The 62431-nt window shown below is 44.3% G+C and overlaps 4 protein-coding genes across 16 annotated transcripts in view; 2 read left to right on the top strand and 2 right to left on the bottom strand.

The window, feature by feature from the left end:
- Nucleotides 1–1774: 1774 nt before the first annotated feature.
- Nucleotides 1775–10296, bottom strand: LOC132389212 (zinc finger protein 235-like). 2 transcript variants are annotated; one of them, XM_059961675.1, is made up of 2 exons: nucleotides 10248–10296; nucleotides 1775–5442 (listed from the first exon to the last, which is right to left on the bottom strand). In XM_059961675.1, exon 2 carries the CDS (start codon nucleotides 5033–5035, stop codon nucleotides 3989–3991), a length of 1047 nt encoding a protein of 348 aa, XP_059817658.1. In that variant the 5' UTR covers nucleotides 5036–5442; nucleotides 10248–10296; the 3' UTR covers nucleotides 1775–3988. The 2 variants fall into 2 exon arrangements, with proteins under 2 accessions (XP_059817658.1, XP_059817659.1); XM_059961676.1 differs by lacking the exon at nucleotides 10248–10296 and adding an exon at nucleotides 9780–10051.
- A 14239-nt stretch (nucleotides 10297–24535) lies between these two features.
- On the top strand, nucleotides 24536–31077 carry LOC132389222 (zinc finger protein 227-like; the record flags this gene model as incomplete). Its single annotated transcript, XM_059961691.1, has 1 exon — nucleotides 24536–31077. A coding segment is annotated over one exon (1461 nt), but the record flags the coding sequence as incomplete, so codon positions are not given.
- A 2281-nt stretch (nucleotides 31078–33358) lies between these two features.
- On the top strand, nucleotides 33359–54778 carry LOC132389217 (gastrula zinc finger protein XlCGF57.1-like). 9 transcript variants are annotated; one of them, XM_059961684.1, is made up of 5 exons: nucleotides 33359–33521; nucleotides 36123–36293; nucleotides 38951–39123; nucleotides 48590–48661; nucleotides 49048–51564. In XM_059961684.1, exon 5 carries the CDS (start codon nucleotides 49201–49203, stop codon nucleotides 50632–50634), a length of 1434 nt encoding a protein of 477 aa, XP_059817667.1. In that variant the 5' UTR covers nucleotides 33359–33521; nucleotides 36123–36293; nucleotides 38951–39123; nucleotides 48590–48661; nucleotides 49048–49200; the 3' UTR covers nucleotides 50635–51564. The 9 variants fall into 9 exon arrangements, 5 of the variants coding, with proteins under 5 accessions (XP_059817667.1, XP_059817664.1, XP_059817666.1 ...); XM_059961681.1 differs by having other exon boundaries at nucleotides 38947–39123; XR_009510452.1 differs by lacking the exons at nucleotides 36123–36293; nucleotides 49048–51564 and adding an exon at nucleotides 53968–54778 and having other exon boundaries at nucleotides 38947–39123.
- Nucleotides 54779–59069: 4291 nt separating this feature from the next.
- The window catches only part of LOC132389218 (zinc finger protein 585A-like), a 29623-nt gene continuing 26261 nt past the window's right edge, over nucleotides 59070–62431 (bottom strand). For all 4 annotated transcript variants that reach the window (XM_059961687.1, XM_059961688.1, XM_059961685.1 and 1 more), the window contains one exon: nucleotides 59070–62431. This exon is cut by the window's right edge. The gene's annotated coding sequence lies outside the window, so the exon portion shown is untranslated.

The raw sequence follows: 62431 nt of genomic DNA, 5'->3' as shown, positions 1-62431 counted from the left end.
GCTGTTGCTGTTGCTTTGGCTGCAGATGAGCCAACTTGTTATCAATGTTTTCCAGAACAACCGAGTTCATTTGCCTAACTGGGACCATGTTTGGCTTGTGAAAAGTCTCAGATGAGTCAATTGTTTCATTCTCAGGGTTACCAGATTCATATGTTTTGACAACAACACTCACAGACGGTGCCTGCTTGTCAAAATTAGGCTTTATCATTTTTATGTGTACCACCTGTGTTAGTTTATGTCAGTCGGGCATTTTAATAACATAATTCACATCATTAATTTGAGAGACTATTTCATACGGTCTGTTGAATTTCGCCAGAAGTGGATTTGTCAACATTGGAGATAAGGCAAGCACCTTATTTTCTTTTGCAAGCCCGCTTATCAAACCAACACTTCATTTTGTTCTGAGAAATCTTTAGGTTTTGTCTCAATAGACTACAGGCTTGATGTAGTTTATTTCTGAACTTCTAAACATAGTCTAACAAGTTAACATGTACATCCCCATCAATCCACTGTTCCTTTAACAAGGTCAAAGGTCCCCTCACTCTCTGACCAAATACAAGTTCAAATGGACTAAAGCCCAGTGATCTCTGTACAGACTCTCTTACTGCAAACAAAAATAAATGTATACCTTCATCCCAGTCTTTTCCATTTTCAACATTTTAATGTCATAATCATTGTTTTGAGGGTAGAATGAAATTTTTCTAAAGCCCCTTGTGATTCTGGATGGTATGCAGATGATGCAAATTGTTCAGCTACCAGTTCATAAACTACCTGCTGGAATAATCCAGATGTAAAATCACGTCCTTGATCAGACTGGAATTCTTCAGGCAAAGCAGAAAATGTAGAAAACTTGGTAAGAGCCTTCGCCACAGTTTTAGCTTTAACATTTCTGTGAGGTATTGCCTCTGGGAATCTGGATGCAGTACACATAATAGTTAGCAGATATTGATGGCCAGCTTTAGTCTTTGGCAATGGGTCAACACAATCCACTATAAATTTTGAAAAGGGTTCACCAAATGCAGGTATAGACCACAGTGGGGCACTGGGGTGACCTGATCAGGTTTACCCACAACTTGACAAGTGTGACAGGTTCTGCAAAAGCTCATAACATCTTTCCACAGATTAGGCCAGTAGAATTATTTCGTAATCCTGTTTACCGTTTTACTCACTCCAAAATGGCCACCTAAGGGTATACTGTGGGCCAAAGTTAAAATTTCAGCCCTATAAACTTAAGGAACTATAACTTGGTGAACAATTGCCCATTCCTCACTCGCTGGCATAGCAGGTGGCCTCCACTTCCGCATTAACACACCATCCTTGAAATAATACCCTGCTGGCACTTTCTTAATCTCATCATCTGCGGGAGCTGTTTCTTTTAAAGCTTCAATCTCAGGGTCTTGGTTCTGTTCTGCTGTAAGCTCTCCCGCATCGGCAGACATTTTAGCCATACTTCGAGTTCCTGTGCAGGAAGGATAAATGTTAAAATCCATCTGTGGGTCTTCACTGGTTGGTTAGTTGTCAACAGCACTGCAGGAACAACTTTACCATCGGCCAGGTCATTCCCGAACAGCGAAGTAACATCTTCCACCGGTAAACTGGAGCATAATCCGATCTTAACAGGTCCCGAAACCAACCCTGACTGTAAAGTTACCTTGTGCAATGGCACGGAAACCATGCCACCCCCAATGCCTTTAATAAGATTTACCTCACCAGTGTTAGTCTCATCACCAATCTTTAGAACGCTGTCTAATATAAGTGACTGAGAAGCCGCAGTATCTCGAAAAATTTTCACTGGAAATATGGTTCACCCTTCCTTTACTAATAAAAATCCATCTGACATAAAATGATCGAACACCTTCTTAACTTGGTCAGACCTCTCAGACCTTAACTTAGCAAACAGAATGTTCAGAACCCTGTGGGTTTACAGGTGCTTCAACAGACTGATCACAGGCATTCGGGACTGCCTCCTTTTCCTTTTCCATCTTCAGGACAGAACAATCAGCCATCACATGACCAGCTTTCTTACAATAGTAACAAGTAAGACCAGAGTATTTCTCCTTCAACTGTTTCCCTTCATCCTTACTCTTGTCACTAGTCCCAGCTTTAATTTCTGGTTTACCCTGGTGATCCCTGCTACTCTTTTGGAAGCTGTTATTCAGGATAAATTTAACCTTATGAGTTAGAGCAAACTCATCTGCTAATCAAGCAGAGTCCTGCAAAGTGGCAGCATCTTTTTCATCTAAATATGTCTTTGTGTCATCAGGGACGCACCTTTAGAATTCCTCAATTAAAACCAATTCTTTCAAGCTGTTAAAATTATCATTCACATTTTTATATGTGCACCAGCGGTCAAAACACACAGACTTCTCATAAGCAAAATCCATAAAAGTCTGGTTCACAGATTTCCTCAAATTTCTAAACTTTTGCCTGTATGATTCTGGGACAAACTCGTAAGCTTTGAGCACAGCCTGTTTCACTATGTCACAATCAGCTGCTTCATCAACAATCAAAGCAGAATAGGCTTGCTGAGCCTTCCCCTGAATTACACTTTGTAAGAGAATAGTCCAAACCTCTTCTGGCCACTTTAAACTCTGAGCAACTTTTTCAAAATGCTGCAAGTATTTATCAATCTCGGCCTCGTCAAATTGAGGGACCAATTTAACTTCCCAATTGGCCTCAAATTTATCACCAGAGAAAAACGCTGGACTCCTTTGCTGCAACCTCTTTATCTTTTCCAGCTCGAACAGTCTCTGTCTTTCTGTTTCCTCCCTCTATTTTTCTGCCTCTTCTCTGTTTTTCTGCTTCTCAAGCCTCAAACTGCCTCTGCCTTTCCGCAGCCTCCAGTTTAATTTTTCTCACTTGTACTGGAGCTCAAGCTCACTAGGTTTACTTTCAGGAAACACCTCCAACTCCTCCACTTTAAACACACCCCCAAATTCATAATGTTCAGCTATTATCCTCTGCATCTGTGCCCTCCTCATTGTCAATTTCACTTTAGCAAGTTTTACCCTTCTAGCAAGGCTCAACAACTCAATCCTTCTGGCGTCCTCTAATGCCTCAGAGGCTGGTCAGCATCCATTGCTGCTGATTTTCCACACACCAATAAATGAAAAGGGATGAAATTGATAATTAATGAATACACCCCCAAATCTGTTCATATACTGGATGCAGGCCCCAATTTTGTTACGAATCATAACGTTTTAGAAACGAACCAGCAGCAATAGACTATACCTGGAGTCTGTTTTTGATCTTAAAACTATCTGTATTAGAATCTACTTGTAATATAGTAACTAATGCAAGATAAACAAAAGTTAACAGTGTTATGTGTATATATGTGTTTAAATAAAACTCCCAAACTATTGAGCTCGGGGGAAACAAGGCTTGGAGTATTGGGATGGTAAAGTATGAAAGTGCAGTTCATCCATGGAATAGGTGATGAGAGAGATATTTGTAATCCAGGGTAAATGTTGAGAGAAAGCAATTATGTCGAATTCCACAGGTTCCATGGTGGAAAAACGAGAGAACAGTCGCTGTAGATTTTATTTGTTGTCGTTCCAAACTCTCATACGATTTATCACCGAAAGTGACTTGTCACAAGGGGTTTCGTCTTCAAGTGAATTACCACACCACACCCAGGCAAGGGTTAACACATCAGTGGTTTTCACAGGACACCCCAAATCAGATCCACTCCTATGGATCAAACGAGGTGACAACTACACATTCGATGTACGGTGAATCGATAATTAACCCACCGTTGTGTGCATAGAAAAGTTCCAAACAGTGACCCTTGGCCACTAGTTCCCTTGTTTCGATCCTTCAGTTTTCCCTAGTTCGTCTCCGTCTGACTCTGAGTGTCTGTGTCCTCGGTTAAAACTAAACAAGCTGCGAGTGATGTAAACAAGCTGCAAGTCAGACTGATCCACCTTCTTAATCTCTTGATCTCTTTTAAAATGACAGTCCACAGCAAACGAGACCCAGGGATTCATAACTATGGCCACTCCCCATTGTGAACTGACTGGTGAGCCAGTAGTTGGGACGACTGAGTGAATCCCTTCCCACATTTTGAGCAGGCGAATGGCCTTTCCCCTGTGTGAACTCGCTGGTGTTTCAGTAGTTGGAATGACAGAGTGAATCGTTTCCCACAGACTGAGCAAGTGAACGGCTTCTCCCCAGTGTGAATTCGCTGGTGTGCCTGTAGGGTGGAAGATTGAGTGAATCTCTTCCCACATTCTGAGCAGGTGAAGGGCTTCTCCCCAGTGTGAACTCGCTGATGTCTCTGCAGGTGGGATGACTGAGTGAATCCCTTCCCACATTCTGAGCAGGTGAACGGCTTCTCCCCGGTGTGAACTCGATGATGTACCAGTAGGCAGGATGAATCCGTGAATCCCTTCCCACATTCTGAGCAGGTGAATGACTTCTCCCCAGTGTGAACTCGCTGATGTTTCTGCCGGGTGGATGAATCAGTGAATCCCTTTCCACAGACTGAGCAGGTGAACGGCTTCTCCCCAGTGTGAACTCGCTGATGAACCTTCAGATGGGATGACTGAGTGAATCCCTTCCCACATTCTGAGCAGGTGAAGGGCCTCTCCCCTGTGTGAACTCGCTGATGACTCAGTAGGCTGGATGACTGAGTAAATCCCTTCCCACATTCTGAGCAGGGGAATGTCCTCTCCCCAGTGTGAACTGGCCGATGATTCTGTAGGTTGCATAAGTGAGTGAAGCTCTTCCCACATTCTGAGCAGGTGAACGGCTTCTCCCTAGTGTGAACTCGCTGGTGTCTCTGCAGGTGGGATGACTGACTGAATCCCTTCCCACATTCTGAGCAGGTGAATGGCTTCTCCCCAGTGTGGACTCGCTGATGATTCTGTAGGTTGGATAACTCAGTGAATCCCTTCCCACATTCTGAGCAGGCGAACGGCTTCTCCCCAGTGTGAACTCGCTGATGACTCAGCAGGTGGGATGATTTAATGAATCTCTTCCCACAGAATGAGCAGGTGAATGGCCGCTCCCTGGTGTGAACTCGCTGGTGAGCCATTAAGTCAGATGACTGAGTGAATCTTTTCCCAGAAATTCAGCAGATGACCAGCCTCTGCCTGGTGTGAACTGACTGGTGTGTCCACAGGTGGGAATACTGAGTGAATCCTTTGTCACCCACAGAACAGGTGAATGGCCTTGCCCAGTGTGAACTTGTTAATGTACCTTCAGTTGAGATGACCGAGTGAATCCATTCCCACTGTCTGAGAAGGTGAACGGCCTTTCTCCTGTGTAAAATGACGGGTGTGCCAGTTGGTCAGTTAACCGAGTGAATCCCTCCCCACAGTCTGAACAGGAAGGATGGTTGGTTGAATCCCTTGCTCCACTTCTGAAATATATAGACAGAGACAACAAAACTGGCGTGTCATGTTTGAGCTTCCTGGAGACAAACTCCTTCTCGTTTTTAACCTGTAAAAAGATTTGCAAAATCCATCAATGCGTTTAGGACAATACTTCCGTTGAAATTACTTGAGTTGCCAAGGTTTGATCTGGTATCACACTGTTACAATGAGGTTCAACTTAAGTCTGTTAAAAAGGATTTGGAGTGAATTTTTGTATTATTTCAGGTTCTTGTCACAGTCATAGAAAATTACAACACAGACACAGGTACTTTGGGCCATCCAGTTTATGCTGAACTATTTAAATTGCCCTTTCCCATACCCTTACCATCCAGGTTTCTACACAAACCTCTTAAATGTTGAAATTGAGCTCGCATGCACCACTTGTGCTGGCTGCTCATTCCACACCCGGATGACTGTCTGTGTGAAGCAGTTTCCCCGCATGTTCCCCTTAACATTTCACCTTTCATCCTTAACCCATGGCCTCTGATTGTAGTCCCACCCAATCTCAGTGGAGAAAGCCAGCTTGCATTAACACTATCTATGCCCCTCTATCACAATCAAATCTCACCTCAATCTTCTACATTCCAAGGAATAAAGTCTGGACCTGTTTAATCTTTCCTTATAACCCAAGTCCTACAGATCTAGCAACTTTATTGTGAATTTTCTCTGAACTCTCTGAACCTCTTTTACAGCTTTCCTGTAGGCAGGTGACCAAAACTGCACACAATACTCTAAATTAGGCCTCACCAATGATTTCAACAAGTGTACATAAAATCCATCTATTGTTGTCAGTACTTTGATTCATGAAGGCCATTGGGCTGAAATCTTTTTTTCCGTCTCTATCTAACTGTGATACCAATTTCAGTTAATTAAGGACCTGTATTCCCAGATCCCTTTCTTCTACAACACTCCTCCGTGCCCGACCAGTCACTGTGAAAGACCTCCCTTGGTAGGTCCTACCAACATGCAACACCTCACACTTGTCTGCATTGAATTCTGTTTTCCATTTCTCAAGCCATATTTCCACCTGGTCCAGTTCGCACTACAAGCCATGATAGTCTTCTCACAGTCCGCTGAATCCCCAGTCTCGGTTTCATCCGCAAATTTGCTGATCCCTAACCATCTTATTATCCAGATTACTGATACAGATGACAAACAACAACAGATCCAGCACTGATCCCTGTGGCTCACCAATAGTCACAGGCCTCCAGTCAGAGAGGCAACCATCTGCTACCACACTCTGGCTTCTCCCAAGGACAGTGTCTCATCCAATTTACTGTCTCATCTTGAATGCTGAGTGACTGAACCTTCTTGACCAACCTCCCATATGAGACTTTGTCAAGTGCCTTGCTAAAGTCCATGTAGACAACATCCACTGCCTTGCCTTCATCCACTTACCTGATAACTTCCTCGAGAGACTCGATAAGTTTGGCTAGAGCGATGCTGTCTATACTTTATCAGTCCACACCTATCCAAATACTTACAGTATATATCTGGTTCCTGCACCAACATTCCAATAACTTTCCCAGTTCTGATGTCAAGCTCACCAACATATAATTTCCTAGTTTATTTTTACAGCCTTTCTTGAACAGCAGAACAACAATGCCTGTCCTCCAATCCTCCAGTACCTCACCTGTCACTAAGGATGATTTCAATATCTGTGCTTAGGCCCTGATAATTTCTGCACTTGTCTTCCGCAGGGTCCTAGTGAACAACTTGTCAGGCCCTGGGGATTGATCCATGCTAATTTGCCTCAAGACAGCAAACCCCTCCACCTCTGTAATCTGTACAGGGTCCATGAAGTTGATGCAGCTTTGCCTCACTTCTATAGACTCTGTGTTCATCTCTTGAGTAAATACGGATGCAAAAAAAATCTCCCCAAGTCTATGTTATCCCTTTATATGGATTACCATTCTGATCTTCCAGAGAATTAATTTTTTCCCTTGCAATCTTTTTACTCTTAACATATCTGCAGAATCCCTGAGGATTCTCCTTCACCTTGTCTACTGGGGCAACCTCATGCCTTTATTTCTTTCATAAGTGTTCACTTGAATTTCCTGTATTTCATAAGTACCCCATTTGTTCCTATCTGCCTGTACCTGGTATGCACCTCCTTTTTATTGATCAGGGAGAGGAAAGCCAAAGGGGTGATAGATCTGCATGGAGGGAGGTGGGGGTAAGGAGGGTTGAACGAAAGTTGCAGGGGGAATGGGAGCCTGAATAACAGAACAGAGAGTGGAGAGATTGTGGAGACAGATGTTGTTCAGGCCTCAGACAAAGTCAGGAATGAAAAAGTTGAGCATGGTGCAGTGAATATGCTGAGCCCAGTATATTTCAGTACAAGGAGGAGTGTAGGAAAGGCGGATGTGTTCAGGGCATGGATCAACACTAGGATCTGGCAACTGTGGACTGGGACAGGCTGCTTTATGGCAAAGGTGTGCTTGGTAAATGGGAGGCTTCAAAGCGAAATTTTGAAAGTAGTAAGCGGGTATGTCAGAATAAAAGGTAAAGATAGAAACTGTAGGGAAACTTGGATTGTACGAGATATTGAGACCCTGGTAAAGCACAAAATGGAATTGCATAACAGGGATAGGCAGTCAGTTTCTTATGGAGTATAAGAAATGCAAGAGAACACATAAGAAATCAATCAGGATGGTTAAAAGATGGCATGAGGTTGCCGTCACAGAAAAGGCGAAGGATAATCCTCAGGGATTCTAGTGATAGATTAAGAGCAAAAGGATTGCAAGGCACAAAGTTGGTCCTCTGGAAGACCAGAATGGCAATCCACGTGTGGAAACAAAGCAGATGGGGGAGATCTTAAATATTTTTCCATCTCTATTTACTCAGGAGATGGACAAAGGATCTATGGGAGTGTGGAAAAGTGGCATTAACCATTTCAACCCTGGGGGAAAAAAACACTCCTCTGGCCACTCACACGCTCAATACCCCTCATCATTTTATACACCAAAAAATGTCTCTAAATATAAACAAGGAAATTATACATTGCACAATCTACTTTCCATGATTCAGTACATTTACACAGACAGGTGTGTAAAAAGGGCCCAACGAATATCGGGGACAAACAGGCCCAATTCACCAGAACCACAAACTGTTCCTGCTGCTACCATCCAGGAAACGGTACCACAGCAAAAGGACCAACAGTCTTTGGCACGTCATCTTCCACCAGGTCATCAGACTGATTAATTCATGCTGATACAATTGCATTTCGATGTTATATTGACTGTCCTATGTACAAACTATCTATTATAAATTACTATAAATTACACATTGCACATTTAGATGATGTAAGGTATATATTTCTACTCCTCATGTTTATGAAATATGTATCTAATAAAGTCAAATCAATTCACCCTCTCCACTATCTGTTCTGTCATTCTGGCTCCCATTCCCCCTACAACTTATTTTAACCACATCACCCCCTCCCCTGCTCACTATCACTAGCAAGTCTTACCACTAGGATATTTGTCCCCTCTTGTTCTGTTCCTCTAACTAACGAAACCCCTATCAGTCTTTTGACTTTCCTCTGCCAGGTAATTCCCCCCACAGCTTCTGAAGTGGTCCGCCTGTTGTTGTGTGAAATGGCCACAAGAGTACTCTGCGTTGCCTATTTAACCTCATTCCCCTTCCTGACTCTCACCCATTTCCTGTGTCCTGCACCTTGGGAGTAACTCACCTCTCTTCATGTCATATCTATCACCCCCTCCAACTGCTGGATGATATGGAATTCACCCATTTCAAGCAGCTCATTGAAGTGCAGGGTTACAAGTTGCAGCTGGATGCACATCTTGTAGGGGAGGGCATCAGGGACACTGCAGGTCTCCCCTCCTTCCCTCGAATACCCCTCTAATTTGTAATAACCAGTGTGCAGATAAATCTTGGGACTGTGTATTTTTTACCCAGTGACAGCTAGCAAATCACTGTCAATAGGAACTTCGATCTCCTCTGGGTTTGATCGAGTTCATCTGCACTCTCACACAACCTATGTAGCAGGCCTGTAACAGGAAATGCAGGAGTTTCTCACCAAAGCTTTTGCACATTGTCCATATGTGGTTTGCTTGCTAAATTACGCTTTAAGAAGTCAGATTTCCAAATATCACTCCACTTCTTCCCACTTGCAAATTCTCCAGCAACTTTTGCATCACCAAAATGCAAACAGGCATCACTAGTTTCTGTGTTCTACATATATATTCCCCCTGAACCCGTCCCCAATGATTGACGGTGGTGAACACAGTGATGGCAATGCCAATGAATATGAAGGGAAGGGCAGTAGTCTGTCTCACTGGAGTCTGGCACATTTCTGATGTGAAAGCTACTTGTTGCCCAGGGCAAAGGTGTTTGATATCATTGCGAACCCAGAGAGAATGGGACAAAACATGTTCTCACCGGTAGAAAAGTCCAGAGCAAGAGGAGGTAAAGGAAGCAACACACACAAAATACTGGAGGAGCTCAGCAGGCCAGGCAGCATCTATGGAAAAGAGTACGAATGGTGAGTTCCACCGGCATTTTGTGTGTATTGTTTGGATTTCCAGCATCTGCAGATTTTCTCTTGTTAGTAATTGGAGGTAGAACAAAGGCGATTTTCTCAACTTGTGATGTAAAAGATTTTGTTCCCTTTCTCCGAGTTCCTAATCCTTGCATTTAGATAGCTGGAGCTCAGCTCTGTCTGAGAGATCCATCGGTTCCCATTCCCTCATCAGCCGGAAGCTCCCCGGGGCCCGTATACGGATCGTGGAGCTGAGAGAGAGGGAAGAGGGCAGGATTGTCCCGGGATTGCTGCCCACGGTGTCCGAAATTCAGAGGAATTATCCTGAAGTCGGTATTTAAGATAAAAACACAATTAATCGCTCTTACCTACAACCGACATTTTCAAAGCCTTCTGTGCACTGCGCGCATGCGTGAAAGTCAGGGACGTCCTCAGCCTGACGCCTGCGCATTTCATCGGCGCTTCAGCGCCGGCGAAATTCTTAACGAATTGCCCTATGGGTAATCACGGTGCCATTAAACATTTCTGCAAGCACCATTTCAATATCCAGACCTCATTTTTTTTTATCTTGGGTATAGAAAAAATCTGCAGCTGTTTTAACGCAGAAAGCGGCTCCCATAAGCAATATACTCAATATCAACGTGTATCTAATGCCAAAGTAAAATGCAGATATAAAACATAGGAGATTCTGCAGTTGCTGGAAATACTGAGAAAACATTTTCTATGTATTCCTCTCCAAAATTTCTGCCTTATCTGTTGATTTCCACCTGTGTTTTGCAGAAATTAACCACCTTTTTTTTCGATCAACCAGTTTCCAAATGCTTCTAATCTTTCACTTTTAACCACATCGTGCTGGTCTTATTCGTCCTCCTCCTCTGGACACCATTTCTCTCTGGAGCCCTCGACTCAGGCTGGCAAATCTTCGGTTTCTGACTCTGCACCATCGAAGATTCACTCGTTAGTCTGCTGTCAGACTTTAGAGGTGCATTGTGTTACGAGACCGCAGGTTCATTTACTGTGAGTGTCGCTTTAAGTGCCTGAGTGAGGCGGGGCTGTGACGTCAGACACAAGCTGCGGGAGCGGGAGAGGGAGAGGGAGACAAGCTGTTGGAACTTCAGCGTGTGACTGCTATAGACTGCAACTCTTCCATGCCCAAAAGGTTGGGTTGATCTGTTCATCGGCACGCAGTGCACAACGGATGTGTGACTGTCAGTTCGTATCATCCATATGTGTGGATTTGCTGGAGTATCCTGTGGTATTACTTTTGTTGGTCCTTACCTGGAATCGGGGTGTTCTGTGGTAATCACTTGAAGACGATATTCCTGTGACTGTCACCTGGTGATATTTCTAAGTGGATTTCGGAGCTAATCGACGGATAAGATCTTTGGCGACTGTTATTTCGTTTACCCAGCGTGGAATGTGTGTGGAATTCTTCGTAATTGCCTTCTCTCTACATTCCCTTTATTAGTAACTACGCTATACAGCAATATAAATGCAGATATATCAAACAGGTTAGCAATAATTGTGTGTGTGTGTGTGTGTGTGTGTGTGTGTGTGTGTGTGTGTGTGTGTGTGTGTGTGTGTGTGTGTGTGTGTGTGTGTGTGTGTGTGTGTGTGTGTGTGGACATAGGAAAACCAAGCTTCTTCACGCCTCGGGGTGAATGGATACCGTCTGACGGTGATGAGTGAAGTTCGGTTCATTTCGTGGGATTGAGTCGGGTAGTGATGGAGAGAGAGAGAGGGAGAGTTTTGAGTCTTCGGGTAAGCTGTCGCCGTCGATAGTCCCGTCGTCCTCCGAAATCCTTTGAAAGTCACCGACTGTGACACTACAAACGATACCGTTCTTCTGTGGTGGAGTTATTAACCCAGGCGAGGGATGGACACACGAATAACTCCCCACCGGTCACAGCCTTTTCACACTGCGAGAGCCACTGATCGATGCTCCGGATCGATCTTCCAAAACCCACCTTTTTCTGTGGACACAACAAAGCTCATTCAGTGTCCAAAACCATGTATCTGGAGGTCTATCAGCGGACCTCCTACTTATCTCATCGTGCTGAGCCCCAGCTGTCCATCAAACAGTTCCTCCCTTCTCTCTCTGTAAGAACACAGAAGCTGACAGTGTCCTGGTAAAAGTGTCAACAAGCTTGCAGAGAAAGCAAAACACCGTCTCCGAGCAGTCTTCCTCTCTCTGTCCACCTTCCCTCCCTCCCTCTCTCTGTGTCCGGTGTTGATCATCTCCCTCTCTCTTTTCAAAAACACAGTTCATATGGGGTAATTCAGGACCCCGTCACTATACTAATGAAGAGAATGGTTTTAACATCGAAACCAGACTCCGTTAGTGATCTATTGCTGCTGGCACGTAACAATTGCAACAACCCAGCTGTCTGAGGCACAATCCTTTAAAATTGGTGAAAATGACCCAAAACGTTGAAAAGAGCGGGGAAGAAGGAGTTTAACCAACTTCGTCCGGAGCCCTGAAGAACGTCACAACCACCGTGAGCTCATCGTCTTGTTCAGCCCGGAGAAAATCATGCAGGAAATTCATGCAGGTGTATAAGATGATGAGAGGCATTGGTCGTGTGGATAGTCAGAGGCTTTTTCCCAGGGCAGAAACGGCTAACACGAGGGCGAATAGGTTTAAGCTGCTTGGAAGTAGGTATAGAGGACATGTCAGAGCTAAGTTTTTTAAACAAAGAATGGCGTGTGTGTGGAATGCACCGCCAGCGACGGTAGTAGAGGCGGATACAAAAGGATCTGTTAAGATAGGTACATGGAGCTTAGGAAAATAGATGGCTATGCGGTAGGGTAATTCTAAGCAATTTCTAGAGTAAGTTACATGGTCGGTACAAAATTGTGGGACAAAGTATCGATAATATGTTGTAGATTTCTGTGATTCTATGACATTAAAAGGAAATCTCCTATCCCACGGAGAGGTGACTAGATGCATCTCAGGGAGAGTGAGAGGGGAACGGCGGGGGTAGATTTTCATACACTGATATGGAACAGAAATATGGGCAGGGACCAGCTGGGCTGAGTGGCCTCTCAAGCGAGACACGGGATTTGATACAGGATTTATCTTTCACGGGATTTATCTTTCACAGATCCACAATATTAAACACCAGTCTAGTTTAAGGCTACCATCAGCAGAACAGACTCCTCCAATGCTCAGTGACCAGGGTTCAGTCCTGGGTGCGATGAGCAGCCGCAAGAACTGCAGAATCTGACAGTAACAGTCCCTCATGAACCTGCAGCAGCCTTCAGTCACCGTGATGGTTAAACATTTAACACGGAGCTGATTTGAACTTCCTCCCTGTTGTGAAGTTGCTGGTGTTGCTGCAGCTGGGATGATTGAGTAAAACTCTTTGCTCACTCCGGACAGAAATGTGGCCTCTATTTATTGTGAACTCACCGGAGCATCACAAGGTGGGTTAACTGAATGAGTCTCTTCACACACACGGAGCAGGTGAACGGCCGCTTCCCAGAGCGAAGCTGTTGGTGTATCTGCGATGGCCGACGGAATCCTTTCCAAAATAAGAGCCAGTGCATGACGTCACACTGCTATAAACGTCATGGCGATGTATCCAATCAGATCACGGACATGGACACGTGCCCGTGCTCTCCTTGTAGCGAGTGGGGCGCTGTCTTCTCCAGCATCTCCGCCTCCACATTCAAGCGTCGGCGGCATTCAAGCGATGGTGACCTGACAGATACAGCAGAACTAACGAGCTGTTGTGTTTGAGATTCCTCTGCACAGATCCTTTGACTTTTCTACACTGTTGTAAAATTAAAAGGCATGTCAGTGGATGAAGGACAACATTTCATTTTTCAAAATGGTCTTGACGCGAGCGGTGTAATTTTGTGAAGGTTTATAGCCTTTGTTATACAACACAGCCATGACTTTTTTAAAACTTAAAACGGCCAATTAATATCTTGGGGAAATAATCAAAGACCAGCCTTATCTTATCATCATCAAAGCTAATCATACCTAACCGACGAGATGGCGAATTATAGTAAACTTTCATTTCAAGAAACGCAATGACCACAGGTCGAGGTTCCTGTTGAGAAGAGGATTTAAACACTGGGGCTCGGTGTGCCCGGTCTATTCCAGGCGGAGTCTGGACCCACAATTCGTATATTGTTCCTCCTTGATCTATTCTCAAGGCGGCAATCTATTGTCTTAGAGATTCAACGATTTTCGATTGTTTATCTCCGAACTTCCCCAACTCATCCGTCTTAGTATCGACTCTCGTTACAGCATCCTCATGTTCCTGAATCTGAGTAGTCTGTTCCTGCAACGTGTTTTGAATAGTCTGCAGCAGAATCTCCATCCGTTTAAGCTCTGTGGTAGCCTTTAAACACCCATCCGAATGTGGTTCAGACGTTTCGCTCTGAGTTTTCCGAATTAGCTCCGCAATAGCTTCCACAGTCACAGAAGGATCCGCTTCTTTTTACCAGTAGTTTTAGCACGAGACATCAACGCTGATTGGATTCAGTAACTTAAAACGAACGAAGCTGTTCGAGAAACACGTCTACTCCATGCAAGGCCAGTAGGAGGGGAAGGACAGCATTTCAACTCAGATCATCTACTCTCCATGGTGCCTTCTGATAAAAACACTGTCACAGCTCCAAACAATTTGGAGGAATAATACTTCAGCTTCAAACTGACCGCAGTTTCGGCACCAGGCACAATATCAAACTCTCTGCTTCCCTCTCTGTATCAAAATGGATCATTCCTCCCCTTCATCAGTCTGTGACTTGGCTCAGTCTGTCTGTCTCCTTCGCATTCTGAGCATGCGCCACACACCTACTGAGATCACATTTTATTTACACGGCTGCGACTAGAGACTTTCTGATTATTATGTCCCTCCTGGCATTTGACGGTGGTAAACTCAGAGTTAGCAATGGTAGTGACCCTCAGGAGTAGGTGATTAGGCTAAACTGCCGGTAGTGTGTGTCTGGATGAGTGGGTCGTTTTCAGACTGGAAGGAGGTAGCGTTTGGAGTACCCCAGAGATCAGTCCCTGACCACAGTTGTTCACAGTTTAATGTCCTGGCGGAGGCAGCGAGATGTGAGATGTCCCAGTCTGCTGGTGACGCAGAAAGAGTGGAGTTGAGGGAGGGGAGGCTATTCACATGCAATTTCGTAGCTTTGCAATCACTACATAGTGCACTGTGGGGCTGCAGTGGCGGGTTCCAATCTGCTAATTAGATTTGCTGACGGCACTACATTGATCGACCGAATCCCAAATAATAACGAGGCAGCCGACAGAGAAGAAGTCATCACCCCGACACAGTGGTGTCAAGAAAACAACCTCTCCCTCATTGTGACAAAAACAATGGAGCTGGTTGTGGAATACAGGAGGAATGGAGACAGGGACCAAATTCAACATTTCCAAGTCTGTTATTGACACAAAATGCACATTTTAATAGTGATCATGACGCAATGTATTTTATATATTGTTGATGACATAAAACATATTTATAGATTGTTACTGACAGAGAATCGTATAATTTATGTTCCGTGTGTCATCTGAAAGTACTTGCCTGTGATGCTGCCACAAGTCAGTGTTTCTCTGTACCTGTACCTTCCCGTACTTGTGCACTTGGCAATAAATTCAACAGGACCTGAGAAATCTCAGTGAGATTTGATTAGTGATGATCATCTTGGCAGCTCAGTAGGTCGAATGTATGCGACAGTACACTGTTAAATGCAAAACCCTGAACAGTGGTGATGATCAGAGGGATCTTAGACTCCAAGTTCATCGCTCCCTGAAAGAGACTGCACAGATTGATCGGGTGGTTAAGAAGGCAAATGGCATGGTTGTCATTATTAGTTGAAGCACTGAGTTCAAAAGTCGGGAAGTTGTGTTGCGGCTGTTACGAGCCTGCGGTCGTACTGTGACTGTTTCTTTAAGAGCGCCGGCGTGAGGAGGCGGGACTATGACGTCAGTCACAGGCTGACAGCGCTGACTGTGGACTGAACCATAAGAGAGAGAGAGAGCGATCTGCAGACAGGCAGTCGGCCAGTCTAAGAGAGAGAGAGAGAGAGAGAGAGAGAGAGAGACTGGAAAAACTGATAGCTTCAGTTAGTCGCAGCTGAGGCTTGGAACTCTCCTATGGCACAAGAGTGGGTTGATCATCGGTACACGGAACCACAACGAATGTCTGTGGCTGTCACTTCGTATAATCCATAGGAGTGGGTTTTGGAATATCTTGTGTTAACCCTTGCCTGGGTATGTTGTGTGGTAACCCCTGGAAGACGGTATTCCTGTGACAGGTCATTTTCGCTGATAACTCGTATGTGGACGGATTCAACGGATAAGAACTTCGTCGACGGTTATTTTGAAGTAACCGCCTTTTCTCTACATTTCACTCTGGATCACAAATATCTCTCTCCCATCATTTATTCCGTGGATTACTGAACTTTCCTTCTTTACCATCTCAAGACTCTAAGCTTTGTTTCCTCAGGCTCGATAGTCTGGGAATTATATTTACACATATATCCACTTAACACTGTTAACTTTCGTTAAGTTACTATGTTTAAGTAAATACTAATAAATAGTGTTTTAACCATCAAAACCAGACTCCAGTGTGAACTCTATTGCTGCTGGTTCGTTTCTAAAACGTCACAGTTCGTAACACAGCTTTATAAAACTAGTTAGCCCACATCTGGAGTGTTTCATACAGTTCTGGTCGCCCCCATTCTCGGAAGGATGTCGGGGCTCTGGAGAGGGCGGGGAAGAGTTTTACCAGGACCCTGCCTGGATTAGAGGGCATGAGCTATAACGAGAGATTGGACGAACACAAAGTACACTGTTGATGCTGTGGTCAAATTAACACGTACACACACTCTGGAGGAACTCAGGACTGACGAAGGGTCTCGGCCCGAAACGTTGACTGCTCGTTTCGACGGATGCAGCCCGACCTGGTTGGACAAACTTGTGTTGTTTTCTCCGGAGTGGCGCAGGCTGGGGTGAGACTGGATGGACATTTATAAGATTACGAGAGGAATAGACAGAGTGGACAAACGATATATTTTTCCTGGGGGTTGAAATGTCTAACACATTTAAGGTGAGAGTAGATGTGAGCAGCAAGTTTGCTTCTTTCCACAGAGTAGCGGGTAACAGGATCTCTCTGGGGTGGGAGACCAAAACCGGTCACGTGATGCAGTTTACCCTCTCCCCCCCCCCCCCCCAATTAAACCGTAGGAGGGCAACATCGCGCTGCCGTTTCTGTGGCCCCGCCCTCCTGATGACGTACCACACTTCGCGCATGCTCACTGCGTGCGGTGTATTCCTTAACGCTCGGTGCTGAAGTCTGCGGGATCGAGAAAGGCTTCTCGTCTCGTATACCCGGGAGCCGGGGATCTGGATTACTGTCTCCGGGCTGAAGATATCACTTTCCTGTTGGTGAGTATTGAGACCGATCCCGAGCAGGGAGGTCCGTGAGCCCCGAACTGAAGGCCAGTTACTCATTTATTTTCCAGTTATATGGGCTCGGCAAAAATGTGTCGACTTCATTTAATCTGCATTGAACGATCCAAACCAGGAGCCCAGGCTGTCTATTTCCGCAGAGTTGAAATGGGAGACCAACCAACAGGTCACGTGAGGCTGCGTGCCGCAGATCCGCCCCGCCCTCCGCTTTGTGACGGAGGATCAAGTGGAGTGTTGATAACAAGGTTAACATGAATAATATCAGGAACGATCGGCTTCATGTATGAGGAGCATTTGACGTCTCCGGACCTGTGCTCGATGGAGTTCAGAGGGACGGTGGGGGGTTGTGAGGGCGATGGATGATTAAGTAAACATTCCGAATGCTAAAAAGCTGGATACAGTGTACATGGAGAGGATGTTTCCATTAGACGGAGAGTCTGTAATCTGACAGCACCGTCTCAGAATAAAAATGCCTCCTGTAAAAATTCAGCTGAGAAAAATCTTTTGGCCAAAAAGTGTCTGAAGTGTGGAATCTGTTGCCGCACAGTTTGGTTGAGGCTGCCGTTCGGGTATATTTATGAGGGAGATTAATACACTAAAGATTGTTAAGTAGCTACAGGGTTACAGGAGGAAGGCAAGGATATGGTGTTGGAATAAAAATCAGCCCTGGTTGAATGGTGGGCAGACCAGATGGATCGAATCATCTAATTCTGTTCCTGTGTCTTATGTCTTACCATGATTGAATGATGGCTCCTTCTTATCCCATATCGTTTTGTGGCGTGTGTGGGACAGTGATTCAGTCAGGAGAAATTTTGGTGAGTCTCATTTACTGAAACACTGTTCTTTAGACATTACATACCTGTACAGTGGAAGGTTGGAAATAGTTGGGAGTGAGACTGAACATGCCCAGAAATACCAGTTATGCCTCTGTCAGACCCCTTTGCAATCACTCCAGGTCTGGTGATGTGCTTCCAGCAGCCCAGCCCTTTGAAACCACTCCCATTCTGTGGAAGTCGAATCTGGATCAAGTCACTGTGAGACTGTATAAGTACAAACCCTTTATTTGAAGCATCGGGCTTACTCAGTTAGTCGCTCAAACAGGCACAGTCGATGACTGTTCCCGCCCAATCCACTAACTGACTAACAATACCCCTTACACCACAGATATATCCGTCCAGCTACCCCCCACACAAGACATGTTGGAGCCAAAGTTATTTACTACATGACAAGCTGGAGCCCCTAAAGACAGAGTACAAAACAGTCATAATGGCTTACACACACAGAACAGACTGAAGCTGTCCTATCTCTACACATGAGTGCACAAGGAGATAAGCATCCTGAAACCCTAGCTAGCTACCCTCAAGAAGAAATATGGCTCAGCATGGCTTAGCACATCTGTTGATTATCAGCAGTTTCTTTCAGAAAAACAGGTTGCTATTTTTTAACAAAGTGTTAACCCTTTTACACATTTTATCATTCCCTCCTTTTGATCATTACATGATCAACAAAGCAGTGATTTTTTTGCAGCGAAAGCAAATGAGTACAACATTGACTTATCAGTGGGAAAAAAACAGTGTACAACAGTATTTATAACAATGATATGGACAACTATTAGGTCATAATGCAATATCCTGCTCCATGTATTACTGAACAGACCTTCAAAGACCACCATTTCGACCCTTCAGTGAACCGGTGTAAATCATGCCCTACTTTCTATCTAGATGCTATCAATCACCTTGGCAGTGTGCTTGGAGAGGGATGTAACGTTAGTAGACTCATCAGGGATATAGGTGCAGCATTCTGTGTCAATAATAGCACAGGTTCCCCCTTTCTCAGCTGGGATAAAGTCTAAAGCCTTACAATTTTGTAGGACTGTTTGCCAGATTGCAATCATTTCAGTAGATATTTCTGTTACTTGGGACTGTGTTTCTGTCAGGGCCCCTGCAGTGTTGTGGCCAGCTCCTCAAGTGCTGTAGGTAAATTGATTGTCTCTCGTGAATTCCTGGCTACTCCATAGGCGAGAAAAGCAATCATCCAAAAGCACTCAATCTGTTATTTCTCTCTGCTGCTGGGCAGCTGCAACTAAGACCAGGATTCATGTTTCCCAGTGTAGGAAGTTCCATTTGATGGGAACTTGAGATACTATCCCTCAAAACACTGACAGCCACTGTCATCTCTGACTGGACCGCAGTTCCTCACCTCACTTCCCAGGGTGTTATTTGAGAAATCCCAGGCTTAGAGTTCCTCACTCTGATTGAGCAGGATTACTGACATTGGAACCATAGTTTTACCATGCTGTGGAATTGCAGCACAAACCCAGCAGGCCCCTAGTTCTACCTGTTTGGCAGAGGTGTGACAGAGAGACAGAAAGGTGTTGACATGGGGCCACAAATATTGTTTGAGCAATAAGTCAAAATGCAAAGACCACTATCAACGAATACATTTTCCTTCAGTCCGAGAGAGCCCTGCTACTCAGTTCCTTCTGTAACACATTTTCAGTCTGTTCAATGTGTCCATCGAGATTGCCCCTTCGGTTTCACAGCCGTGGGAGTGGTCAGTAACACCTGATATGGTCCTCTCCACTGAGGTCAGAGTTTTCCTCAATCCCAGTTCTTGATTAGGACAAAATTCCCATGTTTTGTGGTGGGATAGTCACTCCTCTCTGTGGGGTAGTTCTCTTCCTTGTAAGCCTGTCGTACCTGTGAATGTAATTCTTGGAAAAGTTTGGTTAGTTGGCATACATATTTCCCAATCTCTTCCCTTTGGGTATACATATCCAATTTTGCTGGTAGACTTCCGGGAACAATGGTACACAAGGTCTTAGTCCCCAGGGTGTCTTCATGGGCCGTCCATGAATGATTTCAGCTGGTGACAACCCTGTTTTCCCCTGTGGGGTAACCCTCATGTGGAATCAGGCTAATGGTCGTACCTTCAACCAAGTGAGTCCAGTCTCCGCTGTTAGTCTGGCCAGTTTACTCTTCAGAGTGCCATTGGCTCTTTCCACTCAGCCAGCGGCCTGTGGGTGGTGTACACAGTGGAATTGTTACTTGATAGCTAGTTCGTTTGGTACCCCTTTGTTTACTTTCACCACAAAGTGTGGGCCATTGTGAGAGCTCAGCATCTCTGGCAGGCCTTACTTGGGAATTATTTCCCATAATAATAACTCACAACAGACATAGCATTATTATTGGTAATTGGAATAGCTTCAATGCATCTACTAAACACATCTATAATAACTAAGCAGTATCTATAGCAATGTACTCTAGGCAATTCAATAAAATCCACTTGTAGACACGAAAAGGTCCACCTGGCAAGGGAGTCATACCTGGTGTGCAGGGTACAGGTTACCAACTATTCCCTCCTTTCAGGTGTGTCAAATCATGTATATGATCGACCAATATTGGTAAAAACTGTATAGGAACACAAACCTGTCCCTTTGGAGTAATCCAAAAAGCTAGTTTGGTTCTTTCTGGCACCCCATCTGGGACCACAATTTGCACTCCTCCTCAGAGATGTCCCCATGAAAAATATGTACCTCCCGCATGTCTGGCAAACGTGTTCTGCTTAAGTCACAGAGGGTTGCCTGATGGGAACCCGAGGAGACTACAACTACTAGGATTGTGCCGCACTTTTCGCTGTCTCTTCCGCTAAAGCATTGCATTTAGCGACCTAGTCAGACATGCAGGTGTGGGCCGCTCATTTAATAACAGCCAAAGCTCGAGGAAGCTGCAGAACGGTGTGTAAGTTGTTTACAAAGGTGGCATTACTAATGGGGTGGCCAGAGGAAGTCAGGAATCCCCATGTTCCCAGAGAGCCCCGTAGTCATGTACAATTCCAAATGCATAATGGGAGTCTGTGTAAACGTTCCCACTGTTGTCTGTTGCTGGGATACAGGCACGAGTCAGAGCAAACAGCTCAGCCTTCTGGGCGGAGACAGCTGCTTCAAAAGAGGCCTGTTCAATTACTTCACTGTCCGTCACTATTGCATATTCAGAATATCATTTTCCTGATGGATCCACAAAATAGCTTCCATCCTCAAGAAAAGTTACCTTGGGCTAGAGGGGGTATTGCGGAATGAATGGGAGAGTCTGTCCTCCTTTCATGGTGATCTGGATGGGGGGCAGTTGGTGCAGTCAACTTCATTTTGTCTGAAATTGAGATGAGATTGTGTGCAATGTCTTTGGGTTCAGTCAATATTAAAAGAGAGTCTTACCAGATGTCCTGTCTTCACCTCAATGTCCTTCCAGTATCGGAGTTGGCCCACGGCCAAGTCTTGCCAGTCTCCCTTGGTGCTGGAGGCTTGTTTCCTCAGGGTGAAGGCAATGAACTCTAGGCTCTTTGACTTGAACCCAGGGCAAACCCTAACGATGGTACGGGGAGCCACCAGTCCTGTCTGTCACAAAAGGAAATCCGGAACTTCGGCCAGTAATGTGCTGCCCTCTTTTCCTTAATCCTGTCCAATCACCATGACTGGGAACTTCCCTCGCTCGAGGGGTGCATAATATTGGCTTTCCTCAATGAGCACCCCATAGGGTCATAGCACAGAATCACATGAGGGTCGGCCGCTGACGGAAGGGGTTCAAACGCGGTGGAGTCCAGATTAAGTGCCCACCACTGGGGATTCGGAAACCGGGGAAGCTGTCGGTTGGTCACTAGTCCCAGGGTGATGCCCTTATCTGTGTCTCCACTCCTCCTGTCCTCCACAATCAGCTCCTTTGTTTTTGTGATAATGAGGGAGAGTTTGTTTTCTTGATACCAGTCAGATATTGTTCAGACCTCAGACAGAGTCAGCAATCAAATGGTTGAGCATGGTGCGATGAATGTGCTGAGCTGTGTATATCACAATGCAAGAAGCCTCGTAGGAAAGCCAGATGAGCTCAGGACAGGGAATTATGATATTGTGGCCATTATAGGGGCTTGGTTGCACCCAACAGTCTGAGGGATTTAGAGGAACAAATTTGCAGAGCGGTCACAGACCATGCCAAGAAACAAAGGTTGAGATTGTAAGCGATTTTAACTTTCCATATATTGACTGGGACTCCCATACTGTAAAAGGACTAGATGGGGTAGAGTTTGTCAAATGTGCCCTTAATTGGTACGTAAAATTCCCGATGTAGAAGTGTGCAATAAGCTGTTAGGCAATGACCAGGGCTGGTGACAGAAATTAGTGTTCATAATGCCATGAAATTCAAAATAAAGATGAAAAAAGAGAGGTCTGGACCATGGGTTGAGATTCTAAATTGGAGAGAGGTCAATTTTGATGGTATCAGAAAGGATCTGACAAGTGTGGATTGGGACATGCTGTTTTCTGACAAAGGAGTACTTTGTAAGTGGGAGGCCTTCAGAAGTGAAATTTTGAGGGTGTAGAGACTTTATGTGCCTAACAGTGTAACAGTTGAAACGTAACTGGTGCAGGGAATCTTGGCTTTCTGGCTATATTGAAGCCCCGGATATTTTGTTCCTTTAAATGCCTCAGACTTTTGGGTGCAACCAAGACTCATTAATCATCATCCATGCCCTGAGCTCATCTGAACATTTTCATTGTCTTCTGTTGGTTTCTCGCTTCCCAATAGATTTTGCTCTTTTGTTTGCCCTCTCTTTGGCTTTTATGTTGGCTTTAGCTTCTCAATTCAACTATGGTTGTGTCCTCCTGGTTTCCAATGCTTTCACTTCCTTGGGATATGTCGATCACTCAGCTCCTGAATTGCTCCCAGAAATTCCAGCTATTGCTGCTCCGTTGTCACTCCAACCTTTTCCCTTCCAAACAAGTTTGTCCAGTTTCTCTGTCATAGAATAATGGAGACGTTCAAAATGGAAACAGGCCATTTGGCCCATCTAGTCAATGCCAAAAAAACATTTAAGCTGTCTATTGCAACTAACTGCACCGAGACCATCGCCCTCCATACACCTACCATCCAGGCTTCCATCAAAACCTCTTTGAAATGGTGAAACCGAGCTCGTATTCACCACTTGTGCTGACATGTCATTGCACACTCTCACGACCATTTCAGTAAAGAGCTTTTCCATATGTTCCCATTAAATTTTCACCTTTCCCACTTACCCATGACCTCTGGTTGTCGTCCCACCCAACCTCAGTGGAAAAAGCTGCTTGCATTTACCCTATAACCTCATAATCTTGAATACTTCTGACAATTTCCCAAAGCTATGTATAATGTCCTTGTTTATGTTTAGAGCCTTTTTTACGTGTATAGGATGATGAGGGGCATTGATCATGTGGATAGGTAGAGGTTTATTCCCAGGGCTGAAATGGCTAACACGAAGGGGCATAGTTTTATGGTGCTTAGAAATAGATACCGAAAGGATGTCAGGGGTAAGATTTTTACCCAGAGAGTGGTGGGTGCGTGGAATGCACTGCAGGCTATTTGTGTGAGAGTATTTCAGTTACTGCGGGGCCAGGAGCCCGTGCTGCTCAGTGGGAAGAGGGAGCAATACCAATGGCGAGAGTCAAACTGAGCCAGGTCACAGATTGGAGTTGGGAGAGATGCCCCATTCTTATAGAGACAGGAAGAGCATCAGAGAGTTTGATGGTCATTCCAGGTACCAGCACTGTGCCCAGTTAGAAGATGATTTCTCTCTCCAACTTGGGTTGAACTTCACTGTAAGAGTGTGTTGCCAGATCACACCTTGACAACTCAAGTGATCTCATATGAAAAGTTGCCCCACACACATTGATGGATTTTGTAAATCTTTTTACAGGCTAAAAACAAGGAATTTATCTACGGGAATTTCAAACACAACATGCCAATTTTGCTGTCTCTGTCCAGATATTTAAGAAGTGGAGCAAGGGATTCACTCGATCATCCTTCCTGCTCAGGCTGTGGGGAGGGATTCACTTGGTCATCTGACCGACTGGCAAAGCGGAAATTTTACACGGGGAGAGGCCGTTCATTTGCTCAGACTGTGAGAATGGATTCAGTGGGTCTTCTCAACTGAATGTACATCAGCAAGTTCACACTGGACAAGGCCATTCACCTGTTCTGTGAGTGAGAAGGGATTCAGTCGTCTTCCCACCTGTGGACACACCAATCAGTTCACACTGGGCAGAGGCTGGTCATCTGCTGAATTTGTGGGGAAGGATTCACTCGGTCATCTGACTTCATGGATCACCAGCGAGTTCACACTGAGGAGCGGCCTTTCACCTGCTCGGACTGTGGGAAAGGATTCACCTACTCATCCCAACTGAAGGTACATCAGCGAATTCACACTGGGGAGAGGCCATTCACCTGCTCAGACTGTGGGAAGGGATTCACACAATTAGCTGGCCTACAAGCACACCAGTCTGTTCACACTGGGGAGAGGCCATTCACCTGCTCAGACTGTGGGAAGGGATTCACTTCGTCATCTCAACTGAAGGTACATCAGCGAGTTCACACTGGGGAGAGGCCGTTCAACTGCTCAGACTGTGGAAAGGGATTCACACAGTTAGCTAACCTACAAGCACACCAGTCAGTTCACACTGGGGAGAGACCGTTCTCTTGCTTAGACTGTGGGAAGGGATTCAATTCATCATCTAAACTGAAAGTACATCAGCAAGTTCACACTGGGGAGAGGCCATTCACCTGCTCAGACTGTGGGAAGGGATTCACACAGTTAGCTAACCTACAAGCACACCAGTCAATTCACACTGGAGAGTGGCCGTTCAAATGCTTAGAATGTGGGAAGGGGTTCATTCGGTCATCTCAACTGAAGGTACATCAGTCAGTTCACTCTGGAGAGAGGCCATTCACCTGCTCAAACTGTGGGAAGGGATTCCCTTTGTCATCTCAACTGAAGGTACATCAGCGAGTTCACACTGGGGAGAGGCCATTCACCTGCTCAGACTGTGGGAAGGGATTCACACAGTTATCTGGCCTGCAAGCACACCAGTCAGTTCACACTGGCGAGAGGCCGTTCAACTGCTCAGACTGTGGTAAGGGATTCACACAGTTATCTAGCCTGCAAGCACACCATTCAGTTCACACTGGCGAGAGGCCATTCACCTGCTCAGTCTGTGGGAAGGGATTCACTCTATCATCTTGCCTACTGACACACCAGTCAGTTCACACTGGAGAGTGGCCATTCACCTGCTCACACTGTGGGAAGGGATTCACTCGGTCATCTCAACTGAAGGTACATCAGCGAGTTCACACTGGGGAGAGGCCATTCACCTGCTTGGACTGTGGAAAGGGATTCACTTCGTCATCTCAACTGAAAGTCCATCAGCGAGTTCACACTGGGGAGAGGCCGTTCACTTGCTCAGACTGTGGGAAGGGGTTCACTCAGTTAGCTACTCTACAAGCACACCATTTAGTTCACACTGGGGAGAGGCCATTCAACTGCTCAGACTGTGGGAAGGGATTCACTCGGTCATCTCAATTGAAGGTACATCAGCGAGTACACACTGGGGAGAGGCCATTCACCTGCTCAGACTGTGGGAAGGGATTCACACAGTTAGCTGGCCTACAAGCACACCAGTCAGTTCACACTGAGGAGAGGCCGTTCACCTGCATATTCTGTGGGAAGGGATTCACTCAATCATCTCAATTGAAGGTACATGAGCGAATTCACACAGGTGAGAGGCCATTCACCTGCTCAGACTGTGGGAAGGGATTCACTCGGTCATCTCGCCTACTGACACACCAGTCAGTTCACACTGGAGAGAGACCGTTAACCTCCTGTTAATGTGGGAATGTATTCACTCAGTCATCTATCCTTATGTAACTCTTACTCCGGCTAGTAGCTTAATATAGGGGGTGATAGCCCCCTAGCTCGGCCAAATGTGTGTGGATGCTGCGCCGCGTCCCCTGTTACAAATCAATACCCCAAAATAACAAACAGTACACAAGATGTGATTCATAATTCTTACTTTGACTAAAGGGTTAGTAAAGTAAAAAAAAAGGGCCCACTCTCCCCATTTGTGGTTTCTCATCTCTCCACAGCAAAAGCCCATGAAATTCTCTCATTCAGACTCACAAGAAAGAACATTTCTGTCATTGGATAGCCCAGCACTCCAAAACCCTGCTATCTCTAGTTGTATCCTAAACATTGCTGCTGCAGAGAAACCACTACCTCAGCAGTGAAACATTACAAAGAGGTCATTACATTAGCAGTGAAACCTTACAGTGTGTTACACTTACAACACACTACCAGGTTCACACAGGGGAGAAAGTTTCAATAAGCTTCATGCTGGATATTTGTCCATCACCATTGCTGAATGCTATTTTGAGAGTGATTTTAAGTGTTGAACTCTGCAATTATTGCTGCTGCTCACCACACCCAGTTCTGCACCCTGGTCACTGGGCATGGGAGGAGTTTCTTCTGCTGCATATTCACCTTTAATGGGACTAGATCTGTGACAAATGAATCAGTTCTATCTTAAGCACTGTCTCTGTTACTTAGTGAATTTATAACACATCTAGTGTACAGTAGAGAGTCAACTCAGGCCGGCTGAACCCTGCCAGTGATTCTGTTCCACAACAGATCTTTCAAATCCTCCCCTGTTGTTCACCTCTCACTCTCCCTGGGATGAGGTCCAAATAGTCATCACTCTGTGGGTGAATATGTTTCCCTTGAATTTCTTGCAGACTGAAGAAGTCGAGCTGACTGCACATCTGTCTGAGATGTTCTTTGCCCCTCTAATCTCTGGGCTGAGGAAGAATGACATTGGGAGTTAACCTCCTTAATCATGACTCATGTCCACATTATGGGTCACTTTCCCCACTTCTAAAATGTTGTTAGCGAACACCACTGTCCTCTAAAGACTGAAAGCAGAGTGGGAAGTCATCAATTGGATTTTCAATGAAGCTGGGTCAGAAACCAGAGGGAGGTCTGCACGGAGCAGAATTTGGGGCCCTGGACGATGTTCGGGGTAAGAACGTATGATGAGGAGAGGGGATTCAGCAACAGGGCATGTCAACGAATGACATTTGGAAGCAGATTGACAGAGAAAGTAATTAGGTTATCTGACTGACGACACAAACACTACTGGTTCCACTGGTTGAGGAACATGTGTGTTAGGAATGGTTTTATCTATTGGGGAAGTTATTCCTGCTTGTTTATCCTGTAATATTATAACCAGATGGATTGACCTATCTGAAATAATGTATTGATGATCATATAATTTGCAAGATTTTGGCTCTAAAACTGGATCAGGCTTGAATTTATGGTGTTTTCATGAGGTGATGGAGGGCATTCATGAGTTTGTATTTTAAAGCAAGATTTTGGTGAAAGATATTTGCCACTTGATTGTACCTGCGTAAGTAATCAGATTGAGTTAAACTGCTGCAGGATCCTAGAATGTGTTGGACTGTGTCTGGTTTCTCTTGGCCTTTTCTGCACTTACTGCTTTGTTTGTTTGTATTTCATGAAGTTTCGATTTGTTTTACTTTTGTTACCCACCTCGTCCTGTATTTCCGCAAGGAACTCCTCTGTTTCTGGGAAGAAGTCTCCAACTCTCAGTCAGGTGCTCGATGCTTCCTTGTCACCACCTCGTCTGCTCAGATCATTGGGATGTCTCCCATGGAGGGTCATACACATTTCACTGGTTAATGTTTTCATCCAGAGTGATGATTTATTTTTCTGAGCCAGCTTGTCATTTAAGTTTTATGGTCTGTATTTCTTATCATAATTGCATATACACGCATGGAGTCAGTTCAGTTCCTCCGCCATATCCTTATCTCCATTTACAATTTCTCCAACATCATTTTCTTTCGGTCCTATATCTACCTCACCTGTTTTTTACTCCTTATATACTTGAAAAAGATTTTAGTATCCTTTTTGATATTATTTGCTATCTTTCTTTCATAGTTCTTCTTTTCTCTATTAATGACCATACTTTTCTTTCGTAAGTTTTTAAAAAAACTTCCCAGTCCTCTGTCTTCACACTAAGTTTTGCTTCCTTGTATGCCCTCTGCTTTGCTTTTACTTTGGCTTTGACTTCTCTTGTCAGCCACGGTTACATCCTTCATCCATTCGAAAACTTAGTTTTCTTTGGAATATATCTGTCTTGCACTTTCCTCACTTCTCGCATAAACTCCAGCCACTGCTGCTCTGCCGTCCTCCCTGCTAGTGTCCCTTTCCAGTCAACCTTGGCCAGTTCCTCTCTCATGCTACTGTAATTTCCTTTACTCCACTGAAATACTGACACATCTGATTTTGGCTTCTCTTTCTCAAATTTCACAGTGTACTCAATCATGTTGTCATCACTAAGGGTTCCTTCACTTCCATCTCTCTAATTACCTCTGTTTCATCACACAATACCCAATCCAGTACAGCTGATCCTCTAGTGGGCTCAACAACAAGCTGTTCTCAAAAGCCATCTCATAGACATTCTAGAAATTCTCTCTCTTGAGATCCAGTGCAGAACTGATTTTCCCAATCCACTCTTCCAGCAGCGATCTGATTTTCCCAATGATTTTCCTTGCTTTTGACCCCCTGTCAAAAGTTCTGCTAATGTGAATAGATCAGCGAGTAAAAGACGACCTGATTTACAAAAGGCATAAAGTTAGAGATGACACATTTCTTTAATATTTAAGCAAGATTACATTTTTATTTCAATCTATTACAGTTTCAAAATAACAAAAAAAGGAAAAGGGCCAGAAGGAAATGTTTGGGCGCCCTACATTTTCAGTAGCACCCCTTTTGGCAAGTATCACAGCTTGCAGACACTTTTTTTAGCCAGCCAAGAGTCTTTCAATTCTTGTTTGGGCAAATTTCTGGGTTCAGACATTAGTAGCAATGTACTAACTGTGGAAATTACAAATCACAATATTATTAGAATCACAGAGCCAAGCTGCAATGAATCAGGCCTATCAGCCCTTCTAGTCAATGCTGACCTGTTTTTGTTGTTACTGTCCATTTCCAGCTACCTGCATCAGAGCCTCCATACACCTCCCACCCACGTCCTCACCCAAATCCGTCTTTAGTTTCTAAATCAAACCCACATCCTCCACTTCCACTGGCAGCTCATTCCACACTCTCACCAACCTCTTCACCAAAGTGAAGAATTCCACTTCAGATTCCCTGAAAATAATTCACATTCACACGGAACTTATGTGAAATGTCAGGATGAGAGGGTGGACGGGGCAGAGAGGGAAGACAGTAAAGGGAAGGGTGGTTGAGTGTGGAGAGGGAAACAGAGCGGAGTGTTTATACTTAATATTTTTTGAGAAAAATTAATTGTTTTAACTTGCTGCAAACCTACTCTCCATATCCTGTATATTCTTAACCAGATTACTGATCCAGATGACAAGTAGCAATGGTTGATGTTCAAAGTAAATTTTATTATCAGAGTACTTAACTTTTATATAGTCAGATACCACATAAAACCCTGAGATAGTTTTTCCTACAAGAATACTTAGCAAATCTTTAGAATAGTAACATGATCAATGAAAGATCAAGTAGAGCACAGAATTCAACCAACTATGCAAATGCAAATATAATTAAATATCAATGAATAATGAGAGCAATGGGGTGTAACCCTGGGGAACCTCACTGGGTTCGGGCCTCGAGTCCAATAAACAGCCTCCCACCATCACTCTCTGCTTCCTACCATCAAGACATCTGTGCATCCAGTTAACCAGCTCTCCCTGGACCCCGTGTGATCTAACTTTCGACAGCAACTTACCATGCTGAACCGTATGAAAGAACTCACTGATGCCCATATCGGCCACGATCCTGGGACAGAGATGTCACAGATCAGAGGGCATGGATTTAAGCAGAGGATGAAGAGGTTTAGAGGGATCGGAGGAGGAGATTTCTCACTCAGAGGGCAGCTGAAATCTGGAACTCACTGCCCGGGGTTGTGGTGGAGGCAGGTCCCTTCACAACATTTACGAAGAGGATGAGCATTGAAACTGCCGAGGTACAGTCGGCTGTGAACCAAGTGCTGATAAATGGGACCAGTGTAGACAGTGAGTGGATGGTCAGAACAGGTATGGCCGGCCAAAGGCCTGTTTCTGATCTGTGTGATCCGCCACTCCGGACATGGTAAATTATTGATTTCAAAACTCCACACCCCTCTCCAACCTGAAATAATCCAGACTGAACCCCTTTGTCACCATTGGAAGTATCTGTTTCTGTCAAGGTAGCATTCAGATTGGTCACTTCTGCTAAATAACTGGCAATTGATGAAGTTCCTGTGTCTTCCATTAATGTTGCTGCCTTACAGCAAAACTAACCCTCTCACAGTGTCACAATCAGTGATTAAATCCCGCACCAAACACTGTGCTTTCAATCCTGCACTTGAACCATTTCACTGAGGTTCTGTAGACACAATCCCTGCCCTCTGCATATGTGATCACATCTCCCCTGCTTCTGACATTTCAAATACCCTTAGAATGGTTTTCTGATTCAGTCTGAAGGTTATGGTACATTCAGCTCATCGTCAGACCTGACAAACCATGTCTTCCCACAGCTGGTTCCACCTGTTGGTGTGTCCTCTTTCCTCCACCTCCAGGGAAGCTGCATCTCCACACAAGCTCCTCACTTGAGACGACTGTCTATACCCGTGACATAGGAAATAACATCTCTGTCACTCTATTCCAGCTGCTACCACCATAACAGCATAAAAGCCAGGACCAACAGGCTCTGGGACAGCTTCTTTCACCAGGCCATCAGACTGATGAACTGACGCTGACTTGAATGTACTCTATATTACATTGTCTGTTTTAATTATTATAAACTCTTATAAATTACTATGATTGCACTTTGCACATTTAGATGGAGACATACTCCTCATGAATGTATGAAATAAAGTCAATTCAATTCAATTCCTGATTCTGTGCCTGACCTGCTCGCCTCTGGGTATCCTCCGTCAACAAGCTTCTTCCTCAGTCACCTTCTGTGAGTACACACAAACAAAAAATAAATAAATAAAATGATCTATTAGACAGCTCCTGTACCCCTTTACCCCTGAACATGTTCTTCTGTTAAAACTCTGTCCTGAGCCCCTTCCTGATTCCCTTTCCCTTTCAGACTCCCGATATGCCAGCATATCCGAATTCACTGTAAGGACATTTATACCTCACAGGAGGATGTAGAAACCCGTGTCACTGACACACCCTCCCCCTTCCCAATCTGCACTCGCAGCCCATGACGGAGACAGCTGTCCTGGACTCTGGGGCTCTGTAACACACAATCTTGTAACTCATAATCTTGTGAACAGCAAGCTTAGACAGTCATTAATATGAAGAGAGAGTTGTTTCCTGAAAGGACACGCGAGCTAAGCTGTCTGATCCAGTTCACCAGATCATCCCTCGTTTACAACTTAGTTTGTCTTGGTACCCTCCTCCCTCTATCACGGAATGTCCAATCATCTCACTTTCTCGCAACAGAACCCAACACGCTTACAACCCCACGCCCACGCTCCACTGATAACCTCTACCCACACACACGGACAGATCCCCTTCACCCCTTGGAGAACCACAAGGAATTGATCCCACAGCCCGGGCTCGGTCGCAAAGTTAAAACCGGGGCTGAGGAGTGCCTGGAGCCCACAGCCACCCGACAGAGCTTGGGCCAGGCCCTTTCTCACTGCTACCGGCCCCCGATTTACACAAACCCGACATCGGCCCCGGCTCACCGCCGCTCGGAGTTGCGAGGCTTAGTGTCGGCAGCGCGCCTGCGCGTCTCCCTCTGCTCAAGACACTGGCCGGTGGTCCCCACAGCGCCACCACTGGCCGGAGCCGGAGGGACAGTGCAGAGAGCTCGGCCGTTCGGCTGTTTCACGGGGACACGCCGAACTCCCCATCAACTCCATCCAGCTGGAATGTAATGACCAACAAATATAATTCCTGTCAGCGATTAGCCGTCTGAGTGATTCGATGACTTTTAGAGGAAGGGGTATCCATGGTCCACATTGTCAGGCTGTCAGTTTACCAGGATACAAAGACGCTGCCTTAGTGGGTCGGGCAGCATCTGTGGAGGGAAATGGACCGTCAACATTTCGGGCCGAGACCCTCCCTCTGGACTGAGAGTAGACGGGAAATAGTCAGAGAAAAGAGGAGAGGGGTGGGGATGAGGCAAGAGCCGGGGAGTGAGAGGTGGATCCAGGTGAGGGGGGAGGTGGGATGGTGGAAATAGTGACAAGGGTGGGAAGTAAGTGGTTGGACCAACACGGTGCTGCAGAAGATGGAAATTAATTCCACAGAGGATGAACAGAGAGGTTAGAGAGTATTTGTTATAAAGCGTGCAATGAAGCTGCACCAGACTAATCCCTGGAGTGGTGGGGTCATCATATGAAGAACGATCAAATGTGATACCCCTTTCATTTAGAGAAGCGAGGACTGAAAGGTGAACACATTGAAATGCACAACATCATTACCGGTTGAACCAGGGATCCCAGTCTCTGAAACAGGGATGGACTGTCCGGGACTGAGATGAGGGGAAATGTCTCCACTCTGAGGGTGGTGAATGTTTGTAAATCCGCACCACAGAGGGTGGTGAAGACTCAGTGATCGTCCTCACATAAAACAGAGAAAAGCAGATGTGTGGAGACCGAGGGGAATCGAGGAAAAGAGGATCGGGCAGAAGTTTGTGGCTAAGAAGGGAGAGCAGCCGCCATTTTGTTGATGGTTAGAAGGGCTGAATGGCCTCCTGCTGCTGTTTCTCACTTAATGATTCAGTGTTCCTGATCAGTGAGGCCGGAGGAATGTGAATAGAAATTAGTGTTTACTGACATAGACTGATTTAAATGAAACCTGCACACTTCCGGTTTGGGTCTGAGTTCAGTTTCTGACTGGGATGGGAATCGAAACTCTAACTCTGAGCGCTCTGTGACTTGGGGCTGGAGGGAACGGGACCGGGGAAGATATGGTGGGAAAAACTAAATACGTATCTGGTTTAAATTTGGAAATAATATAGGGAAATAATAAAATAATATGGGAAATGCGGCGGTGGGAAGGGCAGGGTGTGAAGGGCGAGGTACAGTCAACGGGTGACGTGAGAGACCCTCCACTCGTCACGTGATCCCGTTTTACCGCAGATCGGAAGCATCTTCGGGTTTGTTTCCGAGGCCCCGCCCACCGCCTGATGACGCAATTAGCACATTGCGCATGCTCACATTCCCGGGCTTGGCAGTGCTGTTTTTTCGTTCTTTGTGAAACCGGGTCGGTGGTGAGATCGGGATGGGGAGTAGGTTCTCGCCCCCTTGGACGGGGAGCCGGAGACGGATTATTCTCTGCGGGGCAACACCAACAATTTTCCTTCGGTGAGTATTGAAGCCAGTTCCGATCGGGGAGTTCTGACGTTGGGTAGTGAGTTAACTTTCCTGAACTCAAACAAAGAAAATCTGCAGATGCTGGAAATGCGAGCAACGCACACAAAATGCTGGAGGAACTCAGCAGGCCGGGCAGCATCTAGGAGAAGAGTACAGTCGACATAACCGGCCGAAACCCTTCGGCAGGACTGGAGAATAAAAGGTGGGGGTGGGGAAGGGAGAGAGAAACAGAAGGTGATCGGTGAAACCTGAAGGGGGAGGGGATGAACTTTCCCGGACTGGCGGCCTCGCCTCGCTTCCTTCACAGAATCTGCCGGGGTCGGTTCGGTGTGAAGGTCTCACAAGGTCTCTGAGATGAGCCGCCGCTCAGCCCCTGTTGTTCTGGTCCTATTAGCAGGATGACGTAAACATATTTCTATACTGTTACTGACAGAGAATCGTATAATTTGTGTTCCGTGTGTTATCTGAATATACTTGTCTGTGATGCTGCTACAAGTCAGTGTTTCTCTGTACCTGTACCTTCCCCTGCTTGTGCACTTGGCAATAAATTCAACAGGTCCTGAGAAATCTCAGTGAGATTTGATTAGTGATGATCATCTTCGCAGCTCGGTCGGTGGAATGTAAAGAGACAGTACACTGTTAAATGCAAGACCCTGAATAGTGTTGATGATCAGAGGGATCTTGGAGTCCGAGATCATCGCTCCCTGAAAGCGACCGCACAGATTGATCTGCACAGATTAAGAAGGCAAATGGTGTGGTTCTCTTTATCATTGTGTTCAAAAGTCTGGAAGTTGTGTTGCAGCTTTATAAGATTAATTAGGCCACATCTGGAGTGTTTCATACATTTGTGGTCGCTCTCGTTCTCTGAAGCATGTCGGGGCTTTGGAGAGGGCGCAGAAGAGGTTTACCAGGACACTGCCTGGAATAGAGGGCCTGAGCTATAACGAGAGGTTGGACAAACTTGAGTTGTTTTCTCTGGAGACGTGCCGGCTGGTGTGAGACTGAATAGACGTTTATAAGATTACCAAAGGATTAGAAGCAGTGTCTCAGAAAGGCAGCGTCCATTATTAACGAACTCCAGCACCCAGGGCTGCCCTTTTCTCAAAGTTACCATCAAAGAGAGAGAGAGGTACAGAAGCCTGAAGGCACACACTGAGTGATACAGGAACAGTTTCTTCCCCTCTGCCATCTGATAGCCAAATGGGCATTGAACCCTTGAACACGACCTCAATATAAATATATAATATTTTTGCTTTTTGCATGATTTTTAATTTATTCATAGAACAATAGAAACCCTACAGAACAGTACAGGCCCTTTGGCCCACAAAGTCGTGCTGACATGTCCCTACCTTAGAAATTACTATAGTTACCCATTGCCCTCTATTTTTCTAAGTTAGTTTTTCTCCAGTGCCGCCAGGTTCCTATCCAAAAATCTCCGAAAAGACCCTATTATGCCCACTTCCATAAACATTGCCGGCAGCCCATTACACCACTCCCCACCAATCTCTGGCAAAAAAAAAACTCACCCCTGATATCTCCTCTGTACATACTCCCCAGCAACTTAAACCTGTGCCCTCTTGTGGTAACCAATTCAGCGCTGGGAAAAGGCCTCTGACTATCCACATGATCAATTCCTCTCATAAACTTATATACTTCTATCAGGTCACCTCTCATCCTCTGTCGCTCCAAGGAGAAAAGGCCGAGTTCACTCAACCTATTCTCATAAGGTATGCTCCCCAATCCAGGCAACATCCTTGTAACGTGCCTCTGCACCCTTTCTAAGGTTTCCACATTCTTCCTGTAGTGAGGTGACCAGAATTGAGCACAGTGGAGTGTGACCAGGGTCCTATATAGCTGCAACAAAACCTCTCGGCTCCTAAACTCAATCCCACGATTAATAAAGGTCAATGCACCATTTGTCGTCTTAACCACAGAGTCAACCTGCTTAGTAGGTTTGAGTGTCCTCTGGACTCAGACCCCAAGATCCCGCTGATCCTCCACACTGTGAAGAGGCTTACCATTAATGCTATATTCTGCCATCATATTTGACCTAATAAATTGAACAACTTCAAACTTATCCAGATTGAAATCCATTTGCAACTTCTCAGCCCAGTTTTGCATCCTTTCGGTATCCTACTGTGACCTCTGACAGCCCTCCACACTATCCGCAACACCCCCAACATTTGTGTCATCAGCAAATTTACTAACACATCGCTTCAGTTCTTCATCCAAGTCATTTATAACAATCACGATGAGCAATGGTCCCAGATATACATATACTGTAATTCTTATTATTTTATTTTGTGTTTTCTTTTTCTTCTATATTATGTCATGCATTGAAATGCTGCTGCAAAGTTAACAAAGTTTACACCACACGCCAGTGATAATAAACCTGATTATGAATCTGTGTGGACAGATAATATATTTTTCCTGGGGGTTGAAATGTCTAATACATTTAAGGTGAGAGGAGATCTGAGCGGCAAGTTTGTCTCTTTCCACAGAAGTGGTGGGTAGCTGGACTCTCTGCCTGGGGGGGGGGGGGGGGACCCCACCAGTCACGTGATCCTGTTTGCCCCTCCCATTTATCCACAGATGTAACTAACTCTTCGCGCATGCTCACTGTCTCCGGTTGGGTGGTGTTTTCCTTTCTGCTCAGTACTGAAGCGGATTGTCTGCGGGATTGGGAAAGGGTCCTCCCCTCCTAGGTCAGGAAGCCCGGGATCAGATCACAGTCTGCGGGCCGAAGATATCGTTTTCCCATCAGTGAGTATTGAGACCGATCCCGAGTGGGGAGATCCAATGTTAGCCATGAGTGCTGAACTGAGGGCCAATTACTCATTTATTTTCCAATTATCTGGGCTCTTCAAAAATAAGTAGATGTCACTCAATCTGCATTGAACGATCCAAACCAGGAGCCCAGGCAGTTTATTTCCACAGAGTTGAAATGGGAGACCCACCAACAGGTCACATGAGGCTGTTTAACACAGATCTACCCCGCCCTCTGGTTTGTGACTCAAGATCATGTGGTGTGCGGTCAGAGTCCCCGGATGTGAGGTGATGCTTCCTCCATGTTGTGTTGGGGAATCTGATGTTGGCCACTGAGTCCCGTTAACTTCCCCCAACTTGTCTCACTTCCTGAGCCTCCTCGCATTTGTCTTTGAGCTTTTTGGCTGGTGGGTGAGGAAGGAGAATGCCCCAGGTTGTAGGGATCTTTGATTTCACTACCTGCTTTCCTGAGGGACTGGGAAGTCTAGTGTGAGAATGGTTTCTGTGAAGTGCTGATCTGGACCAAAGGTCTCTGCTGTTCCTCGCAGTCACGGGCAGAGCAGTTACCATGAAAAGCATGAAGTGTCTGAATGGGAAACTTTCTATGGTGTGTTGATAACAATTTGGTGAGGGTTCAAAGTATATATGGCAAAGTTCTTGTTGTTTGTTCTAACTTTGTCATTTTAAGATCCTTTATACAGTAGTGTGTACTATTAATTCAGTATCTGTGTATTGCTGGAGAACCATAATTGATCGTCCTTGATTTCTTCTCCACCTCATTCTATCTGCTCATTCCCTGCCCATCTTGTTCAACCTCTGTCCAGTCTCTCTCCCACCAACATCAGTGACATGCATCAACCATCTGGGTCAACCTTGGTCCACCCTGTATCACACCTCTTCAATGATATATATCGGCAATCATTCTTGTCTTCATTGTGAGGTATTCTTTTACACCTTCGGCCTCGTTGAGTTATTTCCAGAATCAGTTCTTGTCAGCTGGAAAACCAGAGGTTCATCAGGTACCAGTTCTGTTGTGCATTGGTGTGGGAGTGCTATTTTGTGAACTGTAACTGCTGACACACTTCTTCATATTACAGTCAGCAAAGAGTACTGGGAGGGTTTTGTTTGGCTCTAGTCCTGTGATCAGTGTTCCAGCCATATGGAACTGTCGGTGTTTTGGATTTGACTTTGGTTAGTGCTTCTACAGAAGGGGCTGGATGGATGTCCTTCTTCGAGCAGCTGGACATTGGTTGTGGGGAAATCCTGGATTAAACTACCCAGTGTGAGATGTGGGAACAAAGTGTGAGACTCTCAGGGTCAGTGAGTGGCAGATTAAGCTGTGTGAGCCTGTGATGTTGGGTCCTGAGATATCAGTTTTTGATCCAGGTAAAGTAGACCCAGGGATCGAGCTGCTTGGGCTTGTGAGGTGTTGAGTGAGTATTTCTGGTCTGGGATCAGATGTTTGTTTCTGGAATTCCTTTGGAAGCAATGACTGCCAGTCTGAGGAGAGGATGTTCCCATTCCATCCTCACAGGGAGAGGCTGTGAGTAAATGGGCTGTTCCGTGTTTACAACAGTAGAGATAGACCCTGAGTTTGGTGTTCAAACTGTTCTTCGAAATCCCCCCCTCACTGTCTTCTGTCTGTCACTCGGTGGAAATCAGGCAGAATCCCAAGTTGCTGGAGATCTGCAATAAAAACCGAAAATGCTTGAAGTCATTCTGACAAAACATTATTACCCTGAATTGTAAAGTTTGTTCCTCTCCCAAAGCTGTTCCTTACCTGCTGAGAATTTCTGATAATTCTAGTTTCTTTTTATTACATTTACCTTGGAATGGTTTATATTTCCTGAAATTAACCTGGAAATGGAAATGGCACATTCTGTGCTAGTAGAAAAATAAAGAAATCTCAACTTACCCTGTAAATTATCCTGGTATCAATTTATCTCTTATTCCTGGAAATGTGTTCAGTACAATTGCTGCTAACATGGTTTACAAAAATAATCTCAGGAATAATCGATGTTATGTATGAGGAGCATTTGATGGTTCTAAACCTGTGCTCAATGGAGTTCAGAGGGACGGTGGGGGTGGTGGGGGGATGTATGGTTAAGCAAACCTTCCGAATGCTGAAAAGCCTGGATACAGTGGACATGGAGAGGATGTTTCCATTAGACGCAGAGTCTGTGATCTGACAGCACTGTCTCAGAATGAAGATGCTTCCCTTTAAAACTGAGATGAGAAGAATTTTTTGGCTAAGAGATGTCTGATCTGTGGAATTTGTTGCCGCAGAGGTTGGTTGAGGCTGCCATTTTGTATATTTATGACACAAATTAATATATTCATGATTGGTGAGTAGCTCAGGATTACGGGAGGAAGGCAGGAACATGGTGTTGGAATAAAAATCAGCCATGGTAAATGGTAGGGCGGACTAGATGGATCAAATCACATAATTCTGTTCCTGACTGAATGATGGCTCCTTCTTATCCCATATCATTTTGTGATGTGTGAGGGACAATAAAAGATTGTTCACTGAGATCATTATATCTGCATTCATCATTTAAATTTCAGTGAGTTTTGTTCTTAGTAACATTGAGCAGAAATGTTTGGTTCTCCTTTTTAATGTTAACATACTTCATTATCTCTCTGGTTAAAGTTAGACATGCGGTGAGAAGTTTATTTGAAGAAAAACCCCCACTGGAAGCAAACCACAGCTGAAGACTAGGGAACAGCAACAAGTGAATTGGCCCGAGGACTGAGAACAGCAACTGGAGAGAACAACTTTTCATCAAGAGACTCAGATTTCCCAGTGATTCAGTCAGGAGAAAGTTTGGTGAGTCTCATTTACTCATAAACACGTCCTTTGGACATTACGTACCTGTACAAGGGAAGGTAGGAAATAGCTGGAGTGAGACTGAATGTCCCCAGAAGAACCAGTTATGCTTCTGTCAGACCCAGTTGCAATCAGTCCCGGTCTGGTAATGTGCTTCCAGCAGCCCAGCCCTTTAAAACCACTCCCATTCAGTGGAAGTCGAATCCGGATAAAGTACAAACTCTTTGTTCCAAGCACCCGGGGCTTACTCAGTTAGTCACTCAGACAGGAACAGACTGTGAAAGCTCCCACCCTATCCACCAATTCCCCTTACACATTAGATGTATCTGTCCAGATACTCCCCCACACAAGACCGGATGGAGCCAAAGTTATTTACTGTGACAGCCCCTAAAGACAAATTACAAAATAGTCATAATGGCTCACACACACAGAACAGACTGACGCTGTCCTATCTCTACACATGAGTGCACAAGGAGATAAGCATCCTGAAACCGTAGCTCGCTACCCTCAAAAAGAAATATGGCTCAGCATGGCTTAGTACATCTGTTGATCATCAGCAGTTTCTTTCAGAAAAACAGGCTGTTATAGTTTAACGAAGTGTTAACCCTTTTACATACTTTATCATTCCCTTCTTTAGATCATTACATGATCAACAAAGCAGTAACTTTTTTACAGAGAAAGCAACTGAGTACAGCTTTGACTTCTCAGTGGGGAAAAACAACATACATCAGTAATTATAACAATGATATGTACAACTTTTAGGACATAGGATTAGGACTTTGCCCCACATATTACCTTACAGGCCTTTGAAGATCACCATTTCAACCCTTTGGTGAACCCGTGTAAATCCTGCCCTACTTTCTTGATGCTGTCACTCCTTTACAGTGTGCTCGGAGAGGGATGTAACGTTAGTAGACTCATCAGGGATGCAGGTGCAGCATTCTGTGTCAATAATAGCACAGGTTCCCCCTTTCTCAGCTGGGATAAAATCTAAAGTCGTACGATTCTGTACGACTGTTTGCCAGATTGCAATCATTTCAATGGATGTTTCTGTTACTTGGGCCTGTGTTTCTGTCACAGGGCCCCTGCAGCCTTGTGGCCAGCTCCTGAAGTTCTTATAGCCAAATTGATTATCCCTCATGAATTTCTGGCTACTCCATAGGAGAGAAAAACTATCATCAAAAATCGCTCAGTCTCAGTTATTCCTCTCGGCTGCTGGGCTCCTGCAGATATGGCCAGGATTCATGTTTCCCAGCATAGGAAGTTCCGTTTGGTGGGGCCCTGAGACACCATCCCTCAAAACACTGACAGCCACGGTCATCACAGACTGGACCACAGTTCCTCACTCTCTTCCCCGGGTGTTATTTGAAAAAGCCCAGGCAGATAGTTCCTCACTCTAGTTGAGCAGGATTACTGACATTTGAATCATACTTTTATCATACCGAGGAATTTCAGCACAAACCCAGCAGGCCCCTGGTTCTACCTGCTTGGCATAGGTGTGACAGAGAGACAGAAAGGTGTTAACATGGGGGCCCCTGGGCGCTGGGGTGAGCCCTCTTAAAGACATAAACACGAGCAGCACTGTTACGTACCCAATTGGTTTAAATGAACCAGCAGCTATAGACCACACCTGGAGTCTGGTTTTGATGTTAAAACCACTCTCTTTATTCGTATCTACTTATAATATAACAAATTAAGCAAAATAATCAAAAGTTAAAAAGTGTTATGAGTACACATAGGTGTAAATATAACTCCCAAACCTTTGAGCTCAGGGAATACCAAGCTTAAAGTCTTGAGATGGTGAACTATGAAAGTTCAGTTCAGCCATGGAATAAATGACAGGTTAACAGTCGCTGTAGGTTCTATCTGTCGTCGTTCTAAATCTACATACAAATTATCACCAGAAGCAGCTTATCACAGGCGTACTGTCTTCAGAAGGAACTACCACACAAGCAAGGGTTGACACACAGGTAGATTCCACAAGGTACTCCCAATCCAGATCCAACACACAAAGTATTACCGACAGTGATTTCCACAGAATATCCCTTCTCACAAGTGGTTACCACATAACACACCCGAATCCGGCTAAGGGTTAACAAAAGTGGTAGCCGCGAGATACTCCAACAACATCCCCATATGGATTATACGAATTATCACCAACAGTGATTGGTCACAAGGGTACCTCTTCAAGTGAATTACCACGCCCAGGCAAGGGTTAGCACAAGTGGTCTTCACAGGATACTCCCAAACCAACAGATCCACTCCTATGGATCAAAGTGACAATCACACATTCAGTACACGCTGGATCAATAGTCAACACACCTTGTGGGCATAGGAGAGTCCAAACAGTGGCCTTTGGCCACTAGGCCCTTTGTTTCGAACCTTCCATCTTCTTTCTTTCTCTCTGCCTGACTGTGTTTGTGACTGTCCTTGCTTAAATAAAACAAACTGTGAGCTATATAAACACAAGTGTAAACATGCTGCATAGTCAAATAGTTCTGCCCCCCTCTCTCTCTTAGTAAGAATCAAACAGGAGAATATTAGTTTCCTTCGGGGTTGATCGGGATTCGAAAGTTGGGTCCCAAAAATATGTCGAAGCTCGTCACATTCGATTTCGGTCATTGTCAGGCCAATCCATATTATTTGTATTAATAATGTTGGCTAACTTAGTTGGTAAGCATTGGAGCAGTAAGTCATTAATAATGGGTATTTGTCCCCCCAGTTTAAAGGCTTGGTCTCCTGTGAAACTGCCGTAGCAGGCCACAAGTCACATCCAGCCATTCACGCTCCACTTTTAGCGGCTCCCAACCTTTGGAATTCCTTCTGCAGTACATACCTCTATCCCATTCCATTATTCCTCCAACTTGCTGATAATATACTGTTCCACTTTAAACGTATGTCACATCCGGAGCTTTTTCCAGTTAGCCGAGGATTTCCTTCCACGCCGCTGTGCGGTGTTGGGAAATCATGTACAAGGCAAGTTACAGCAGTAGTTTGCCATTGCCTTCTGCTGGGTGAGTTGTTTTGTTTAAGAGATCACCAGCTCTAACCCAGCACGGATGAAAGTGTGCAAGGGAGTCAGCTGGATTCGAACTCGAGACCTCTCGCCTCAAAGTCCAATTCTGAAGCCAGTAGGCCATCAGTGGCATAGCTGGCAAACTTCCATTTTACATCTGCCTTTTCCTTCCATTTCCTTTTCAACGATTTCCACTTCTTTCCTCAGTTCTTTTTCCATATCAGATTTACTGCTTGTTCTCATGAGGTAATAACCCAGGCTCCCCCCCCCCCCCCCATCCGAGGCCACATTTTGTTTCCCAATTTCTTACTCAGTGCTGCACTGAACATTTGAAAATCATTTTCCTTGTCCAGAAAACTCTCACACAAAATTGTGTCGGGCTGCTCCTGGCACACTCGTATCAATTGACTGCAATTAACCGATTATCTCTAAGTAATTTATCAGGCACAAAGCCTCCAGCTCAATTAACAATCAGATAAATTTACCCAGCAGGCACCTCCTGCTCAATTGATGAATTTACCTGACATGTCTACTTCCTGCCCACTTAGTAAAGTTTACCCAGTACCGCCTCCTGGCCACTTAGTAAACTTTATCCAATACTGCCTCCTGCCCACTTGGTAAAATTTTTGCCTACCTTATACTAGTCTCCCGACAGATTTTTTTCCCGATCCTGTCAAGGTATGTGATCAGCCTTGGGCAAGGCACCATACATCCAAAGGAACTAACAGTGAGCGACAAATTTAAAATACCTATTGGGCTCCCGGTCAGTCCCCACAGTCCCCAGAGTGGTTCAGCTGCTTACTCAGCCCATCTTCTCAGTGCTCTGTAGATAGAGATCCTGATCATGATGCCAAATGTTAAAGCTGAATCTGAATAAAACTCGAGATACAAGCTTCTTATCGACACCACAGTTTATTGCACATTCTCCTGCAGGAGTTTGAGCCCCAGTTGTCACAGGGAAGGCACGTAAGCACTTCCACTATCTGACAAGTCGACTGACTTAGGTTACAGCCGTATATTTATACACAGTACACCCCATGCATCACTATTTCAAGATGTTATTTGAACTGGTATGCCCACCAAGTGTGTTGCTGCAAATCTTAATTACTTAGATAACAGAGTTTGTTATATTGAGGTTTTAATTATGGATGGATGTACTGTCCACTTATTCCCTTTGCAAAGCCCTGACTTAATTACAAACAGATGTTCATTCCTGTCCTTATCAGTGAGTCCTCCGCCCCTTACTCAAATGAGGGTAGAATGTATAATGGTATCAACTAACAACGGTACAGTATACAATGTTATCAGCTCTCAGTGTGTCTCTCTGCAAGCCACAGAGAACTGGCAATGAGCCTGCCTTAGCTAACCACTGAAGACAGTGTTTACTTCGGTTCAAATATTCATATTTAGTCCCAATTATTCTTTTAGCCAGAGATTACATAGGTTACATAGGTTTTTTTTTTATATATCCTCAATTCCTCAGGAGGGTTCAGGGGAAATATTTATGTCCAATATAGAAACTGGTGTTACCTGTGTGTATTGAAGAATGAATTGGGAGAAATTGTTATGGGAAACAGGGAAATGGCAACAGAATTTAATGCGTACTTTAGATCTATCTTCACCAGGGAGGACACAAGCAATCTCCCAGATGTATGGATGGGCCATGGTCATAAGATATCAGAGGAATATCAGAGGGGACAGATTGACATTAGGAAAGAAACTGTGATGAGTAGACTGGTAGGACTGAAGGTTAATAAATCCCCGAGTCCAGATGGTCTGCATCCGAGGGTTCTAAAAGAGGTGGCTCAGGAAATTGTGGATGCATTGGTAATCATTTTCCAATGTTCCTTAGATTCAGGATCAGTTCCTGAAGATTGGAGAGTGGCTAATGTTATCCCACTTTTCAAGAAGGGAGGGAAGGAGAAAATGGAGAACTATCGCCCTGTTAGCCTAACGTCAGTCGTGGGGAAGATGCTTGAGTCCATTATTAAGGATGAAATAGTGGCACATCTTGATGGCAGTAATAGGATTAGGCTGAGCCAGCATGGATTTACCAAGGGCAAATCATGCTTGACTAATCTGTTGGAGTTTTTTGAGGGTGTAACAAGGATGTTAGACGAGGGTAAGCCAGTGGATGTTGTGTACCTAGATTTTCAGAAGGCATTCGATAAGGTGCCACATAGGAGATTGGTGAGTGAAATCAGAGCTCATGGCATTGGGGGCAGGGTTTCAACATGGATAGAAAACTGGTTGGCAGATAGAAAGCAAAGGGTAGCAGTGAATGGGTGTTTCTCGGACTGGCTGGAGGTGACTAGTGGGGTACCACAGGGCTCTGTATTGGGACCACAGCTCTTTACGATTTATGTCAACGATTTAGATGAGGGCATGGAAAACTATATCAGCAAGTTTGCTGACGATACTAAACTGGGCGGCAGTGTGACATGCGAAGAGGACGTTAGGAGAATACAGGGAGACTTGGATAGGCTGTGTGAGTGGGCAGATACTTGGCAGATGTCATTCAATGCGAACAAATGTGAAGTTATCCACTTTGGAAGCAGGAACAAGAGGGCAGAGTATTGTCTGAACGGTGTAGAGTTAGGTAAAGGAGAAATGCAAAGAGACCTAGGAGTCCTAGTTCGTCAGTCAATGAAGGTGAATGAGAAAGTGCAACAGACAGTGAAGAGGGCAAATGGAATGTTGGCCTTTATTACAAGGGGAATTGAGTACAAGAGCAAGGATGTCCTTTTGCATTTGTACATGGCCCTGGTGAGACCACACCTGGAATATTGTGTACAGTTTTGGTCTCCAGGTTTAAGGAAGGACATTCTGGCAATTGAGGAAGTGCAGAGTAGATTCACTAGGTTGATTCCTGGGATGGCAGGGCTGTCTTACGCAGAGAGATTGGAGAGATTGGGCTTGTACACGCTGGAATTGAGGAGATTGAGAGGGGATCTGATTGAAACATATAAGATTATTAAGGGATTGGACAAGATAGAGGCAGGAAATATGTTCCAGATGCTGGGACAGTCCAGTACCAGAGGGCATGGTTTGAGAATTAGGGGTAGGTCATTTAGGACAGAGTTAAGGAAAAACTTCTTCTCCCAGAGAGTTGTGGGGGTCTGGAATGCACTGCCTCAAAAGACGGTGGAGGCCAATTCTCTGGATGCTTTCAAGAAGGAGCTAGATAGATATCTGATGGATAGGGGAATCAAGGGATATGGGGACAAAGCAGGGACTGGGTATTGATAGTGAATGATCAGCCATGATCTCAGAATGGCGGTGCAGACTTGAGGGGCCGAATGGTCTACTTCTGCACCTATTGTCTATTGTGACAATGCAAGAGGTGCTGGAGAATTTGCAAGTGGAAAGACTTGGAGTAATCTTTGCAAACCTGACTTTTTAAAGCATAATTTAGCAAGCAAACCACATATGAACAATGTGCAAAAGCTCTGGTGAGATGATTCTTCATTACTCGTTACAGGCCTGCTACATAGTTTGTGTGAGAGTGCAGATGAATTCCATCAAACCCGGGGGATATCAAAGTATTTATCGACAGTGATTTGCTCGCTGTGAAAATGATTACCTCTCTGTATAAAATTCACTGTGCACATGTCACTGGGCAAAAAAATGCATGGTACATGATTTATGTGCACACTGGTCATTACAAATTAGGGGGGACATTGTGGGAAAGTGGGGAGACCTCCAGTGTCCCTTATGCCCCCACCTACAAGGTGTGCATCCAGCTGCAGCTTGTAACCCTGCACTTTAAGGAGTTGGAACTGGAAATGGATGAATTCCGGATCATCCAGGAGTTGGAGCAGGAGATAGATATGACATGAAGAAAGGTGAGTTACACACAAGGTGCAGGACACAGAAAACTGGGCGAGAGTCAGGAAGCGGAATAAAGTTAAATAGCCATCACAGAGAACTCTTGTTGTCATCCCACACAACAACAGGTGGAACACTTTAGAAACTGTTGGGGTGGGGAGGGTAGATTACCTGACAGAGAAAAGTCAAAGGGGTGATAGTAAATTCATTAGTTAGGGGAACAGAACAGGAGGGGACTGATATCCTAGTGGTAAGGCTTGCTAGTGCTAGTGTGGGTGGAGAGTGTGATGTGGTTAAAATAAGTTGCTGGGGAAATGGGAGCCAGAATGACAGAACAGATAGTGGAGAGGGTGAATTGAATTGAATTGACTTTATTCGATACATCCTTGCTGCACATGAGGAGTAGAAATCTTTACATTACATCTTCACCAAAATGTGCAATGTGTAATTAATAGTAACTTATAATAGTTAGTTTGTACATAGGACAGTCAGTATAACATTGAAATGCAATTGTATCAGCATGAATTAATCAGTTTGATGGCCTAGTAGAAGATGATGACCCAGAACCTGTTGGTCCTTTTTCTGTGGTACCGTATCCTGGATGGTAGCAGCAGGAACAGTTTGTGGTTGTGGTGAATTTGGCCCCCGATATCCTTTGGGCCTTTTGACACACTTGTCCCTGTAAATGTCCTGAATAGTGGAAAGTTCACATCTACAGATGCGCTGGGGTGTCTGCACCACTCTCTGCAGTTTCCTGCGATTAATGGAAGCACAGTTCCCATACCAGGCAGTGATGCAGCCAGTCAGGATGCTCTCAATTGTGTCCCTGTAGAAAGTCCTTAGGATTTCGGGTCCCCGTCCCCAACTTCTTCAACCATCTGAGGTGAAAGAGGTGCTGCTGTGCTCTTTTCACAACACAGCCAGTATGTACAGACAATGTGAGATCCTTGGTGATGTTTATGCTGACAAATTTAAAGCTGTTCACCTTCTTAACCCCAGATCCATTGATGTCAACAGGGGTTAGCCTGTCTCCAGTCCTCCTGTAATCCACAATCAGCTCCTTTGTTTATGTGACAATGTGGGAGAGTTTGTTATCTTGACACCAGTCAGATGTTGTTCAGACCTCAGATAGAGTCAGCAATCAAATGGTTGAGCATGGTGCGATGAATGTGCTGAGCTGTGTATATCATAATGCAAGAAGCCTCGTAGGAAAGCCAGATGAGCTCAGGACAGGGAATTATGATACTGTAGTTATTATTGGAATTTGGTTGCTCCCAACAATCTGAGGGATTTAGAGGAACAACTTTGTAGAGAGATTGCAGACAATGCCAATAAACAAAGGTTGATTCAGTAAGTGATTCTAACTTTACATATATAGACTGGACTCCCATATTGTAAAAGGACTAGATGGGGTAAAGTTTGTCAAATGTGCCCTTAATCAGTACGTGGAATTTCTGATATAGAAGTGTACAATAAGCTGTTAGGAAATGATCCAGGGCTGGTGACAGAATTTGTGTTCATAATGCCATGAAATTCAAAGTAAATATGGAAAAAGAGAGGTCTGGACCATGGGTTGAGATTCTAAATTGGAGAAAGATCAATTTTGATGGTATCAGAAACATCTGACAAGTGTGGTTTGGAACAGGCTCGTTCCTGGCAACACAGTTCTTGTAAGTGGAAGGCCTTCAGAAGTAAAATTTTGAGGGTGTGGGGTTTGTATGTGCCTGCCAAAATAAAAGTTGAAAAGTTACAGGTGCAGGGAACCTTGCTTTTCAAGAGATATTGAGGCCCCGGATATTTTGTTCCTCCAAATGCTTCAGACTGTTGGGTGCTACCAAGACCCATTAATGATGACAATATCAGGACTCCACACCCTGAGCTCATGTGGCTTTTTTTTAAAGTTGTCTGCTGTTGGTTTCTAAAAGCTTCCCAATAGTCTTTGCTCTTTTGTTTGCCCACTCTTTGGCTTTTATGTTGGCTTTGGCTTCTCATTTCAGTCACGGATATGTCCTCCTGCCTTTCCAATGCTTCCACTTCTTTGGGATGTATCGATCACTCAGCTCCCGAATTGCTCCAGAATCTCCAGCCATTGCTGTTCCGTTGTCACTCCTACCTTTTCCCTTCCAAACAAGTTTGGCCAGCATCTCTATCACAGAAACATGGAGAAGTTCAGTCCAGAACCAGGATATTTGGCCCATCTAGACGATGCCAAAAAACATTTAAGCGGTCTAATGCAACTACCTGCACCGGGACCATCACCCTCCATACTCCTACCACCCAGGGTCCCATCCAAGCTTCCTTTAACTGGTGAAACTGAGCTGATTTTCACTACTTATATTCATCTCATTCCACACTGTCATGACCAGTGAAGAGCTTTTCCACATGTTCCCATTAAATTTTCACCTTCCCCACTTACCTATGACCTCTGGTTGTCATCCCACACAACCTCAGTGGAAAAAGCTGCTTGCATTTATCCTATCTATACCCTCATAATGTTGTGTACTTCTAAGAAATCCTCAAACCAGTGTACACTTTCCTTTTTTATGTTTCGAGCCGTTTTCAGGTGTATAAGATGATGAGGGGCATTGATCGTGTGGATAGCCAGAGTTTTTTTTTCCCCAGGTCTGAAATGGCTAACACGAGTGGACATTAGTTTTAAGGTGCTTGGAAATAGATACCGAGGGGATGTCAGAGGTAAGTTTTTTACACAGAGAGTGGTGGGTGTGTGGAATGCACTGCTGGCTATTTGTGTGAGAGTGTTTCAGTTACTGTGGGGCCAGGCACCCATGCAGCTCAGTGGGAACAGGGAATAATGCCAATGGAGAGAGTCAAACTGAGGCAGGTCACAGATTGGAGATGGAAAAAATGCCCCATTCTTATAGAGACAGGAAGAACATCAGAGCATTCAATGCTCATTGCAGATACCAGCACTCTGCCCAGTTAGAAGATGATTTCTCCATCCAACTTGGATTGAACCTCACTGTAACAGTGTGATGTCAGATCATACCTTGACAACTCAAGTGATCTCATCTGAAATGTTATTCTACACCCACTGATGGATTTTTAAAATCTTTTTACAGGTTACAAATGACAAGAAATTTGTCTACTGAAATCTCAAATACAGTTTTGCTGTCTCTGTCCAGATATTTAAGAAATGGAGCAAGGGATTCACTCGATCATCCTTTCTGCTCAAACTGTGGGGAGGGATTCACTCTGTCATCTGACTTACTGGCATGTCCATCATTCTAATCAGGGGGGAAACCATTCATCTGCTCAGACAGTGGGAATGGATTCAGTCAGTCATTTCAACTGAATGTATGTCAGCAAGTTTACACTGGCAAGGCCATTCACCTGTGCTGTGTGTGAGAAGGGATTCAGTCAGTCTTCCCACCTGTGGACACTCCAGTCAGTTCACACTGGGCAGAGGCTGGTCATCTGTTGAATTTGTGGGGGAAGGATTCACTCGGTCATCTGTCCTAATGGCTCACAAGCGAGTTCTCACCAGGGAGCGGCCGTTTACCTGTTCGGACTGTGGGAAGGGATTCACTCAGTCATCTGAACTGAAGGTACATCAGAGAGTTCACACTGGGGAGAGGCCATTCACCTGCTCAGTCTGTGGGAAGGGATTCACCACATCATCTCACCTACTGATTCACCAGTCAGTTCACACTGCAGTGAGAGATTTCACCTGCTCAGTCTGTGGGAAGACATTCACTCGGTCATCTAACCTACAGAGACACCAGCAAGTTCACACTGGGGAGAAGCTGTTCACCTGCTCAGACTGTGGGAAGGGATTCACTCGATCATTCAACCTACAGAGTCACCAGCGAGTTCACACTGGGGAGTGGCTGTTCACTTGCTCAGACTGTGGGAAGGGATTCACTCAGGCATCTCACCTACAGAGACACCAGTCAGTTCACACTGGGGAGAACCCATTCACCTGCTCATTCTGTGGAAAGACATTCACTCAGTCATCCAACCTACAGACACACCAGCGAGTTCACACTGGGGAGAAGCCGTTCACTTGCTCAGACTGTGGAAAGGGATTCACACAGTTAGGTAGCCTACAAGCACACCAGTTAGTTCACACTGGGGAGCGGCCGTTCACCTGCTCAGACTGTGGGAAGCGATTCACCACATCTCACCTGGTGACTCACCAGTCAGTTCACACTGCAGTGAGGGATTTCATCTGTTCAGTCTGTGGGAAGAGATTCACTCAGTCATCTAACCTACAGAGACACCAGCAAGTTCACACTGGGGAGAAGCTGTTCACCTGCCCAGACTGTGGGAAAGGATTCACTCGATCATTCAACCTACAGAGTCACCAGCGAGTTCACACGGGGGAGAGGCTGTTCACCTGCTCAGACTGTGGGAAGGGATTCACTCAGGCATCACACCTACGGAGACACCAGTCAGTTCACACTGGGGAGAAGCCATTCACCTGCTCAGTCTGTGGAAAGACATTCACTCAGTCATCCAACCTACAGACACACCAGCGAGTTCACACGGGGGAGAGGCTGTTCACCTGCTCAGACTGTGGGAAGGGATTCACCACATCATCTCACCTAGTGACACACCAGTCAGTTCACACTGCAGAGAGGGATTTCACCCTCTCAGATAGTGAGAAGGGATTCACTCAGTCATCTGATCTGCAGGCACACCAGTGAGATCCACTAGGGAAAGGCCGTCGACCTGTGAATGTGGGAAGGCTTTCACACGATCATCTCATCTATTAGAACACCAGCGAGTTCACACCACTGATCGTCTGCTCAGACTTTGGGGAGAGATTCTCTCAACCGTCTCCACCAAGGCTGCATCATTATGTTCCACTGGGGAGGGGCCATTCACCTGTTGTGAATATGGGAAGGGATTCACTCAATAATCTAACCTTGTAACACATGACCGGGTTCACATTGGGGAGAAAGTTTCAATAAGCTGCAGGCTGAATGCATCCCCATTGCTGAATGCAATTTCGAGAGTGACTGGGGGAGTCTAGTACAAGAGGGCATGACTTGTGGTTTGCAGGGGACCCATTCAGAACAGAGAATCAGAGAATTTTTTTTGTCAGAGGGTGATGGATCTGTGGAATTTGTTGCCACGGGCAGCAGTGGAGGCCAAGTCATTGGATGTGTTTAATGCAGAGATTGATAGGTATCTGAGTAGTCAGGGCATCCAAGGTTATGGTGAGAAGGTGGGGGAATGGGACTGAAGGGCAGATTGGATCCACTCATGATGAAATTGTGCAGCAGACTCGATGGGCCGAATGGCCAACTCTGCTCCTTTGTCTTATGGTCTTATGTGATTATTTTTTCTCATGTGCGTTATTCCTCTTCCTCCTTCTGTCCAAGGAAGTGTTAATCTAGGTGGGTTTGAGTGTAAGTAGTCTTTTCTAAACTTGTCATTTCTGTTCTTACTTATCTTTGTAAAATTTACTGATTGAAATGGGACTAAGATATTTTCATTAAAAAAAGTCAATGTCGGTATTGATGGAAGTGTTTATTGCCTTTGTTGTATTTGTTGAGCATAGAGCTCTGTTCCACAGTTTTTTAAAGCCTTGAAATAAATTTTGTCAAAGGTTTTCCCAATATTGCACTACATTCTGTTGTTTATGCTTGTTGATTTTCCAGATACGTTGTTATCATGAGTCCCAAAGAAGGGTCATGGCCGGAAATGTTGATTCCCATCCATAAATGCTGCCTGACCTGCTGAACTTCTCCAGCACTTTGTGTGAATTTCTCTTGATTTCTTGCATCTGCAGGTTCTCCTGTTTCCCAGATATTTATATGTTTAGTGAAATAACAAGCCAGTAGTGGGGTTGTGTGGCTCTGTTGGTAAAATATTAAATAAAATCATTAGATAAGAGGAGGCCATAGGGTTGGGTAGTGTAGAATCTGTGGGTAGAAATAAGGAACAGCAAATGTACAAAAAAATCCTTGAATGGAATTGTATAGTGGCCCCAAAACATCATGTGGTCCACAATTTACAATGAGAGATAGAAAATGAGTGCCAAAAGAGCAATGTTACAATATTCATGGGGGATTGTCATGCAGGTGATTAGGAAAATCAGGATGGTGTTGGTCTCAAGAGGAGGAATTCCTAGATTGCCTACAAGATGCTTTTTTAGAGCAGCTCGTGGTTGAGCCCACTTGGGGATCAGCTATTCTGGATTGGGTGATGTAACAAACCGGAATTAATTAGGTCACTTAATTTCAAGGAACCCTTTGGGACAAGTGATCTTAATATGATCAAATTCACCCCGACATTAGAGAAGGAGAAACTAATGTCAGATATGAATAAAAATATAATTTGAGAGGCCTGAGAGAAAATTTGGTCAAAATTGATTTGGAAAGAACACGGGCAGGGATGAAAACAAAGCAGCAATGGCTGGAATTTCTGGAAGTGACGGGATATACACATCACAAAGAGGAAGTAGTATTCTAAAGGTAAGGTGACAAAACCGTAGCTGCTAAGAGAAACCAAAGACAACATAAAGACGAAAGAGGGCACAGAACAAAAGTCACCAGGCAGTTAGAGAATTGGGAAGTTTTAAAAATGAACAGAATGCAACTAAAATCATTAAGAAGGAAAAGATGGAATACTTAGGTGAGCTAGCCAGTAATATTAAAGAGGATACCATTTTTAATTTCAGGTACATATAATGTAAAAGTGAAACAGAAATGGATATCAAGCCACTGGAGAATGATGCTGGAGAGGGAATAATGGGGAGAGGGTGAAAGGTGATGGCTGATGAACTGAATAAATATCGTACTCTTTGGAAGACACTGGCAGGAGTATGGAAGTCCCAGATGTCAGTGGTCAGAATGTGCAATGTCACGTTACTCAGGAGTAAGTAGAAGGAAAGGCAATGGGCTGTGATTTTTTTTAATGGAAGGAGAAATCGATATTCATGCCTTCAGGTTGGAGCTATGCAGTTGGAATATGATGTGTTTCTCTTCAACCCTGAGGGTGTCAAGTGGATCAACTCCTGCCATTGCTATTCTGCCATCATCCCTGCCAGTGTAGCCTTCCAATCAATTTTGGTAAGCTCTTCTCCAGTGCCTCTGTAGTTCCCCTCACTCCACTAATAATGATGCATCTTGTTTTACCTTTCCCCTCTCAAAGTGAAGGGTGAATTCAGTCATGATATTATCATTATCACCTGCTCCCTTTACCAAAAGCTCCCCAATCAAATTTGGTTCATTCCAGAATTAACTTTTCCGCAGTGGGCACAATTGCAAAGGAAAGGTAGGTCACATCTGGGATTTTCAATTTAGCGGGCGATTTCCTCTGACGTATTGGGAAATCGTGTGCGAGGCTAGTTACAGCAATGGCTTCTCATTGTTGTATTTGCCTTCTGCCGGGTGAGATATTTTTTAAGAGATCATCAGCTCTTAAACCAGCATGGATGTAGAGCATGCAAGGGTGCCGGCTGGATTCGAACTCAGGACCTCCCGCCACTGATGCCACTACGCCACCAGCCAGCTGCACAATCCCAAGCTGTTCTGAAAGGCATCTCATTGGTATTTTCCAAATTCCCTCTCTTGAGATCAAGCACCAATCTAATTTTCACAATCAACCTTCACCCATCCGACTCATGGACTATTTGTCTCTCTTCCATCGGGGGTAGATATGCAGCGTCCTCACCAGGACTACCAGCCTCCGGGACAGCTACTTTTCCCAAGCAGTAAAGCTGATAAATATCTCTACCCTCTAACCCAGCCTTCCGCAACACCAAACACCTCTGCTTTATCGTTTCCTGTCTGTCATCTTAAATGCAGGCATCCTATGCCGAGCATCACTTTATGAACATACCATCAATCCGTGCACAGTATATAAGCCGTGGATATATGTTGTTACTGTTGTGTTTCTGTGTTGCATTGGAACCGGAGTAATAATTATTTCGACCTCATTTACATGTGTCTGCTGGAAATGGAATTAAACAACCCTGAATCTTGAATAAACATTTCAGCAGGCTGAAGCGTCACATTTTTGTCTCTCAGCGTTATTGCGGCAGAGCGCCACCTGGTGACAATGGAGTCCACTGTTACGAATGTGCCACAACTCTGAGGGGCCGAAGGGTACAAAGTAGCCCCCTCATTTTTGAGAATCGCAAGATCGCTATTAATTCGGGTCTGGGACCCAGGAAATGAGAGAGAGACGTCCAGAATACACACGGTTTGGAATGTGTCCTGGCCTCCACAAGACAAAGCCACGGATAACGGCCATTGTCTCTGGGAGACGGAATTGTGTATTGAGTACTGAACTATTCATTGAAGCCCTCAGGGAATGACCAGAGTGGGCTGGTTGAGGGATTGCATCATCCCAACCTGATTGACATCTGAATCCCCGTGAGTAAGGATAAAAGAGGGTCTGGGGAACAACCCCTTCAGACGCACCAGGAGAAACGCTAGGAATCCCGTGACAGCGTTTAATAGCGACAGCCGGTGGGGCTCGCGTGCGTCCTTTCCCTTGCCTGGGTTGGCGGGCTCACCACGGAAGAACGGCTTAGCTAAACGACTGGCTACACCAACGGAACTCTCGATGGATCGAAATCATAAAAAGGAAAAGCTGGCAAGTTTCTAAAAATCTCTCTCTTGACTCCAACCAAAGGCTGCAGCCTGAATGAACTGAGTGAGTTTTATATTTCCATCGGACAATACATTATCCCCTAGACAACGAAAGAGCTATTTCTTAATGATTATTATTATACCCGCACTTTTAGATTTAGTATTGACGACGTATATTATCTGTATGTTTGCATTGATATTATTTTTGTGTATTTTTTTCTAATAAATACTGTTAAAAATAGTACCATCAGACTTCAACGGAGCTCTCTATCTTTGCTGGTAAGTGACCCAGTTACGGGGTTCGTAACACCGCAAATCAGGGGGTCCTGTTATTGTGGTAAATCACCACGATAAGAAGGGGTGTCGGGGCTGGACGCCAACTGCAAGTAGATGAAGTGCCAGAGATGTACCTAACCACTCTCCTCACCACTGGTCAGGGTCCTAAACAGTCCTTCCATTTGAGGCAACTTTTCAACATCGTGCTTGTTGGGGTCATCTACTGTTTCCAGTTTTGCGGGTGTGCCCTCCTCGACATTAAAGAGACCAGATGTCGTCTCTGCTTTCTGCACTCTGTCCCGATGAGATTCTGCAGATGTTGGAGATGCAGAGTAACATACACAAAATGTTGGAGGAAGTCAGGAGGTCCGGTAGCTTCGATAGAGGGGATAAAGCAAAACAGAGATTTCCTGCCGAGACCCTTCATCAGGACTGGAAGTGGGGAGAAGCCGGAATAAGATGGTGCGGGGAATGGAAAGAGTCCAAGCTGGTAGGTGATAGGTGAAGCCTGATAAGAGTGAAGGTGAGTGGGTGGGGGAGGAGGGAGATGAAGCGAGACGCTGTGAGGTGGTAGGTGGAAAATGCTAAGGGCTGAAAAGAAGGAATCTGATACGATAAGACAGCGGACCATGGGACAAAAGGAAGTAAAAGAGGAGCCAGAGGGAGCTGATCCGCAGTGGAGAAGAGAGAAGTGGGGAGACAGAATGGAAGAGACGGGCGTGTGGGCTGATGAAAAGAAAAAGTGGAGGTAGTTGTTAAAGACATCGACGTTCATGCCATCAGGTTGTAAACTACCCGGATGTAATATGAGTTGTTTCTCCTCCAACCTGACAGTGCACTCATCGTGTTAGTTAAACAATGAACCGGAAGGGAGAGTGGATTAATAATTGTCCCCCGGGATCACTATTAAATCAATCCTCTCTGACCTTAAACCGGTGCCCTCTGGTTGTTGATTCCACAAAAATTGGGTAAAAGAAAAGTAAACAGAAAAACATAGAAAACGTACAGCACAATACAGGTCCTTCAGCCCACCAAGTTGTGAGGAACATGTCCCGACGTTAGAAATTACTGGGCTTACCCATTGCCCTCTATTTCACTAAGCTCCATGTACCTATCCAGTAGTTTCTTAAAAGACCCTGTTGTAGCCGCCTCCACCGTCGTTGCCGGCAGCCCATTCCACGCACTCACCACTCTCTGTGTAAAAAACTTACCCTTGACATCTCCTTTATACCTACTCCCCAGCAACTTAAACCTGTCCTCTTGTGGCAACTATTTCAGCCCTGGGAAAAAGCCTCTGACTGTCCACACGATCAATACCTCTCATCATCTTATACACGTCTATCAGATCACCTCTCCTCCTCAGTCGCTCCAAGAAGCAAAGGTCGAGTTCACTCAACTGCGCACATTCCCCATTTCTACACTCATAGTTTGGAACACCTGCATAAGGTCACCTCAATCTCCTGCACTTCAAGGTGCGAAGTCCCAACCTGTCCAACCTCTCTCCGGAAGTCAGTGCCTCAAGTATCAGCAGCATTCTCGTAAATCTTTTCTGCACTCATTCTAGCTTAGCGTCCTCTTTCCTATAACTGAATACAATAATCCAGGCGTGGATACCCTAACAATATCCGAACCCTAATGCAACCTCACTGGCCTCTTCTTCAGACCATGAGCCATGAGATATCATACAGGGGCTGCTCAGCCAATCGAGTCTGCTCCGCCATTCCTTCGTGTCCAATTGATTATCTCTCAACTCCATTCTCCTGCCTTCTCCCCATAATCTTTCAACATCCATTTAAAATACACTCAATGACTTGGCCTCTACTCTGTCCGTGGCAATGAATTCTAAAGATTTACCACTCCCGGATTAAAGAAAATCCTCCTCATCTCTGCTGTCAGTGGATGCCCGATACGTTGAGGTTGTGACCTGTGGTCCCAGAATCACACAGTACAGGGTCCATCTTCTTCAGAGCCACGCTGTCGAGGCCTGTCAATATTTAATAGGTTTTAATGAGATCCCCTCTCTGTCTTCTAGACCAGCGAGTACAGGGTCATAGCTATCTATCGCTCCTCATTCGTTACTGGAATTATTCCCGTGAACGTTCTCCGGACCCGCTCCAATACGAGCACATCTGTTTTCGCAGGTTGTAAACTGTTCACAATACACGAAGAGCAATCTGACCAATGCGTTTTAAAGCCACAGTGTCACATCCTTGTTCTTATATGCTAACATTACAGTTGTCATCCTTCATCAATCTGCAAGCAAACCTTTAAGGACTCCTGCTCAAGGATTCCCAAGTACTTATGCACTTCTGATTTTTGAATTTTCTCCCATTTATTTTTTTCTCTACGCCCTTATTCCTTCCACAATTGTACATGACCGTACATTTGCATACACTGTACATTTCCGTACATTTCATCCACGACTTCGTTGTCCGTTCTCCAAACCTATCGAAGACCTTTTACAGACTGCAGCTTTGCTCTAAACTATCTGTCTGTTATCAGTATCAACTGCAACGTTCTGTGGATGCTGGGAATCCAAGCAACACATACACAAAATGCTGGAGGAACCTAGGAGGCCAGGCAGCATAAATGGGAAATAGTAAACAGTCGACGTTTCGGGCAGAGACCCTTCATCAGGACTGGGAACAAAAAAGATGAGACGTCAGAGGAAAAAGTGTGGGGGTGAAAAGGGTAGAAGAAGTGGTCGGTGATAGGTGAAACTGCGAGAGGGGGAGTAGTGAAGGCAAAAAATAACTTCTTAGGATTTTATTTCCTTAACGATCCTCGAAAAATCATTGCTAATGCCTCCACATCTCTTCAGCCACCTCTTTCCGATCTCTGGGGTGTATACTATATGGTACAGGTGACCTGTTTACCTTCAGCCCATCTCTGTTTCCAAGAACCTTCTCCCGAGTAGCGTAACTTCACACATTCTGACTACTAACATCTGGAACTTCTGTATTCCTGTCGGTGTCTTCGAGAGATAAGAGTGATGTACAATACTTATTCAGTTCATCTGCCATCACCGTGCACCCCGAGTCCATTAATACCTCTCCATCATCATTTTTCAGCGGTTCGATATCCATTTCCGCCTTTCTTTTGCACTAGAATTACCTGAAGAAACATTTGGTATCCTCTTTAATATTACCGGCTAGCTCACTTAAGTGTTCCATCTTTTCCTTCATAATTAATTTAGTTGCATTCTGTTGGCTTTTAAAATCTTCCCAATCCTCCAACATACTAGTGATTTTTTGTCTATGGCCTCTCTTTGGTTTTTATGTTTTCTTTGCTTTCTCGTATAAGCCACGGTTTTGTCACCTTAGCTTTAGAATACTAGAAATTTGAGGGGCGAAGAACATCTCAAACAGAACTGTAGTCAGCTCGACTTCTTCGGTCTGCAGGGAATTCAAGGGAAACCTCTTCACCCACAGACTGGTGACTGTTTGGACCTCATTCACAGGGACAGTGAGAGGTGAACAACAGGGGAGGATTTGAAAGACCTGCTGTGGAACTGACAAGTTCAAGCCGGCCTGAGTTGACTCTCTGCTGTACACTAGGTGTGTTATAAATTCACTAAGTACCGGAGACAGTGTTTAATATAGAGTTGATTTATTTGTCACAGGTCTTGTCCCATTAAAGGTGACTATGCAGCAGAATAAACTCCTCCCATGCCCAGCGACCCGGGTGCAGAACTGGGTGTGGTGAGCAGCAGCAATACTTGCAGAGTTCAGCACCAAGTCACTCTCAAAATTGCATTCAGCAATGGTGATGGACAAATATCCAGCATGCAGCTCATTGAAACTTTCTCCCCATTGTGAACCGGCAGTATGTGGGAAGTGTAACGTGCTGGAAGGTTTCACTACTAAAGTAACGGCCTCTCTGCAATGTTTCGCTGCTGAGGTAATGGTTTCCCTGTAGAAGCAATGTTAAGGGTACGACTAGAGGAAATAGGGTTCTCGAGTGTGGGGCTATGCAATGACAGAAATATTCTTTCTTGTGAGTCTGGAAGAGAGATTTTCACGGTTTTTTGCTGGGGAGAGATGAGAAGACGTGAACGGAGAGAGTGGGCACTTTCTTTATTTTTCATTTTCTTTACTAACCCTATAGTCAAAGTAACTATTATAGAGCTGAATCGTTTAATTGCATATTGTGTATCGTTTGTAACTTCAGGATACTGATCTGTAACATGGGACACATCACACAGCATTCACCCAAATGAGATTTCTTAAGTTTGGCCGGGCTGGGGGTGGGGAGGGCTATCACCCCTTATATTAAATTGCCAGCTGAAGCGAAAGTTGAGTAAGGTTAGATGAATGAGTGAATAGCTTCCCTTATTCACAGCAGATGAACAACCTCTCCACAGTGTGAACTCAATGATGCACTTTTGGTTGATTTGGCTGTGGAACTCTCCTTCTAAAGTCTGCACAGGTGATCAGTCTCTACCCTATGTGAACTGGTGTCTCTGTAGTTGAGATGACCGAGTGAATCCCTTCCCACACATTGAAGCCTGAATTATTCTTCTCCGTCGAGGTAGCCGCGTACCCGACGCTGCACCCTCGGCTTTATCGTATCCCGTAGCCTAATGCGCACATTCCTAAAAATGCAACTACGCAGACAAAAACTGTGATTGGTCCACTTGGTAGCAGCCAGTTTCCTTTTCTTTTTCAATCGTTTTATTAAGTTTCAAATTTAATAAGCATAGCAATAATCTAATAATACAAAGAGATCGGAATTACATTAATAATGGTTATCATGTAAAAGCACAGATTCCAAATGACAAATATAGTTTAGCCTCCCAATCTCATAGCAACTAACCATGAAAGAGATATTATATAAGGAAAAAAAACGTAAACTAGAAAGAACACTAAACTAAAAAAAAGACAAAATTGGGCTGTCATATTACAACGGCTGAAATTATTTGGCGTTAACTCCGCTCGTCTATACAAGTACAAAAACTTATTACACAAGATTCAGAAAGGGTCAACTTGCATCATATGAAATTATTGAATAAATGGCCTCAAAGTCTCTTCAGATTCAACCGAAGGATCCACAGTACCGCTCCTAATTTTTTCCAAGTTTAGACATACTCTGGTTTGGGAAAACCATTCAAATGTAGTAGGGAGATTGGAATCTTTCCATTTAAGTAAAGTAGATCTGATGGCCATTAATGTAACAAACACAATTAGATGACAAGCAGACGAGGATAAATGACTGGAGTCTACCACCGGACCGGTCCTCCAAAAATTGTGGTAATAGGATGTGGCTGTAAATCAATACGCAGAACTACTGAGATAATATCTCAAAATATCCTTCCAATTTTTTTTAAGAAGAGGACAAGACCAGAACATATGTGTCAAGGAAGCTACCCCGGAATTACATCTATCACAGACAGGATTTATATGTCAGTAAAAATGAGCAAACTTATCCTTGGACATATGAGCCCGATGAACCACCTTAAATTGCATGAAGGCATGTCTGACACACACTGAAGAGGTATTTTCTAGTTCAAGAATTTTCTCCCATTTTTGTATAGGTAAAGGTATCCCAAGTTCTCTTTCCCACTCATTCTTAATTTTATCAGAAGTACCTAAGCGTATTTTCACAATTAAATCAAATAAATGATATTAAACTCTTCTGATATGGATTTAAACTTATTTTTTTCCATAACTTCAATTTGATGTGATATCGCAACGGAAGGTTCAAAGGTTTCTAATCTGCAAATATCTGAAAAAGTGTGATCCAGGCAGATTATATTTATTAGAAAACTGTTCAAAAGCCACAAAAGATCATCCATAAATAAATCATGAAAACAAAGAAAAGCTTGATCAATTCTAAATGGTTGAAAGAAAAAAATGGATGTCATAGAACTTGACAGTATATATTTATTTGGTCCAAAAAATTACCAACATTGAAACCATATTCCTATTGTATGCTTAATTATTGGAATTACCATTTGCTTATTAAATTTGGTAAGTGCAAAGGGAAGCACAGCCCCTAAAATAGAAGCCAATGAAAACTCCTGTCGAGACTCCCGCTCAATGTTCATCCAACTCTTGTGTCCAAAACATTAAATATCGAATATTAATTGCCCAATAATAAAATCTAGGAAACGGCAAAACCAAGCCACATACCTTTTTTGATTTCTTTAAATATTTCTAATATAACCTGGGATCTCTATTCTGCCATATATATGCAGAAATTTTAGAATCAATAATATATAAAAAAGTTAGAGATAAAAATTGATACCACCTGAAATAGGTACTGATATTTAGGTAAAATAATCATCTTAATAGCATGAATGGAACCAATCAAGGATAAGGAAAATGTGGACCATTTAGTAAACAATTGTTTAGCATGATCAATTAAGAGTAAACATTAACTTTAAATAGATCATTGTGCTTCTTAGTAATTTTAACACCCAAATAAATAAAATAATCAGCAAGCAATCTAAATGGTGACTTGTCTATAAATTGAGATTTGCATTTTTAATGGAGACAGCATACTTTTATTAAGATTCAGTTTAAAAGCAGAACTACTACTAAACTGAGCAAGTTGTGTTATTACTGCAGGAATGGATGTCTCTGGATTAGAAATATATAGCGAAAGGTTATCTGCATACAGTGATACTTTACGCATCCCATTCCCATGAGTAACACCAAATACATTGGATGAATCACGAATAGCAATTGCCAAGGTCTCCAGGCTAATATCAGATAGTAAGGATTTCAAAGGACAGCCTTGTCTAGTACCTTGGAAAAGCCTAAAGAAAGGGGGTCTCTGATCATTAGTGAAACAGAAGCCAAAGGTATATGTTATATCAATTGGATCCAAGATATAAATTTTGGACTAAAATTAAATCTCTCAAGAATTTTAAAATATTCCCATTCAAATTTATCAAACGCCTTCTCGGCATCGAGGGAGATAACACATTCTGGAGTCTTAGATAAAGTAGTGTATACAATGTTCATTAACCTCCAAACATTAAAATGTGTATAATGATTTTTAATAAATCCTGTCTGATGCTCGGCGACAATTTGTGGCAATATCTTCACCAATCTAATTGCTAATATTTGAGAAAGGATTTTAGATTCAACATTCAAAAAGATATAGGTCTGTCTGATGCACATTCAGTGAAATTTTTGTCATTTTTAGGAAATAAATAAAAAATAAAAAACAAACCACCCATTGTCAAAACATTACGAGAGGAATGTCAAGCAGATGTTAGAGAAAAACAGCCAATTGCAGACCAGAAAAGGTCTTAAAAAATGACACAAAATACAATCTTAATAATATTTCAAGAAAAAGGAAATAATCAGCAAATCAGAGTCTTAATGATTTTCAAAAGCAAACAATTAAAAATAAAAAAGTAAAACAATGAAGGAAAAATAAAGTAACTTTAACATGGAAACATAATAAGTATCCGAATGTCAAAACACAGTACGAATGTAATCAACCCAAGGGCAAATTTCTTAAGTGTCCAAATCTAGAAGCTGGTTGTTAACTAATAAACCAGATACACACATACAAAAAGGAATGGTAAATTTCAGAGACATCCAAGCTCAAATGTTGATCTTCAAAACATTAGACATCTACGTTCAAGCTCAGATCTTCGAGAAATTGT

The sequence above is a fragment of the Hypanus sabinus genome, unplaced genomic scaffold (genome assembly GCF_030144855.1).
Source record: "Hypanus sabinus isolate sHypSab1 unplaced genomic scaffold, sHypSab1.hap1 scaffold_503, whole genome shotgun sequence".
Taxonomy (NCBI): Eukaryota; Metazoa; Chordata; class Chondrichthyes; order Myliobatiformes; family Dasyatidae; genus Hypanus; species Hypanus sabinus.
The sequence above is the reverse complement of the archived record's forward strand: the minus strand, read 5'-3'. Positions and strand labels throughout refer to the sequence as shown.

What these genes read in the sequence shown, in the direction of transcription:
- LOC132389212 (XM_059961675.1), bottom strand. Translation starts at nt 5,035, where the DNA reads ATGGCTCACCAGCGAGTTCACACCAGGGAGCGGCCATTCACCTGCTCA.
- LOC132389217 (XM_059961683.1), top strand. Translation starts at nt 49,201, where the DNA reads ATGTCCATCATTCTAATCAGGGGGGAAACCATTCATCTGCTCAGACAG.